At 36.7% G+C, this 72,089-nt stretch overlaps 4 protein-coding genes across 4 annotated transcripts; all 4 read left to right on the top strand.

Moving 5' to 3' along the window:
* Nucleotides 1-6,098: 6,098 nt before the first annotated feature.
* On the top strand, nt 6,099-7,117 carry LOC131166862 (uncharacterized). Its single transcript, XM_058125472.1, has one exon. The coding sequence runs from the start codon at nt 6,211-6,213 to the stop codon at nt 6,856-6,858; it is 648 nt and encodes a 215-aa protein (XP_057981455.1). The 5' UTR covers nt 6,099-6,210; the 3' UTR covers nt 6,859-7,117.
* Nucleotides 7,118-17,331: 10,214 nt separating this feature from the next.
* On the top strand, nt 17,332-23,804 carry LOC131166861 (ATG8-interacting protein 2). Its single transcript, XM_058125471.1, has 3 exons — nt 17,332-17,607; nt 18,620-19,524; nt 23,412-23,804. Exons 2-3 carry the CDS (start codon nt 18,640-18,642, stop codon nt 23,514-23,516), a joined length of 990 nt encoding a protein of 329 aa, XP_057981454.1. The 5' UTR covers nt 17,332-17,607; nt 18,620-18,639; the 3' UTR covers nt 23,517-23,804.
* An 8,418-nt stretch (nt 23,805-32,222) lies between these two features.
* On the top strand, nt 32,223-32,633 carry LOC131166655 (uncharacterized). The gene is made up of 2 exons (XM_058125233.1): nt 32,223-32,483; nt 32,541-32,633. Exons 1-2 carry the CDS (start codon nt 32,223-32,225, stop codon nt 32,631-32,633), a joined length of 354 nt encoding a protein of 117 aa, XP_057981216.1.
* Nucleotides 32,634-34,019: 1,386 nt separating this feature from the next.
* On the top strand, nt 34,020-40,083 carry LOC131166860 (origin of replication complex subunit 5). The gene is made up of 5 exons (XM_058125470.1): nt 34,020-34,393; nt 36,198-37,075; nt 37,174-37,596; nt 38,992-39,310; nt 39,432-40,083. The coding sequence occupies exons 2-5, from the start codon at nt 36,219-36,221 to the stop codon at nt 39,480-39,482; spliced, it is 1,650 nt and encodes a 549-aa protein (XP_057981453.1). The 5' UTR covers nt 34,020-34,393; nt 36,198-36,218; the 3' UTR covers nt 39,483-40,083.
* The last annotated feature ends 32,006 nt before the right edge of the window (nt 40,084-72,089 follow it).

Genomic DNA, 72,089 nt, shown 5'->3' with positions numbered 1-72,089 from the left:
GCATGAATGAGTGGTGTTGTGGAGATAAAGTGGGAACATACGATTCACTTTCATATTAACTTGAGCAATTAAGCCCAACTTTGCATCTTAAATTTGACATACTCCTTTTTTGATAGAAATCTCATATCCTTTTTCTTGCAACTGACCTACACTAAGCAAGTTTGTCTTTAAATCTGGCACCAAAAGAACATTAGAGATAAAGTGGACATGATTTCCTTTGGTTTGGACAGTTACCCTTCATTTTTCCTATAACAGAAATTGTGGAATTGTCACCAAACTTAACAGTGTTACGAAAAGATTCATCCAAGTCAAAGAACGCCCTCTTATCTCCACACATATGGTTGCTGTAGCCAATGTCTAAATACCACATGTTTTGTTGAGTTTCTTCATTCACGTGACATGCCATAAAAAAAGACACTTCTTCTTCTTTTTCTGCAAAGTTAGTTCTTTCTCCACTATGTCTATTCAAATTAGTTCGACGTTCTGACTAATAATGGTCATACCTATGAAATTTGTAGCATTCAACATTGGACTTGTTTGCTAATTTTGGTTTATAAGTTATTGAATGGTGGCCTCCATGTCCTCTTCCTCTCCCTTGAAATTGATTTTCTTGATTCTGATTGTGTTGTTGTTGTTGGCCTAACAAGGTTTAATCCTGTTTTTGTAATGACAAACCAAGGCATCTAATTGTGCTATTAAGTATGTTCACAGGAATTAAAGTTCTTAAGCACAATAAAAAGATGCAAATTGGAAGCCATGAACCGTACAAGCTAAATCTATTGGGCTATGTTCATGAAGACTATAAAGACTAAGCGTGAAGACTTGGAAAATCTTGTTTTGTATATTGCAATTAGGACCTATGTGAGTACACGATCATTGATTATGTGAAGAAGCTCTTAGGTGACCTTAATTGGACCCTATGCACTCTATATTTCATAGAAAATCATTTTATAAATGTGCAAAAATGATTTCAAAGTGTTAAATCATTTTTGGAATGAAAAACTAAGGGTCTTGAGGCTTTAGGAAGTTCAGACGACTAAAACAAAGCATTCAGTCGACCTAATTGCTACTAGAAGTGCACAAAATGAATTCTAGGTAGTTGGGCGACCGATTTGCTACTGACTTTTGGAAATTCCAGCTCCAGAAACTCGGGCAACCGAACGCAGAGTTCGGGCGACTGAACACATAGTTCGGTCGACTGAATTTTGACCGAATCCAAAATTCAGTCGATCGTAAATCGCTACTAACTTTTGTGATTTTCATCTCTAGGACATTCAAGTGACCAAATCCCAATTCGGGCAACCAAGTCGGCAGGATTCAAACAGCAATGGCTCAAAAACGGCTAGTTTTAAAAGTAATAAATTTTTTTTAAAGCCCAACAGTCATAAAACGGAAAGTTCATTATCTTGCCTATAAATACAAATTTCTAAACTTTTTTTTTAAAATATGAGAAAATATTGGATTTTATTTGTAGTATTATTGGTATCACTCATACTTGAATCCAAGCTTTTGAACTTTAGTAAAAATCTTTTTCAAGCACTTTACAAATTCTTTGTTCATCTTTCAAGTGCTCACATTCTAGTAAATCCTTGAGCTTCATTCATAATCATATTGAGAGTGTATTAATGTGATATTTTTATTGTACTTATCTGCTCAAGTTTGGAGGATTATTTATATATCAATTTCTATTGATTCCATATTGTATTGGCATCTCCGTCTATTGAAGGAGCAAGGCATCTCCGCCTATTGAAGGAGCAAGGCAACTCCGCCTAGTGAAGGAGAGAGGCGACTCTGCCTAGTGAAGGAGAGAGACATCTTCGCCTATTGAAGGAGAGAGGCAACTCTGCCTAAGTAAAGGAGAGAGGCATCTTTGCCTAATGAAGGAGAGAGGCAACTACGCCTATTGAATGAGAGATTGTAAAGACATCTCCGCCAACTGAAAGAGAGGGGTTTTTCCGCCTATTGAAGGAGTACATAGTGGAATCCTTAAGTGGGTTACTTAAGGTAAGAACGTAGGCAAGGATTGCTAAACCTTATAAAAATACAGGTTTTATTCTCTCTTCTCTAATCTCTTTAATTTTAGCACATTTATATTTGTTCATATGTGTTGTGAATATTAATTGTATATGTGTAGTTAGATCACTTGGTTGAAATCATAGCAAAAATCGTTTAAGTACTTGCATAAATTTTTAAATATCCAATTCACCCCCCTTTTGTGATTACACCTTAACTCACAGCTGTTGATTTCCATGATCATTATTTTCTCTGCCTCCTTTATCTCAACCTTCGCCTCTACCTCGTTCTCTATTAATTCTACTTGGTGTAGAGTGATTTTCTAACAAGGCCTTCAATGCTTGTTCATCTTTCTCCCGCTAGTTAATTTTTTGTTCATGAACCAACAAGGAAATTTGTAATTCATCAATTGATAGTTCATCAACATCATGAGATTCTTATATGGAATAAACAACAAAATTAAATTTTGGTGTCATGGATTGAATAATCTTTTCTACTATGGTCACATGCTCCGTCTTGTCGCTGTGGATTAGCATCTTGTTCATGATCACCATTGTCCAAGAGAAATAATCTGAAACTGATTCTCCCGACTTCATTCGACGTGTTTCGAACTACGTATGAAGTGCTTGAAGCTACTGCCTCTTTGCCGTTTCGGAACCTTGGTACTTCTTCTTCATAGAATCCCAAATTTGCTTGGAGGTATCTTTGCAAAGAATTTTCTCCAAGATAGAACGATCACATGATTGGAAAAGGTAGTTTTTCGCCTTCAAATCTTTCAGCTTCATCGCTTATAACTCTGTCCTTTGTGCATCCATTAACATTGTACCGGCTGCTGGTTCTGTTACCCCGGAAACAATCACCTGCCAATACTCTTTAAAGCGCATGAAATTCTCCATAAGCATGCTCCAATGGTCATAGTGGCCATCAAAGCGAGGAATGGCTGGTTGGATAAAATTTTCAATTGCCATAGTTTTGCTGCTGCAAAATAAAATAGAGTTACTGTCATATCACTCTTATCTCAGGAACTCTCTTGCTTTACTAATTCTCTCTCTTTCTTTGGAACCACTCAATGCAACCTGGAACCTGTGGTTCCGATACTACTAATAGAAATAATAGGAGAGAAGAGCTTTTGATTGGAGATACTCCACACATATTATTCATCACACAAACGACCTTTATATAGGCTAATACACAACAATTAAAAACACAAAAATAGGCACTAAAGCATAAAAAATAGGCACTAAACACAAGCATTACTAAACATGTAAACTAACTCCTATAGAGCACTACTTAATGTGTAAAGACAAAATGCTGAACATCCCAAAACCAAAAAAAAGAAGATTGCCTTGACTTTTTCAACAGAAACAAGTAAAGAAGAAATCATGAATTGTTCCAACATCTCTTATAAGTTCATTTACTTCAACTTCCACTTCACTGTTTTAACGATGTCTTCGACTAGGTCCGTGCAACCTATGTAGGTCAAGCGTCGATGGCATTGGTATAGTGGTCTTGTTGCAGCAAGCAAGGGTGAAAGGTGATATCTCATGAATAAGCTAGCAATCATCATCGAGATAGAAGCATATTTACACAGACCTTATAATTTGTGTGGCATAAAGCATCATTATAAATTAAAATCAACATAATCTTTGCCTAATACAAAATCAAGCGCCCTAAAAAAATCTAATAAATGCCCATATAAGAAATCAGGACCGAGATTAATATATATAATGATGAACAAACTTTAAAAAATATTGTTTATATATGTTTCGAGTTTGCAATTGAAGTAGAGAAATCAAGACACCGTGGTAAGTAGAGAAAAATATTGTTTATAATCTTTGCTTATGTATGTGGACGTTTGTGTGTGTATCAATAAAAAAATTCATGCATGTACATGTTTAAAAATATATATTTTAAAAGTATCATAAAAATTTCATTATTTTAATGCATAATAAATTTAACAAAGCATTATGCTATAAATATAAATTTTATATTATCATTAAATTACAATTTTATAGAATAACATAGATCATCAGCATGCTTAGGAAATGTTTTGATGATATTGGTTTTTTTTAATATTTCTAATATCATAAATAAATTTTTAAACATTTTCAATGTAAGCTTGGAGATGATTTAAATATTTTCGGATTCAATATAAAAGACAACTAATTTTCATTTCATTAAAAATTCCAACATTGAGGAAGAAGAATACCCCACCAATGGGTTTGAATCGATTCAAGATATTCAAGAATAAACAACTTGTATTGATGATTGATAAGTAGGGTTGCAAAGCAAACCCCCCAAGTAGTCCACCCAATGGATTTCTTTTCATGCCCACCTTTCACTACCAAAAAACTATACACCATATCTCCAAAATCTATTCCCCATCCATTACAATATATATATATATATATATATATATATATATATATATATATATATATAACAATACAATATAATTTTTCTGCACTAAAATTAGAGATATGATTTTGAACCCTTTAGGTTCATGCGTAGCTAACACGTGGTACAAACAAATTTTGTTTCTCCCACCCACTTTTATTGTTTGATGTAGGTGGACCCATCTTTTTCTCTCTCTTTTCTTTTGATTTTCTTTTCATCCTTTATTTATTTATTTATTTTATACATGATAGCTGGACTTCTAGCAGAAAAAGAGAGTCTTACTACTAGCCTTTCTTCACAAATCATTTTTGACAACTAATGGTGAAAATTTTTTTCCCTTTGATTAAACATATTTGATTACTTCTCTAAAAAATTATTTCCTATTGTTAAAGTTGTCAGTTGATCAAGTTAAATTGATTTATTTTTTAAATGAATTATTGACAATTAATCACACTAAAAACATATAAAAAAATTTATACTTAAATATTGTTTATACTTTATGTGTTTCAAAGTAATGTTTAGTTGCATGCTAAAATGATATATTGTTGCAATTTTGTATTTTCCAAGTTTTCCACTGATTAAGGAAGTTAAGTTAATCTATCTTTCTCATGATTTAATTAACAATTAATCTCACTAAAAACACACACAAAAATTATACTTAAATATTTTTTATCTAATTTATGCTTTAAAGGTACTATTTAATGAAATTGTCTATTCTAGATATATTTTTCCTATACACCTTTACTAATAGTACAATTGTATTTAAGTTCAAACTCCATTCTATAATTATATATTTTTGCAATTTTGTATTGTTAACATTGGTCTTAATATTTAGATTTATTTTTTAATTTATTTTATATGTATTTTTTTTTAGATTATCCCACCGCAAAGCACAAGTAGTCTTTCTAGTTTGATTGATTCCTGAATGGGAAAAGTCGGTGATGAGTTTTGTGGTAGAATGGCCTAATGGAAATATATATGTATATATATATATATATATATATATATAACTATTTTTATAATTTTTAAAAAATATAAACATATAAAATAATTTTTTTTCAAAACTAAATGGGCTCTAAGATTAAAATTAAAAATAATCATCTTCTCATATTCCTACAAATAAGTCTCATGTTTCAATGATTAAACTTAAAACTTCTATATTGGACATGTTGGATTTGAAGATGACAAATTTTTTAAATTTATATAAGATAATATTTAAAATTATAAATTTTTGAGTTTGAATTTAAATTTGTATAAATTTAAAAGAAAATTTATATATAATTCACTCAAATGAAAGTTTTAACATTTAAATTCCAAATTCCATACAAAAGAATTAAAAATCTGAAAAAAATATTTTCCAACTTTTTTATACAAATTTTGAAAAATTGAAAAATAAAGTGGCAGTTTTATAATTATATAAAAAATTTAAAATAAAATTATTTTCACAAAGAAAAAATATAGTATTGGATTTGGAGAGACCTTCAATCTGGAGAGGCATTGAATAGATTCAATAAAAAATTATATTGATACTTATCAAAATCCACTCAAATGAAGATTTAAGGTGAGTAATCCATGCTCCCAAACACCACCCAACACTAACTCAATAATATTCATTATTATTTATTTATTCCTACAAATATTGTATTTTTTAAAATAATTTTTTTTAAAAAAAATAAAATTAATAAGAGTCTAAAACCCCCGGATTCTGTCTAAACCCTAGGATGGCAGTCGCTTCCCCTCGCCTCCCTCTCAAGCTCAAAAACTACCGTGGAGTCGGACGAGGCTAACAACTGCGCCTCCATGGAGATCGAAAAGGTCTCGTCCGGGACAAAACCAGCATCTGAAAATCTTCCATCGAAGCCAAAATTTGAGCCATTGAAGGCTCACGAGATATCTGATGGTCGAGTTCAATTTCGGAAAGTCCCCGTCCCAGCGCATCGGTACGCGCCTCTCAAGAAAGCTTGGCAGGACATCTACAACCCCATATACGAGCAGATGAAGATTGATATCCGTATGAATCTCAAGGCTCGTAGGGTTGAATTGAAGACCAAACCCGACACTCCCGATATCAGCAATCTGCAAAAGTGTGCCGATTTCGTTCACGCTTTCATGTTGGGATTTGATGTCATAGATGCAATTGCCCTTCTGCGTATGGATGAGCTCTATGTGGATTCGTTTGAGATCAAGGATGTGAAGACCCTGAGGAACGAGCACCTTTCCCGTGCTATTGGAAGACTGTCAGGCAAAGGAGGTAAAACGAAGTTCGCCATTGAGAACGCCACAAGGACGCGGATCGTGATTGCGGACACAAGGATTCACATATTGGGATCTTTTGCCAATATTAAAATTGCGAGGGATTCTCTTTGCAGCCTCATTTTGGGTTCCCCTGCTGGCAAGGTGTATTCAAAACTTAGGGCAGTCAGCGCTAGATTGGCAGAAAGGTTTTGATATTTCTTATCTATTTAAATCCCCCCCGCCGGGGGGGGGGGGTGGTTGGTTGTTCTGAGATTTGGGTTTTAATTGTTGGCTATATCATTTAATGTCGCCGAGGGTGAGCATTAATGTTATTTGAAGTGAAATTTTTTTTCTTGAGGTCATCGCGTCATCTGTTATGATGTGATTGTACCATTGTGAGGATATAATTGATCCTTATATAGCTTTATAATTTCGCATGCATAATCTAAATTGTGCCTGCGCTATATTGTTATTTGCGGGTGCCTGCATCTGTTGTTGCTGGTGGGTGTTTACTTGTTCTAGCTTGCAATGTTGAAGTTTCCTGAACAGGGATAAGGATTTTTGATATCCATCGACTTGTTTTTTCTTCTTTTTGGGTACCTCTTTGCCTCGGGACTCATTTGCCAATATAGATGGTTTGTACTCTCTAAAAGCTAATTTTAGGCTGCTATCTGTGCATGAAAACATTTTTCTTAGTCTGCATTGATTAGTACTGTTTGCTTGGTGAACGTTCTCTAGGTATCATCCCTGTTCTAGGCATGTCTCATAATTACAAGTGAATATTGTTAAACCATATTGTCTTACTATATGCTTGGTATGTGCCATTCCCATTCCATTTCATTCTGCAAACCAAACTTGACATTTGTCGAAGTGGAAAATAAAATTTTGTAGAAGATGGCAATGATGTGAGATGAGGTACATCTTGTTAAATCCTTATGCAATCTTGAATTTTTTTTGTTATCAAGTGTCCTGATTCTTAGGGTGTTAGTTCACACACAATGTCATATTCCAAGCTTTCCCACCCTCAAACCACTTTGAATTTCAGGTTCAAAAACCTCCTGGGAGCACCACACCAAGGCGGCAACACCATCGTCACCTCCAATACCTTCCTCTACCCCATCAGACATCATACCTCCATCCCTGATTTCCTTTCCTTTCAATCTCTAACCCCTCCTTCACCAATCATCCTCCAACATGACCACATTGCCCGCCGTCTTCACCGACAGCATCTTAGTCCTCATGGTTGACAATAACTCTCACACCCTCTTCATCAACTTATGCTGCCATGTGGTTCTCCACTTTATCACATTCAAGAACCCTGTGAACACCTGCAAAGTCAGCCAACGGCACTCTCATCACCACCCCACTGGTACATTAGTCCAAATTTAGCAGCATATCTGGGGTTCAAAAAGGGAGTTTCCCATTTGAATTGATTAGGACTTTTGCTGATTTTGATGCAAAGCACAAAGCATTAGAGTGGAGTCCAATTATATGCTCGTTGGCTTGAAAGATTTGAACATGAAGATGTTTTGCATGAAGAAATTGAGTGGGGTTGACAATAATTTTTTCATGGTTTTTGGGTCATAGGAATATGTTGTGAGTTGCATTTTGGAGGCTGATAAAAAGATGAACAGTGCCAGTAGGGTTTATTCAACTGGGTGCTTTATATTTAATTGGGGATAGAGTTGAGATTGCATTGATGTTAAATCTGGTAAAAATTGGCCAAGGAAAATACAGAGCTTCTTTCACTAGTTATGCAAGATTACACTTACAGACACGCAAGGATGGTGACCAAATTTTGGTGATGAGTATTGGTGATAATGTGAATAAGAGGAAGAACATGAATGAGAAAGCAGGTATAATGAATGCAAGGATTACTTGCATCGGGGAAAGCAGAAATTTTGGAGGAAGGATAATTTTTGCGGCCCAACAAACTTGATTGCATGTGATTGTCATTAGTGACTTGATCTGCTGGTTGGCAATTTTCAAATGTTGTGGAATTTGGATTAATATCAGATGCCTGATCTTGTGTGCATTCTGTTTTTGTCATTATTGAGAGAGAAGATTAAAACTGCAGTTTTAATGAGCTTGACAATTGGGTAACATTTGGGTGTGCAAAGCGCAGCAACTACTTGTGTGGGAATGGCATTCACAGAGTTATATACTGAAACAGCTTTGTCATTACTTTGATGTGAACTATCTTGTGTATTTGCCTGATTCACAAATGTTGACTACTGGAGCAGATGATGACAAAATTAAAATTTGGACTGTTTCATCAGGCTTTTGCTTTGAGACATTTTCTAAGCACACTAATGTTTCCCTCCACTTCAGTTTATAGCCATTAACCAATTATCTGCTAAGTGCATCTATGGATGGAATCGTTTGTCCACGGGACTTGTTCCATATTGTAATTTTAGGACATTTCCTTTATAGGCCATTTGTTTCCTCAGCATCAGACCAGAGTGGAGAAGTGATTTGTGCAGTAACTCCTATATTCGTTTGAGATTTTTGTTTGGTCGGTGAAGGTGGGCTGTTTTTCAGACATTATTAATGGTCCAGAAGGAACAGTTCATGGGTTGATGGTTTCTTCCATAAATGCCTACTTAGCTTGATTGTCATGGCACACAACTGTTTGCGTATGGGAGGTGTTTGAAGGAAAAGTTTCTGTTGAAATGTTTGCCTAGTTCTTACAGTGCTACATTGTTGAGATGGAAAGCAATTAGCTTGCAGCACCTTCGGATTATATTTTTCTTTTGTGGTGTTATAATTATTGGATGCTTTTGAAAATTTTACGTCAGGTTTTGCTGTTTAGGTTTCAAGTGCCCTGCAATCTCTCCTTTGATGGAGCTCTTGGCTTCCTAAACTCAAAAATATGATTGCGGCTGCCCACTTAATTTAATAGATTTTCTGTAATAGTGACATGTAGGGAGGTGTGTTGATCAGCCAGAGATTTGGATATGATTTACCAGGATCCTTGTATAACAATGGAAGGCGTGTTATTGGATTAAAATGCTTTAGAATTGCACCAACAACTGGAGTAGGGCAGCAGCAGCAACCAAGGAAGTTTTAGTTTTATTCAGTAGAGGATTTACAAAAAAGCTAGGCTAATTGGCGACATTGTTCTGTCCCTCAAAATGCAGCAAATGGTTCCTGGTTTATCAAATAGAGCATGTTTAAGAATCTGTGTCACATCCAAGATTTGTGGAGTAGACTGTGGAACTGGCAATACATGAAACTTCTTTTGCGTCCCAGCTAAAGCAAAAGCTCGGCAAAATAGGATCTTAAGCTGCATTACAGCCTCCTGCCCTGCTTTCAAGACTTCCTCACCTTGATTTTTGGACAGTTAATCCACCTTCTGTGCCATTTTACCTAAACCTCTCTGATTTTTTCCTAAACTGAAAATAACTTTGCTTTATTTTTCGAGTTCAACTTCCATACCAAACAAGAAAACTGGCAAAAACAATGATGAGAGAAATGATATCTTGTTTCTACAGGGCAGCTGGGACGCCTTTTGGTGAATGGGTGGGGACTTGCTCCTGCATCACTGAAATAACACGAATTTACACAGCACAATTGCACAAAGCTTTCTTCATGTCTCCATTGGTACATCGCTGTGAGAGCATCAATTTGAAGATCTCTGTTGGAGGGGCAAGCAAACGCGGGAGGCTAACAGGAGTATTGCCCCTTCCCAAGGCTTTCTAGTTTCTAATATATACTAGTAGCGAGGGCATGTCCATTGTTAGGTATCTAATTATTTTTAAATAAAAATGTTATTACTTAAATATAGAATTAATACTTAATAAATTGTTATATCCCTGATAAATTTTAACAAGAAATTGTAATTCGCCTTTTAGAATTGCGCAATAAAATTGTTTTAGAATACATTTCCTGTGTATTATATATATATATATATATATATATATTTGTTTGAATGTCTTCTTGTAAAATTATTTGAATAACTCGTTAAATTACATTTGTTGATTTGAATGTTTTCTCACGCGTTTATTGAATTGTGAATGGGCTTAAATATTTTTCATAGTTTTTATTTTTTAACTCCTACGAGAAAAAAATTTAGTTGAAATTTATTTTCCTTAAATATTGTTGGCTTATGACACATAAATCACTCCTATTTGTCTCGTCCTCTTTTCTCTCTCCCTCTCTTTCTCGCCCCAGTGGGCCCAAAACAAATACTAGAGTGAAAAATTTTAAGAAGAAATACAAATAAATGTCTTATTATCACCTTACAGACCCTCCAACGTCATCTCGCAACTCTCTCATACTTCCTTTCAATCGTAATCTAGGCATTATATAACATTTGCAAACTTGACCCTTCATGCTACCATTAGTGTGTGTGGTAATTTCTATATATGTTGGGACATTATTTGTTGAATTCCGCAGGTGTGGAGCCGCAGACAGCCGCACCAAAACCAGCAACCATCTTTGACACTGGAGATGGACGGCCACCTGCTCTGCAGGCTTTGCTGAAATTGCAAGCCACCATATTTGAATATTGCTCCCCCCTCTTGTATATATATATGTGTGTGCAGCAGAGAGTTGTGAGAGTGTGTGTATTGCAGAGTGCAGAGAGCAGAGAGTTGTGGTGAGAGAGAGAGTTGAGCAGTGGCTCCTCCGTGTGTTATTTCTCCCAGATTATAGTGCAGTGGTGTGCTCCCGTGGACGTAGGTCAGTTTGGACCGAACCACGTAAATCCGGTGTTCCTTGTGGATGTGTATGATTTTTTTTTGTGCGTGATTATTACTCCAGGTCGGTTTATTCCCCAACAACTGGTATCAGAGCTTTGGTCGGAGTAAAAATAGCCAGATCAAGAAAAATTTCGGTTTTTTGAGCCCCTGTCCAGTAGCTCAAAATTTAATTTTGAGGCTACCATCGAACTCCTCTCGCCGAGACGAAGCCAACGGCAGTAACCGGAGCTCAAACAGAGCTCAGACGAAGCCGCACGCGCCCACACGCGCCGCCAACGTCCAAAGGACGTTCCCACGCGCTCTCACGCGCCCCCACGCGCCGGCGACAGGTCGGGAGTGATCCTCACGCGCCCCCACGCGCCGGCGAACGTCCGGCGACCAGAAGAAGCTTGAAGACGCTGACGTCAGCGTCCACGTCAGCGCTGCTGCGTCAGCGCCACGTCAGCTCCAGTCAGCGCCACGTCAGCGCCAGTCATCTGCCACGTCAGCCGCCACGTCAGCACCACGTCAGCGGTGGGTCCCAGTGCCACATCAGCAGTGGACCCCACAGTGCCACGTCAGCAGTGGGCCCCACAGTGCCACGTCAGCAGTGGGTCCCACGTGCCACGTCAGCAGGGTTGACCAGGTTTGACCAGGTTTGACCAAAAGTTTGACCGGGTTTTTTTGAAGCCATTTCGGGTCCGTTTTTCGAGCGGCTTAAGCCATTCCTAGGGTTTTCGACCGTTCCGGATCCAACCGTGCTGTCCGATTGAGCTAATTCCATCTCTAGATCAGTGAATCGAGATGTCGAACCAGAAAAGCTCTCACATCGAGATGTTTGACGGCACGAACTTCGGTTTCTGGAAAATGCAGATCGAGGATTTCTTGTTTGGTAAGGAGTTACACTTACCACTGATGGAGAAGCCAGAATCCATGAAGGAGAGCGAGTGGGAGTTGCTTGACCGAAAAGCCCTCGGAGTTGTGAGGATGACGTTGGCAAAGTCTGTTGCCTTCAACATCAAGCACTTGACAACCACCAAGTCCCTTATGGATGCGCTATCGAACATGTATGAGCAGCCATCAGCCGCAAATAAGGTACATCTAATGAAGAGACTTTTTACCATGAGCATGTCTGCAGGTGAAAGCTTCAACAGACACTTGAATAATTTCAACGAGTTGTCGGATCAACTCGCCTCGGTCGGGATTACCTTTGACAGTGAGATCCGTGCTCTATTAATTCTCAGCCAGCTGCCTGAGAGTTGGAAAGGTATTGTAACTGCGATCAGTAGCTCTGCAGGAAAAATCGAAGCTGAAATACGACGAGGTTATCAGCATGATTTTGACAGAGGAGATCAGAATGCAATCGAACAATGCCTCCACTTCAAGTTCAGCTTTGAATGTGGAAAGCCGAGGAAAGGGAAGCGGGCATGGAAGATCTAACAATCGTGGCAGATCCAGGACTAGGAGGTCCAAATCCAGAGATTCCAGAGGTACTCAGGACACAGGTTCTCAGAGCAGAAAAGTTATTGAGTGCTGGAACTGTGGAAAGACTGGTCATTACAAGAACCAGTGCAGAAGTCAGAAGAAAGATACGAGGGCAAAGATAGAAGCAAATATTGCTTCCGAGAACGATGATTTGTTGATCTGCTCTTTGGAGAGCAAAAGGGAGTCTTGGGTGTTAGACTTTGGAGCTTCATTCCATGCCACTTGCAGCAGAGATTGCCTGGAGGAGTATACATCAGGTAATTTCGGTAAAGTATATCTGGGCAATGATCATCCTTGCGACATTGCCGGGAAGGGGACAGTAAAGATCAAAATGAACGGGTCAGTATGGAAGCTGAAGGATGTCAGACATATTCCAGACCTGAGGAAGAATTTGATCTCAGTCGGTCAATTGGCAGATGAAGGTTATAACACATCTTTCATTGGTGATGAATGGAAGATTTCGAAGGGTGCATTGACAATTGCTCGAGGTAAGAAAAGTGGCACTCTTTATGTAACTCCTGATACATGTATGTCTATTACAGTTGCTACAGAAAATGATGATAGCAACCTATGGCATCAACGACTTGGACACCTGAGTGAGAAGGGACTTAGGGTGATGCACTCAAAGGGTAAGTTGAGTGATTTACAGTCGGTGAAGATTGACACATGTGAGGACTGCATATTTGGGAAACAGAAAAGAGTTAGTTTCCAGGCAAATATCAGTACCCGAAGAAGGAGAAACTTTAGCTAGTCCATTCAGATGTATGGGGACCAACAACCGTTTCGTCTACAGGAGGAAAGCATTACTTCGTCACGTTTATCGATGATCATTCACGGAAGGTATGGGTTTACTTCCTGAAGTATAAATCTGATGTTTTCAATGCTTTTAAAAATTGGAAAGCGATGGTAGAAAACGAAACTGGTTTGAAAGTCAAAAGGCTGAGAACTGATAACGGTGGAGAATATGTTGACACCGAGTTCAAGAATTTCTGCTATGAGCACGGCATCAGAATGGAAAGAACTGTGCCAGGTACGCCTCAACACAACGGCGTAGCCGAGCGGATGAACAGAACGTTGACAGAAAAAGCCAGAAGCATGCGTATGCAGTCAGGCTTGCCAAAGATGTTTTGGGCACATGCAGTCAACACAGCAGCTTATTTGATTAATAGAAGTCCTTCAGTACCATTGGACTATTGCCTACCAGAAGAAGTTTGGAGTAACAAAGAGGTAAGACTTTCACATTTGAAAGTTTTTGGTTGTGTTGCATATGTACATATCAATGATCATGTCAGGGATAAGCTGGATCCGAAATCCCGGAAATGCACTTTCATCGGTTATGGTGGAGATGAATTTGGATACCGCATTTGGGATGATGAAAACAAAAGGGTGATCAGAAGCAGAGATGTGATTTTTGATGAAAAGGTGATGTACAAAGATAGGCACACAGCTGAATCCACCGAACCAGTTCAGAGAGAACCAACCTGTGTAGATACGGATAATGTCCCAGAATGTATGGGAACACAACAGCAGAATGCCGAGAATCCTCAGGCAGAGGAACCAGTGGAGCAATTCGTCACACCACCGCCTCCTACTCCAGCTCCGGAGCTTAGGAGATCTACTCGGCCTCATATACCAAACAGAAGGTATATAGATTATTTACTTCTTACAGATGGAGGAGAGCCCGAATGCTATGATGAAGCATGTCAGGCAGGAGATGCGAGCAAGTGGGAGCTTGCAATGAAGGACGAGATGAAGTCCCTCACCTCCAACAGAACGTGGGAACTAGCTGAGTTGCCCAAAGGTAAGAAGGCCCTTCGCAACAAGTGGGTGTACAGAATCAAAGAGGAGCATGATGGCTCCAGAAGATACAAGGCTCGGTTAGTAGTTAAAGGCTTCGAGCAGAAGGAAGGAATTGACTACACCGACATTTTTGCACCAGTTGTGAAGTTGACAACCATCAGATCTGTTCTGAGTATTGTTGCCTCGGAGGGCTTACATCTTGAGCAGTTAGATGTGAAGATGGCATTTCTTCACGGTGATCTTGAAGAGGAAATCTACATGCATCAACCAGAAGGATTCTCAGAGAAAGGTAAAGAGAATTTGGTGTGCAGGTTAAAGAAGAGCTTGTACGGTCTCAAACAAGCTCCCAGACAATGGTACAGGAAATTTGACGGCTTTATGCACAGGAATGATTTTACAAAGTGTAACGCCGACCACTGCTGCTACTTCAAGAGGTATCAGTCTAGCTATATCATTCTGTTGTTATATGTGGATGACATGTTGATCGCAGGACCAGATATAGAAGAGATCAGGAAATTGAAGCAGCAATTGTCAATGGAATTTGACATGAAGGACTTAGGCTCAGCGAAGCAGATACTTGGATGCGAATCTCCAGAGATAAGCGACAGGGAACATTGCAGCTATCTCAGTCGGAATACATTGGCCGTGTTCTACAGAGGTTTAACATGAGCAACGCCAAAGCAGTAAATACACCTTTGGCAGGACACTTTCGCCTCTCCAAGGATCAGGTTCCCCAGACTGATGAAGAGAAGGACTTCATGGCTAAGGTACCTTATGCCTCAGCCATTGGAAGTCTCATGTACGCTATGGTTTGTACGAGACCGGACATTGGCCAAGCAGTGGGAGCAGTCAGTAGATTCATGTCTAATCCAGGGAAGACTCATTGGGAAGCAGTGAAATGGATCTTCAGGTACCTCAAAGGCACTATTGATAAATGCTTATGTTTCGGCAAAGGAGACTTGAAAGTCAAAGGATATGTAGATGCCGATTTTGCTGGTGAAATTGATCACCGCAGGAGCACCACCGGATACATATTCACTGTTGGCACAACAGCTGTTAGTTGGATGTCGCAGATACAAAAGATTGTTGCCCTATCCACTACAGAAGCTGAGTACGTAGCAGTGACAGAAGCTAGCAAAGAGATGATTTGGCTTCAGGGTTTGTTGACAGAGCTTGGGTTGAAGCAGGAGAGGAATGTTTTGTACAGCGACAGTCAGAGTGCGATACATCTGGCAAAGAACTCAGCATTTCATTCCAGAACCAAACATATCGGATTGCGTTATCACTTCATCAGATCTCTATTAGAGGATGGAGTACTGGCACTTGAAAAGATTCAAGGCAGCAGAAATCCAGCTGACATGTTGACAAAGGTGGTAACTACAGAGAAACTGAAGTTATGCTCAACTTCAGTTGGTCTTCATGATTGAAGACATACATGAGCACAACATTTGCATATACACTGGTTGAGATGCTGTCTCCACCTCCAAGTGGGAGATTGTTGAATTCCGCAGGTGTGGAGCCGCAGACAGCCGCACCAAAACCAGCAACCATCTTTGACACTGGAGATGGACGGCCACCTGCTCTGCAGGCTTTGCTGAAATTGCAAGCCACCATATTTGAATATTGCTCCCCCCTCTTGTATATATATATGTGTGTGCAGCAGAGAGTTGTGAGAGTGTGTGTATTGCAGAGTGCAGAGAGCAGAGAGTTGTGGTGAGAGAGAGAGTTGAGCAGTGGCTCCTCCGTGTGTTATTTCTCCCAGATTATAGTGCAGTGGTGTGCTCCCGTGGACGTAGGTCAGTTTGGACCGAACCACGTAAATCCGGTGTTCCTTGTGGATGTGTATGACTTTTTTTTGTGCGTGATTATTACTCCAGGTCGGTTTATTCCCCAACATTATTGAGGAATAATTTTTGCAGTAACTATTTGTAATTCGTTACATTAATGTTTTGTTTCACTCAAGTGTGGCAAGATCATCTATTGTTGAGTTATCTACTCATATAACCATTTAAAACTTTGGAAGACCCAACTTTAATAGACGTCCTATAGATTTTGGCCTCTATGATGACTCTATGGTCTCAATTCTATCATAGACTCATATTGGTACCTCATCTTATTTTAAAATTTTCACGTAAGTTTGTCACCTTATCGAACATGACTACTTATTAGTAATGTATGTATATTTTAATATAAAAAGGTGCTTTTATTGCTAGTTTACAAGAAATAAATTATACATATCCCTCTTGATTTGCTTTTGATTCACTTATACTCCTTAAAGGATAACGTGTGAGACTCCCATTAATCAATGTTTATTCCATGTTGTACGCGGTCATACTTTTGTCCGATCACTCTACCTACTTATAACTATTCTAATATAATAAGGCTTTTGAGAAATAAATAAAAGCATAGTTTTATAATAATTAAAAAAGAAATTCCTAAATATTTCTATCAATTATCATTTTTAAATTTTCAATATTTTTTTTTGGAATTTCTACCTAAGCATAACATGAAAAAATGCATTTATTTTTTAATTATAATTTAAAACTTCTGTATTTTCATCCTTATTATAATAACAAAGAAATAAATAATATAATCTATATTTCTTTATTTTGTATTTTTTAATTTTTTAAAATTTTAATTTTTTGTCCGAGTGGATGCTCACCCCTTTACACACGCAGCGGCAAGAACTAAGAAGCAAAGAACATTCTCCTGAACACTCCTCCCACTCCTTTCCTTAGGAAAAATAAAATTAATAAATATAGTAAAAAAAATCGTTGCAGTTTCCACTCTGTACTGTACCACAAAAATCTCCCCACTCGTCTACGACACCGCGCTTCACCGACAACTGCCGGTGAAAAAGACAGGTCACCGGTCCCATCGGTTTCTCCCCATCTATTACCCCGAGAACACGGTATAAAATCCTCTACCTGCCGTCCCGGAAACATTTTCGGTCTAGTCGGAGCACCGCGATCACCGCCGTTCGACGTCTGTACAGGTAACAATCGCTGAATAATATATTGGTTTACTTTATTCTCTCGGGATTATCTGAGCAGTCTGTTTTGCTGATTCGGTTTTCTTTTTCGTGTCGATCGGTTTTTGTATTTTGTTGAGTGCGTCCGATGGTGGTTTTGTTTAGATGGTTCTTTTATGGTGTATGGATCTGTTTCTGTTTGCTTTGGATGATAGATTCTCGACATGAGTGGTATCGTTACTTGTAAAGATTAGTTAGGGTTTTCTATGGTTTATGGTTGAATTGTTTTGATTTAATTTGTTACGTTAACGCTTTTCGGATGAGAGTAGGTTCTTTTTTCTTTCTTTAATATAATTATGAGAAAATAGCTGTAAGTGATCGAAAATTGGGAAAAAAAATGTTCTACTGTCTGGTTGTCGAGGGAATAAAAGTTCTGATTATTTGCTTTATGTTTGATTCATACAGATGTTCAAACTCAAATGAACTCAGCTGATTATTCGAATTAAGTACAGTTGGCTGGATGTTTTTGTTTTCTGAAAGCTCTCTACAAATGAATTATACTGTACGGAGCCAATTTAAGCCTTTTAAAAAATTACCCGGATCTAACTGTGTTCATTTATCTGGAATCCTGGATAGCAATGTGTTTGTGTTTTGAAGTTTTAACTGATGATTTTTTTTTTAAATTGTTTGTAAGATCAGTTTTATTGTTACTTATGCTCATAATTCAGCCTCTGTTTTATTTATTTATTTATTTTACTTTTTTTTGGGGGGGCCGGGGGAGGGGAGGTATTCTGAGAATTATTAAGAGTAGAGTTAGTTTTAACTTGTCTATAGATGCAAGTTGTTTTTTGACCCCCTTAATTATCTTTCTGAATATTATGAGATAATGAGAGGCAGTCTGAGAATTTTTAACAGTAGAGTTAGTATTAACTTGTCTGTAGATGCAAGTTGTTTTTTGTCCCCCTTTATTATCTTTCTGAATATTATGAGATAATAGAAATTTTCCCCTGTTCTTTTGTGGCGATACAAATATTAGGGAACTTCAAATTTTGGTAGATGGCAGATAGAGAGAATAGAGAAAAGGGAGAGGAGGGAGAGGAAACTAATACCTGTGGAAACGAATGGGAAGTTGTGTCACTTACAGCATCAGCATATGCTGCTGCACCTGGTCCAGAGGGAGTTGAACAGAATAATGATAATGATGGCAATGAGAGGAATAATGCTACTGGAAAGGAGGAAGCAGAAACGGGTCATGCAATGTTTATGTCTAGTCACTTTGTCTTTCCACCAAGTCAGCATGAGAATTTACCATTGGAACCTGATACTAGTGGTGTCCACAAAGAACTGGGAGATGAAAATGTTGTTCCTGAATTGAATGTGGAGGCAAAGGGTAGAGTCGATAGCAAGGCTGAAGAAGATTGGGATGTGAAAGCATTGACTGTACCAGATGAATTTCCTGAAATACAGTTGTTTGACGGAAAAGGTAACAAGTTGTCTGTTCATGGTACAGAATTTGAAGAAGGCACAGCTCTGCAAGAGTTAAATTCAGTTGATAAAGAGCATATTATTTATAGTGCTGCTAAATTTAGTTCTTTTCCCAGCGAAACAACTATTGGTGGACCAACAGCATATGATGAGAAAACGATAATTCCTGATCTAACTGATCCATCTGAACAAGGCTTAGATTTGACAGGGATTCCTCAATCTCCAGAGCCTATGGAAGATGATAAATATGGTGGGTCCAACGACTCCAACCTTCCTTGTGAAGCTTGGTGGAAGAGGCGAGCCGTATCCTTGTATGCTCATGCAAAAGAGGCAAACACATTTTGGTCTATCTTCATTGCCACAGCTGTAATGGGACTTGTAATTCTTGGGCAGCGGTGGCAGAAAGAAAGATGGCAAGTTCTGCAACTTAAATGGCAGTGCAGCCTTGGTGATGCGGTATGTCAACTACTATTAATTTGAAAATAACTGTAATTTTCTGCTAATATGGTTACATAAATTGGTAATTGTTTATTATGCTGCTAGTCTGCTATAAATGTGAATTTCTAGTTTCGTGTTACACTATACTGCTGTAAGGATGGATTTTTCTGGCATTGATGTTATTCTTTATCGCTATTCATTATTTCAACTTGAAGTTATAGTTAAAATAACCTCTCTCTCGCTCTATATAAAATGTATGTATGTATGTATGTATGTATGTATATTACAAATAGGGCCATTTATCAATCAAATATCGCAAGTGTTGTTTGCCATGAGCTTGTGATTAGAGGTGCTTGTACTACTAATTAATTTGAGCCATTTCACTCATTTGCACATCTGTGTACGATTGTGAGCCTATGTCTGCTCAAAAGTAGGAGACTAGGAGCATATTTTTGTTCACAGTGAACCCTTCTGTGTTTGTACTTAATAATTATGTATGATCATGGGATAACGAAATGCAGTAGGAATATATGACTAAGTTGTTTTGGGTAACTGACTTTTACGAAATAGAAAGATGATTTCGCAAAAGAACATGGTATCTATTGTTTGTCACTCGTGCTGTGATTAGAGATGCTAGTAATAGAAGGATGGTTTCGTAAAAGAACATCTTATCTGTTGTTTGTCACTAGTGCTGTGATTAGAGGTACTAGTACTACCAATTGATTTTACTCAACTCATTTGCACATCTATGTGGGAGTGTGAGCCTAGGTTGTCTTTGAATGTGATATTGAAGAAAACTAAGATAAAATATGGAATAAGGTGAAAGTAAAGGTGTGGACAGGCAGTTTTATATGGGTAATCGGACAAGTCTAAGTATTAAGTGTGTATTAAACCTGGAGATATGGAGCTTTAGGATTTCCATAGTGCCATGTCTCCTGTAAGATTTTTTTTTTGAGGAAGATACGTGTTGAACTCCTGAAGCATTTACGTATGGTGGGGGATAATTCCTTTTGGGTTGAGACTATCTGGTCTAGATTCCTGATATTTTGATCAGTGTTTGAAAAGTGTTCTTGAAGTATCTCTTTATTCTAAGTAAATTTAGTTTAATTTTGCATATTTTTTAAGTTTTGAATCCTTTAAATTTAATATTTCTTGTTTATAGGGAAATGAACATTGAATAGGAGACAGGAATGATGATTTTTGTGTTTGATATTTCTTGTTTCTTGATGATTGTGCCTATTGTGGTCAATTGTTTAAAAAAAAAAAGTTGAATATTGAGATTATTAGGTTATTTATGCATGTGAGGAGGCTTATTTTCTGTCATCTTAGTCCATTCCTGTGCCAAGCATTATTGTTTATCTTCTAACTTTGGTAATTCCAGCCAGTCTACAGCCACTTCTATGGCTTCTTAAGTGAAAGACAATAACCAAGGATTAGTAATATTTGGGATTAAAACTCCTTCGTCAAGTAGGCATAAGCTCCTTGTGTTGATGTTCTCAATGTTGCCATATATAGAGGGGGGACTTGCTTCATTGATTCAGTCATTTGATTGGTCTAGTTATAAAAATTAAAGATGCCATTAAATCTCTTGCTAGTAGCTGCAGTGAAAATATTATTTTTATTTAGAACTTAATCTAAACATGAATTGAACCACTTGAGCAATCTAGGAGGCTTTTGCTAGTAGCTGCAGTGAAAACATTGTTCCAAGGCAATGTGCATTAGCATTATAAATAGTCCTGTAACGAGTGGAATGAGATTTGCATTGTTGTCCTATTATTGGAACTTGGAAGCACTATTCTAATAAAGTAGAACTGGGAGATGCTTTCATTTCATCTTGTAGAGCTCTCTATTGTTTGTAAGAAATGGTGGTAAGCTTGTGGTGTACACGCTGTTGTGCTGGTTCCAGTTCCCCCCAGTACAAGTGCAGCAGTAAAAAATTCATGGTATAGAAGAAGTGGGGTGAAGGAGTAGCCCATTGTTGGTCCTGACACTGATCGTGGCAATTTTCCAGCAATGTCCTTGGATGTGTTTGCAGATCAGAGGGTGGTGACTCCAATGGTTGTGGTGGTGCGACGGGAAAACGCCAGGAAAGAAGAGATTGGGAAGGGATGACAGTATGAACATCTTTGGCTGTTGCATGAGAGCAATTTCAGTTGGGCAACGATGAAAATGAGGGGAATGTCATTCAGATGTTTTTGATGTTGATGGTGGGGTTGATGTCGCAAAATATCTCATGACAAGTGGTCTGCAAAGACCAGTTCTTTTAAAAGGTAAAGGCATAAGGCGTGGCATAAGCCTCATGGTTTTGAAGTGTAAGCCTTTTGAGTTTAATTTGCTATTTTAAATATATAAAAAATTAATTATATGTAGAAAAAAAATAATATGGAATTTATTAAAGTAACTTATAAATTTTGTTGTCTGAATTTTAAACTAAAAAAATAGTTCAGGAAAAAAAAAATTCGAAAACACATCAGTTAGTCTGTCTTCATTGCCTATACACTGCAATGCCACAGCCACATGGCCTTCTTCAGCCATGTGCCCTTCTTCAAGCTTGCCTTCCCACCCAGTAAAACCAGAAGTCTTTTAGTTTGGGTTGCTTCTTTCTCTCTCTCCACAGTTGATTACCTTCATCAGAAAGAGACTTGGCCAAGGAGGAGACACTCGAGGAGAGAGAGAAAAACTTGAGATGAGAGCAAGAAAGACTTGAAGACAACTGTATTGTCCTGTTGGCCTGTTGAGGAGAGAGAAGAAGAAAGAGAAAGATGAACAGCCCAAGAGAGGTGGCAGTGTAGTTGTCCTGTTGGAGGAGCACGCTGAAGAAAATTGATAGTGGCTCTTTGTTGAAGTGATAAGAGTACTTGCTGAAGGTGGGAATCTTCATTGAAGGGAGGAGTCTTGTATCATTCGACTCTTATTTGATAGAAGTACGATTGGAAGGGCATTTTTGCCCTATTTTGCAGCTTCCTTCATTATTATTATTGAAACAAGTTAATGGCTGGTCCCAAAATGCTTGGCCTTCCTCTTGGAGGTGTAAAAGACGTGTTTTTTCCAGTTGAGGCGTACACGGTCACCCAGAAGGCGTATGCATTTCAGGACTTCCGTCCTTTATGCCTTGGTGCTTTTTAGATGCAAAACACCTTTAAAAACATTGTTGAAGACGAGCTATTCTGTTTTAAATTTTGGCTTGCTCCCAGCTTCCTGCTGGTAAGCGGTGCAAGGGAGTTTATATGAATGTGATACTGAAATCTGTTCTGGTACCAAATTTATGCTGGACGACGGGGAAAGGGAAGGGAGAGAGTAGACAGTGAAGAAATAGAAAATGAGGAAGAGGGAAGGAGGAAGAGGAAAAAGGGAGGAAAGTCTATGGAGAGAGAGGAGATAATAAAAGAAAATCTGATTCAAAGTTCAAATGCCAACCTCTATCTCACAGAGACTAACATTTTGACGGCCAATAGTTGGGTAATAGGCAGAAATACATTATTACCCCTAAATAACTGAAAATGTAGAGCAAACATAATTTTCTGAATTTAACACGTGAATCCTAGACTCATAAGCTAATGCCTAAAATAAATGTGTTGAATCAGTGGTGAGTGGTGTCCCTATTTCTCTTCGATTTTATGAATTGGATTATCTCCCCTATCCTACCTCCACCATTTATGGTCCCCAGCCACCCCTTGGGGGCAATTAGTTCCACTTTTGGAGTGAACATAAACTTGTGATTCTAAGCTGAAATTTAACTGTTTTTAGATTCTCGATGATGTCCACAACCAGGCAATGATGATGACAATGATTCTAGATTCTGGGCATTTTGTTCTGCGTCTTCGAGATCCATTTTGCTTCATTCGCATTGACCTGACTGCTGGTGAAATTAACATTCTTTTCTTTTCTGGTTTACATATTAACAGAAGACAAGCAGGTTGCTGGGACCAATTTCCCGATTTAAAGATGTGATTGTGGGTGGCAATCGGCGGGGATCTTCCATTGCAACCAGTGGATCGACTGAACGTTAATACAATGAAAAACAGTCAAGATGATGACGAAAAACTGGAGATGGAGATGGGGATGGTTAAAGGTTTTTCCTTCTGGGGTGGGAGCTGGTTTGCTGGGGAGCGATTCACAATACATATGCCAAAGCTGCAAGGACACATTCCAATATTTGCATATTATTATTCAACTGGTTATGAATTTTTTTTTTTTAATGTTTTTATGACAACTATTCGCATAAATTTCTTCAATATTTACTATTTAACTGTTGGATACCTTTATTTTTAATGGTATGTTGCACATATGGAAGCACAGGCCCTTGATGTCTGATATGGAATTTGCTCCAGCTATGTGAGGAAGCTGGTTGCCCTTTGGTTGAGCAAAGGAAAATAGCAAGAAATAGGATTATGCAAGTGGTTCTGTATGCACATTTTTATGTACTAGTATTTTGTATGATAAAAATACTTTGTTTGAATTCAATTAATCAATAAATATTTTTTAAAATATTTGAATAGCTTCGATACAATAATGTACTTGGTGTTTTTAAATGATTAAAGAAATACTTGTGCTTTTTATATTGATATGTATTAAATGTCAAGCTCTCTGTAGAAGACGTCCTAAAAAAAGTTCAAATTATGAAGGCTATACCTGCATTATATTTTGGGTTGTAACTAAATGAATACTTAATTGTAAGAAGTATGGTCTTTCGGAATTATACTTTTTAGGAGAAAAATCAGTAGTGCTTAAGCCCTTGTTTGAAGTTTGTTGAAAAAAGGGCAATTTCTTTAATAGTATTTTTTGTAAGTATTTATGTGAACTAGTAGTATTTGATTTATACTTAAATAAATATATATTTAAAAAAAAATATTGTTACTAAAGAAGTATCGAACATCACTTAAGCCTATTAATAGGTAGGTATTGAAGATGGGCAGGTAATTATTTAATATTAAATAACTTGTAAGCATATGATGGCAATTTTGTCATTTCTCTCTCTCTCTCTCTCTCTCTCATTGTTGCTCCCAGGCAAGCTCTACTGTTTGTGTTTTTGACGCCTTTCTTCACATCTCTTGCCTCCTTCCTCCTCACCTAATTTGGTTTTTTAGAAGAAACAAATTGTTCATTAACATAATATTTTCAATTAACAGATAACATTTTCATCCACAAATGTTAACACCTAGGTTTAGTTATGGCTAAATTGCTTTTTATTGCTGCTTGTATTTTTTTAAACCATACTAATCGGGCAATGTTTAAAAAATGTTAATTAATTTATTAATTAGAAAAATATTTAAAATACTAATTACATTGCACATTACTAAATAATTAAAATGTTAACTCAAGATATTAGTTTGTTTAAAAATATTATTACTAACACAATTTCATAATCATATTTTCTTTTGTCATTTATTTACTATAATATATGTATCTATATTGTAATAAAAATATTGTTATAATAAATCCTTTCAACATTTGCAATAAAAGTGACGCTCACACACTTTGTTTTATAAGTACTTATCATCAATATATATATATATATATATATATATATATATATATATTCATATATAATCAAATAGTAATTATGGCTTTCAATACTTGAGCAGTTTAACACTTATTATTAGTATTTTTATGTTTAAATTTTATTTAGGTAAAAGGTAGTAATTTTTATTACTAATGAATAAAAGGCAACTAGCCTTAGGCAGAGGATATGCTATGCAAATCAACTAAAAATTATAAATTAGATTTAGTTTAGACTATGTTTAGCATCCATAGGGATTTGTTGTATGATATTGCAATGATTTGGAGCCACACACGCATAAATGAGCTCATTTCTCATCTTCAATTTATGAAAAAAAACTATTGTACACCATGTCAACACCACCTCCTTTTCTTTCTTTAAATTCATTAGAGATTTCAATCTTACTAGATTTGAGTTCTTGTAACAATCATTTACTAGATTTGAGTTCTAGTAACAACCATTATGATGAACTTGTTAGGGATTTATACTGAAAGACGTGCTTTATATAATCGGTTTTAGTATTTATTAATAATTTCAGTTATTCCATTTTAATGAGAATCTTTGTGAGTAATGTTTGTCTGACATTATTTATTTAATGATTATGCATATATGTCTTTTATTCTATATAATAGGTGATCTAATGTGTAGAGTACGACTTATACACAAAAGATTAGATCATCAGTTCTTATAGAATATAAGTTTATTGTTCACAGTCTTAAATGAGATTGGACACACCATTAGTAGGACTGTAGCACAAGATTTTAATAGGTTTGTCTTGACTATTAGGAATGATACAGTTCCAACTCCATGTGCTAGTATACTTTGTGTGTATTGAATAAGACCGTCTTGAGGAAATTGTTTTTATATTGACTATATAAAACAATTAATACCTCATGATTATTATGAGTGCTTATGCTCTTAATCCTAATATGATTATTGGACACATGCATATAATGTTTATTACTTTGATTCATAGAGAAGTGAGATTCTTTATGAGTCAAAATACTCAGTGAGTTGTGTGATGACATTATGTGTATGGTAAACATTAATTATTAATGGAATCCACGTCCCGGTATTGGGATTGATGATACCCCCTTGAGGAAGCTTATAAGTTTTGATTGTGTCAAACCCTGTAGGTGGATTTTGAATCCGGCACATCAAATAAGTTAAGTGGAAGGTCTCAGGGTGTAGAGACCCGAACTCGGGAATTAAATAAGAAAGGAAGAAAGGAAAATTTCAACATGGAACAGCAGGCTTCGTTGACAAAGCCAATGTTCTTGTCGATGAAGGCCCTTCTATGCTTCGTCACCGAAATTCAGTGCCTCATCGACGAAGAGATCCAGAACGTCTGAAAATATAAAGTTTAGGGTTCGTTGACATCCCTTCTTTCATCGACGAATTTGACCGGGTCAAGGGGTTATAAATAGGATTTTTGTTTGCTTCTTCATTAAGAAATCTAAAAATCTCTCTCTCTCTCTCTCTCTCTCTCTCTCTCTTCGATCGTTTGCCGTTCGTCGCCCGTTTCGATGATCGGAAGATACAATGAGGATTAGGGGACAAATCTCTACGAGTCTCGCAGAGTAGATTCTAGAACTTGGGGAAAAGTTTGGGTTCGATTTTCGAGCGTCTTAGGTCATTTATAGGAACCAAGTAAAGGGATTATATTATGTCAGCTATATTTAAGAGTTTTAACCGAGTGGCATGTTAAAATGATTTTTATATATTTAGTTACGACTTTTCTAAGGTTCCCGAGCCTAGGGTTTGGTTAACCGACTTTATTTTTGAAACTAACCATTTAACTTTGGGATCTCAAATAGGGATCCACGGTTTACTTCCTAATTTTGGAAGAGTCTTTAGGAAGCATTGGGATCTCAACTTACGTTCAGTACAATGTTTCACCCGCAGACAGATGGTCAGTCTGAGAGGACCATCAAGATTTTAGAGGATATGTTAAGGGAATGTGTACTGGATTTCGGTGGCAGTTGGATTAGACATCTGCCATTAGTTGAGTTTGCCTACAACAACAGTTGCTAGTTCAGTATCGGGGTAGCACCGTATGAGGCACTGTATGGTCGGAGATGTCGATCTCTATTGTTTTGGGATGAGGTTGGTGAGCAACATATTTTGAGGCCAGAGTTGGTTCAGTAGGCTTCAAAGAAGGTAAAGCTCATTAAGGAATGGATTAAAGTAACTCACAGTCGGCAGAAGAGCTATGCAGATACACGCCGATGAAAGCTAGAATTCGAGGTAGGTGATGCTACATTTCTGAGGATTGCTCCGATGAAAGGAGTGACGAGATTTGGTAAAAAGAGCAAACTAAGCCCTAGGTACGTCGGACTGTTCAAGATTTTGGAGAAAGTTAATTCGGTGGCGTACAGGATAGCATTACCTCCCGCCTTGTCTAGGATTCACGACATGTTCCATGTGTCCATGCTTAGGAGGTATGTTTCAGATCCTTTGCATGTGATTAGTTATAAGTTGTTGGAGCTCTGGGACACGTTAGCATATGAGGAGATACTAGTTCAGATCCTAGATCATAGAGAGCAGAAGCTACGTATGAAGAGGATTTCTTTAGTAAAGGTATTGTGGCGTAATCACGTAGTAGAAGAAATTTCATGGGAGTTAGAGTCAGAGATACGTAAGAAGTATCCTCATCTTTTTAGAGACACTTAGAGTCAGTCAGGTAAGCATATAAGTATGCAAACGGTTCTCATGTATGTATCGTAGCAAAGTAAGTTTGTTTATATATTGGAATAAGTATGGTCTCCCGTAGAGTTTTGTATGGATATTGTAATCTCCTGAGATATTATGTGTAACCATGGTATTCCTCTGCCATAAGTGAGGGTAGGTAATAAATTTGGGACATGGCTGCTATATGGGTGGCCGCCGGCTCTTCCTAGAGTTAGAGCAGTGATAGTTCAGATGATGTGTTAGAAACCAGTAGCAAATTTCAAGGATGAAATTTTATGAGGGGAGATTGTAGAGACCCGAACCTGGGAATTAAATAAGAAAGAAATAAATTAAAATTTAAACATGGAACCGCAGGCTTTGTCAATGAAGCCAATGTTCTCGTCGACGAAGGCCCTTCTGTGCTTCGTTGCCAAAATTCAGTGCCTTGTCAACGAAGAGATCCATAACGTTTGAAAATATCAAGTTTAGGGTTCGTCGACGAACAACCTTCTGTGGTTTGTCGATGAAGGCGCCATTTTGTCGACGAATTTGACCGGATCAAGGGGTTATAAATAAGATTTTTGTTTGCTTCTTTATTAAGAAATCTAAAAATCTCTCTCTCTCTTCGATCATTCGCCGTTTGTCGCCCGTTTTGACAATCGGAAGATACCACGAGGATCATGGGACAAATCTCTACGAGTCTAGTAGAGTAGATTCTAGAACTCGGGGAAAAGTTCAGGTTCAGGTTTCGAGCGTCTCAGGTCATTTCTAGGAACTAGGTAAGGGAATTATATTATGTCAGCTATATTTAAGAGTTTTAATTGAATGAAATGTTAAAATGATTTTTATATATTTAGTTACGAATTTTATAAGGTTTCCGAGCCTAGGGTTCGGTTAACCAACTTTATTTTCGAAACTAACCGTTTAACTTTGGGATCTCAGATAGGGAGTCATAGTTTACTTCCCGGTTCTGGAAGAGTCTTCAGGAAGCATTGAGATCTCAACTTATGTTCAGTACAACATTTCACCCGTAGATAGATGGTCAGTCTAAGAGGACCATCCAAATTTTAGAGGATATGTTAAGGGTGTGTGTACTGGATTTCAGTGACAGTTGGATTAGACATCTACCATTGGTTGAGTTTGCCTACAATAACATTTGCTAGTCTAATATTGGGGTAGCACCGTATGAGGCATTGTATGGCCGGAGATGTCGATCTCCGTTGTTCTGGGATGAGGTTGGTGAGCGACAGATTTTGGGACAAAGCTGATTTAGCAGGTTTCAGAGAAGGTAAAGCTCATCAGGGAGTGGATTAAAGTAGCTTAGAGTCGGCAGAAGAGTTATGCAGATATATGCCGACAAGAGCTAGAATTCGAGGTAGGTGATGCTACATTTTTTAGGATTGCTCCGATGAAAGGAGTGATGAGGTTTGGTAAAAAGGGAAAGCTGAGCCCTAGGTACGTCGGACCGTTCGAGATTTTGAAGAAAGTTGGTTCGGTGGCGTACAGAATAACATTACCCCCCACTTTGTCTAGGATTTACGACGTGTTCCACGTGTCCATGTTTAGGCGGTATGTTCTAGATATTTCACATGTGATCAGTTACGAGTCGTTGGAGCTCGCGGACACGTTAGTATATGAGGAGGTACCGGTTTAGATCCTAGATCATAGAGACCAGAAGCTACGTACGAAGAGGATTCCTCTAGTAAAGGTGCTGTGGCGTTATCACGCAGTAGAGGAAGTTTCATGGGAGTTAGAGTCAGAGATACATAAGAAGTATCCTTATCCTTTTAGAGATGCTCAGAGTCAACCAGGTAAGTAGATTAGTATGTAAACAGTTCTTATGTATGTATCGTAGCAAAGTAAGTTTGTTTATAGATTAGAATAGGTATGGTCTCCGGGAGAGTTTTGTATGGATATTGTAATCTCCCGAGATATAATGTGTAACCACAGTATTCCTCCACCATAAGTAAGGGTAGGTAATAAATTTGGGATGGAGCTGCTATGTGGGTGGTCGTTGACTCTTCCTAGAGTTAAAGTAGTGATAGTTTAGATGATGTGTTAGAAACTAGTAGCAAATTTCAAGGATGAAATTTTATAAGGAGGGGAGATTGTAGAGACCCGAACCCGGGAATTAAATAAGAAAGAAAGAAGGTAAAATTTCAATATGGAACCGCAGGCTTCATCTACAAAGCTAATGTTCTCGTTGACGAAGACCCTTCTGTGCTTCGTCACAGAAATTTAGTGCCTTGTCAATGAAGAAATCCAGAATGTCTGAAAATATCAAGTTTAGGGTTCGTCGACGAAGCCCTTCTTTTGTCGATGAACAACCTTCTGTGGTTCGTCAACAAAGGCGCCATTTCGTCGATGAACTTGACCGAGTCGATGAGCTATAAATAGAAATTTTGTTTTCTTCTTCATTAAGAAATCTAAAAACATATATCTCTCTCTCTCTAGAACCCACGTCTACTCTCTCTCTCTCTCTCTTCGATCATTCGCCGTTCGTCACCCATTTCGACGATCGGAAGATACCACAAGGATTAGGGGACAAATCTCTACGAGTCTAGCGAAGTAGAGTCTAAAACTTGGGGAAAAGTTTGGGTTCGATTTTTGAGCATCTCGGGTTGTTTCTTAGAACCAGGTAAGGGGATTATATTATGTTAGCTATATTTAAGAGTTTTAACCGAATGGAATGTTAAAATGATTTTTATATATTTAGTTACAACTTTTCTAAGGTTTCCGGGCCTAGGGTTCGGTTAACCTACTTTATTTTCGAAACCAACCTTTTAACTTTAACTATGGTATTTTTAAAGTGTAGTATTGGTCTTTATGAATGTTTTCACCGGTTGGGAAATCGTTATTTCAAACCATAAGCTTATTTTAAAATTATCCAAAGACGGTAGGGTTGATTTTCTTAATTTTTCCTGTATTTAGCTATATATTTATATTTGATAAAGTAACAACCTGGAGATATTCATACCCCAGTTTTAGTAGCATAAATTACTTTATCAAGAAGATAATTTATTATGAATTAACTGATGAAAAATATTGTGTGGCATGAGTATAGTTTTTAATTGACATTAAATAAGCAAGTTTTGTGAAATACTAAAAGGTAACGACTATATGCCGAGATACGAGATATGAGATATGAGATATGATATGCTATGATATGCCGGTTTTTACCGAGTCATTATCCAGTAGATATGTAGTAGAGATATGTACAGTTTTATGAAATGAATTATAATTATAGTTTTATATGATGTAAACTACCATATATAATAGTAGAGCCCTGTTATTATGTTCTCATGTTGAAGCTTGGTACCGCAGCTAAATGTATGTAGAGGTGCAATCCACATGCCAAGAGTATGGATGGGAAAGGCGATTGGTGACCTGGGTAAAGTACTCTCCAAAGGTTTTCTAGGGCTCCATTCGATGTAGTAATCTCGAATGATTCAGCCTTTGGGCGGCGTTCGGGTACAGATTGAGTAGGCACCATCGTACTACTTTATGTTTGACTTAGCATTAGTCGACTAGTTATTTGCTAGGTCCAACCTTCGGGCCACACAACCCGTCATGGGGGGAAGCATGTCGCACGTGTATGTGATGGCGTGACGATGCTAGTCCTACAGACCAGGCTGTATCTTCTAGGCGTATATGGGCACATTTACTATAGAAAAGGATTATGTTGAGCCAGTAGTATGTTATTATGAAAGCATGTATTTTCAGATATACATTTTAGTACAGTTTTAAATGTCAGTTAAATGATTAATGTTAGCATTATTATGTAAACACAAAATCTCATGTTAACCACACACTGATGATAATGTAATCCGTCTTACTGAGAAGTGTCTCGCCCTAGTATACAAATGTGTTTCAAGTCGTCTGAGGGATTGAGCCTAGCGTTCTTCTAGGCCGAGTGAGATAGCAGACAATCCTTGTCAGAACTGGTGCGATGTTAGTTAGTGTCTGTCTTTTGGGGATTGTAGTAACATAGTATGTTTTAATTATGTATGGATGTATATGAGAAACAGTTAGAAACTCTGGTAAGTATTAGATGATGTTGTATTTATGCTATGTATGTTTATACAGATTAGTATGAAACACCCGTTTTTCCCTTGTTTGGGCAGATTGTATATGTAAGGTATTGGAAGGTATGTATGTTATGTGGGTTTAGTAACACTCCGGGGCCACCTAGAGGGTCAGGGCGTTACACAGGAAATTAATATGTCAATTAATTAAATTGTTAGTAATTTAATTTAATAGACAAGTATCTGTAATCTTTACGTGGGGAGATAAATAAACATTTAATAATAGAAGCTCGAAATTTAATTTCGAATATGACAGGGAGTGCAATTATAATTTTTTAGTGGTATGAATTATAATTAACGTAATTAAGGATAAATCCGGGTTGAATTAGGAATTCTTAATTATGTGGGAAGCCCTAGTCATATTTTTCTAGAGCTCCCTACTGTAACCTATATACACGCGCTCCATTCAGCAGTTAGGAGAGACAAAAAAACTCTCACAAAGGCAAACGTTTTCGTGAGAGATGGCGCAGTGTTACATTTTGGCATCTATGTTGAATGTTTTGCAACATCAGCATCAGTCTATGCCTTCTGCCTATGATATAATGCAGAACCTCAAAGAAATATTTGGGGATCAAAATCGTGCTGCTAGGCAGACGACTAGGAAGGAACTTATGAATACTACTATGGCAGAAGGGACCTTATTAAGGGATCATGTTCTAAAGATAATTGGTCTTATCAACGAGCTAGAGATCCTTGGAGCTGAAATCGATGGGGAAACCCAGGTCGATATCGTTCTCCATTTGCTGCCTAACTCTTTTAAGCAGTTTTTCCTGAACTAGAACATGAATAAGCTCTCTTACTCATTGGTAGAACTACTTAAAGAGCTTCAAGCAGCCGAGGGCCTCATCAGGAAGCCAACTATTGCTCTGTGATTGAGAAATGTTCTTCTTCTAGGCCGAAAGGCCGATAGAAGTAAAAAAAGGTTCAGAAACCACAGGGAGCTCCTCCAATCGTGCATGGGCCATAGGATGGAGTGAAAAAGTCTAAAAGCAAGTATTTTCACTACAAGCAGTCAGGGCACTGGAAATTACAATGTCCAATTTATCTCACCAAATAGAACAACAAAGGTATATCTCATTCATTAGTAGTTGAAACGTGTTTAGCGGTGATATCTATGAGTAGCTGGTGTATAGATACGGGAGCCATTAATCATATTTGCAATTCTTTGCAGGAATTTTAGCAAACCCGCCAGCTAAGTGATGAGAAGATTTATGTATTTCTGAGAGATGGTACGAGAGTGTCAGTAGTTGCAGTAGGAGATATTCATATTTCTTTTGGTAGAGATAGGATTTTAATATTGAAAAACTCTCTTTATGTACATTTCATTAGAAGGAATTTGATCTCAGTTGCCGAGAACCAGATTTTCTATTGCAGGGTAATACATTCCTACAATTTTTTTTTTCATTTTTATTTGCTTTTATTCTTTCTAGTGAATGACTGAGTTTTGTGTTTTTTGGAATGTCTTGTATTCTTGATGTCTTCTTAGATGTCTCTTTTAACAAGTTTTCATTAAAGATATTCTCTTTCCTTGTATAAGGTTATGTTTGGTATGCAAGGGCATATTTTCATGACTAAATTAATTATAATCAGTTGTATAAAAAATTATAATGTTATTATAAATGAAATAGGAATATAAAATATTTTATGAGTACATAATAATAAATAAATGCGAGATAACTATTCTCAAAATTTTATAATTTGGATGTCCTTTCTTATTATATATTGAATAAAATAATTATATATATATATATATATATATATATATATATATAAAGAATAACTATTCTCTTCATTTTTAAAATTTAAACTATATTTCATCTTCTTTTAAAAAATAACTATTTCGTATTATTATTAATCAATGACAAGAAGGTAACGATTGAAAAGGCCCTAACCATCTCAAGTTTTTGATCATTAGAAAAGAATGATATTTGTACTTTTTTGAGTGTGTATCACAAAATTTTTGTGATAATATTAGTTGATATAATTAACTTATGATAATTTTATAATATGTTGTCGTCATAATTAGGGTGTGTAGAAATCGGTTTGGATTGCGAAAACCGACTAAACCAAATTGGTTCAATTCAAATAGTTCAATTTCAAAGTTGGTTCGGTTCCGTCCGATTCTATTTTTTGTAAAAAGTGAGCCTGGGCCCAACCCAAGTCTCAGTATCATAACACTGCGTCCCTGCCCACTGCCCATGCCTAGAGCCCGGCCAAGCCCAGCCCAAGGCGGCCATTCGGCCCAATCCATTCCCACAGAGGCACAGACCAAATTCCCACACTCCCGCTCCATTTGCCTTGGGTGTTTTTTTCCATCGGAGCAAGCTGCCGACAAGCACCGCTGCACCGCACCACCAAGCTCCAAGCAGAAGCAAATCGCAAAATCTCTGCAACTTCATCTGAAGATTGCAACCCCACGCACCCAGTGAAGTGGCGAACTGAGCGTGAGAGAAGAGGTGAGACCGCGAATCGCCTGTTTTCGTTGAATCGAAGCGACGAAGGCTACCTCGCTTCGCCGCCGCTGCCACTGCATAGCTTTTCCATTTTCGTCAGTTGTTACTGTGAGATCGAAGAGGTGAGACCGCGAGAGAGAGAGAGCCCAGAAGTCTGCAATTTCCTGCGAGACTGCGAGGTAGGAAATTCGCTCTCACTTCCTCACATTTCATCATAGTTGAATGCAGATTTGAAAATTGTCGATTTAGAAATATAAATTTGATGCTGATTTGAATGCCCTGGTCTGCCAAAAAAAAGGCCTGAACTGTCATTGTGTTTGGGCAGAAAATGGGGTTTGTAAATTCGGTTTTTCATTGGCCTTTTCATTTCTGTTCTGGTTTATTTTATTTTTTATATTTTTGATAGTTATGCTTTGGTTTACCTACTGGTGCACAAAATCTCAAAATATGATTTGGGAAGGCCCATTTTACTTGAATTTTCTCCGATTAGAGCGGCTTTCAATTTTAGTACATACTTAAATATTCTTTTGCATATTAAAAGGAACTCCGGTGAATCCAATCCCACAGTAGAAAGAAGCCATGAATGCAGTAGTTATTTTAACTCTCTCGCTTCCTTGTGGGGATTTATGAAGATTTTTCTTTGTATATATATAAAGGATCAAAATTTTAGATCCATTGACATAAATTATAAAACTAAGATTTTTGCAGAAGAAAGGTGAAAAAAATGGAGAAAAAGCAAGTATTTAATTAAGTGTTAATTGGAAAAATAATTTCTTAATATTTTATGTTTTAAAGTATTTACTTTGGAAAATATTTTCAACTAATGTTTTCATGTTTTATATTTGAGACACATTATTTTTGATATATATATATATATATTTATAAATTGATCTAAAAAATGTTTATTAATTTTAATAAACAGGTTTTCCCTTGATAGTTTAAAGGATTAAAATTGAAAAAATACATATATTCAAAGTTAATTACCAAACAACTAAAATAATTCAGCATTCAGATTCTGAAACTGATTCCAATTATATTCAGAATTCTGTTCACAGATTCAGAATTGCATTCAGCATTAGTGCCAATTGCTAAATTTTATCAAACACCCCCAATCTCCCTAATGATGGATTTCATACTGACCAAAACACTTATCCAATCCCCCTAATGATGGATTTCAAGGAACTTAATTTTGTACATATGTGTGTGTGTGTGTGTGTGTGTGTAAGCATGCATGGATGTATGTATGTATTATATTATTATTATTATTATTATTTTTGCATGCGTGGGGTGGGGTGGGGGTGGTGGCGGGTGTCACAAAGAAAGAAAAGTTGTGTTTACCTGTTTATTTTCTTTATTTTTTTTTTCTGTTTTAAAATTAATATAAATCCCGCTCTGTCATGATAGAAGGCTTTGTTGCAGTTGTTGTCATTGGCTCATTTCTATTCTCATTGTTGTTGTATTTATAATGAGTCATTCAAGGGCAGGGCTGATAAATTTTGAGGATCAATGGCTATCCCGTGAAATATAGAATTACTTTTCTTGGGAATATCAATTGACAGCAATTCGACATTGGTAGGGTGCCCAGTCAGGAGTCCAGTACAATAGGTATTAGGTTGAGATATGCTTGGGATGTCAACTGCATCTCTTTTACTGATGGAAATAATTTCTGAATTCCATTTTTTTGTAAGAATTAAAGGAATCCCATTAAGGATATTGGCTCAATTAAGCACTAGACAGTGCCCATGCATCAAGAATGTGTGTGCTAAAAAGTAAAATTTGTATTGGAAGCACTAACAAGCAATATAGTCTTTTCCTTTGTATTTGTGATTTCCTTATAACTTTTTATTTAATAAGGTGAATAGGAAACATTTGTAAGGGTATTTCTTACTTCTGAAAATTTTCCTATGTCAGCTTCATTTCTGGTTTTTTTTACTGTTGTTATTTTTGTTTATTTTGATTTTTCTTTGCCATTTTTCTGAGCAGGTTTTTTCTATTGGCCCAAAAATGTGTAATTTGCACACTTCTGAAAACATGGGTAAAGAGGAGAGACCCCCTACCAGAAGAACAACTAGATCCTCCTCTTCTTCTGCAAATCCAAACAGTGCTGTTGAAACAACAAAGGCAATTGATCTTTGTCCTCTGACGCTCAAGGACCTTTTGTATGGAGAAGAACCTTTTAGCCTGGATGATCTGTTATCTAGTTTTCCTGCTAGGCATCTTCAGATTCTTGAGCTCTTGCGGCTTCTTGGTCCCCTGAATTCCCCAATGCTCCCCCTTTTTGTCTATGGAGGTGCTTCTACTGGAAAAACTAGCATAATTCTTAATACATTCAGGCATCTCAACCGACCATTTGTTTATTCAAGCTGTCTTACCTGTTACAATCCTCGCATTTTGTTTGAATCTATATTGAACCGGTTGTTGCTTCATAGGAAGAATGCTGACAATGGTTATTTGAGTGCAAAACGATGTGAAAAGCCATCTGATTTTGTTGGCCATCTTCGAGATGGCTTGATTAATGTTGTTGATAATCTCAAAAAGAACTCTGGGAAACCAAATGCAAATAAGTTGACTGGACAAGCTACTGGAAAGATGATTTACTTGATATTTGACAATTTGGAGCTTGTTAGAGATTGGGATAAAAGTTCTAACGTATTACCTTTTCTGTTCAAGCTCTATGATATTCTAAAAATGCCTGAAGTGGGTCTAATTTTTATCAGCAATACCTCACCTGATACCTACTACTCAAATACAGGCTACACAGAGCCCATTCCTGTTCTTTTTCATGATTACACAGAAGATGATCTTCTTCAAATCTTCATGAGAAACCAAGCAAATCCAAAACTTTATCGCTGTTTTCTCGAGTAAGAATGATTTCCTTCTTTTCACTGTTGCTATTTAAGTTACTCTTATGTCTAGTATGATTCAGTACTGAATATGTTTTTTGTTTCTTGTAAAGCAGTGTTGTATTGGGGCCTTTTTGTAGAATTACTAGACAGATTGATGAATTAGCTACTGCCTTTGCATCATTATTTAAAATATATTGTGAACCTTTGGATGATATTGGATACATTCTCAATGAAGACATGAAGAGAAGGTTGTTTAGTCATATTCAACCACATATTCCTCCTTTTCTGAATGAAATATTTAGGGTTCCATGTCAGTCTTCCCTTGAAGTTGAAGCCAACAAAGAAAAAACCAAGCGGAGAGGCATTACAAGGAAACAAGGTGGTTGTGAGGCTTTTGATGACATGGATTTCCATATGTCTATTTCTGCTAAGTATCTTCTTATATCAGCATTCCTTGCTTCAAGAAATCCAGCCACTCTTGATGCATCGATGTTTGATTCAACTGGGGGTTCTGATAATAGAAAAAGAAAGAGGAAGTAAGTGCATTGATAATTCAATTTTTCATCTTTGTTATCAAAATGTTTGTTCAACAGTGATTCTAAGTTTCTAACTGGTGAACTTTCAAGTTTTGTAACAACTTTAATTGCAGTGTGATATAGGGGTAAAACTGCATATTTTAATTAAGTTATTAATTCATAATCCTGCTGTTTTTGTTTAGGCATTCCTCTAAAAGCTCAAGCTGTTAGGTTTTGGATTATAAATGATGTTAAAACCTGGATCAGTAACCAACCCTCTGATGCCACTAGGTCGATCAGACTGGTGGGTCAAACCTGTGATGTTGTTATGAAATTATATTTATGTATGTACATGTATATGTATTACAAAATTATGATAATATTACAAAGACGTAGGTCAGAATTACCTATTAGCTAATTATAATAAAAATTATTGCTGGTAACGATTTAGATAAAATTTGTACTTTTTAAAAAAAAAATATTTGCTAAAATATTATTGAAACTTATTATTATTTTTGTGGTAATTATTATTAGGAGGGAAACAAATAGTGGAAGTAAAAGAGTACGATTCAGTTAATTTTTGTTTAAAACCATGCTTAATCCATTTACATTGCCTAGAGTGAGTGAGTGAATGAATGAGTTATTATTATCATCAACACCATCATCATCATCATTATTAATAAGAGTTGATCAATATTGAAAGATGGAGAGAAAAGAGTATAGTTCTCCAATTTAAAACTTACCAAATAGGTATCTGGGTGCTTTAATTATTTAGTTTGTGTGTATGTATGTGTGTGTATAGATTAGATTACACAGTAACAGACGGTAAAGTGGTATTTTTAATTGTTAAGGCCAAGCCTTGAAAGGTTCTAGGTTTGAGCTCTCCCCTGTACACGCTTGTAATATGGTTTTTTTTTTTTTTTAAGTGTGTGGGAGACAGGTTGACCCATCCTGGTCCAGGCTGGTTTAGACCTTTTCTTACCTGGTTGGCCAGGTCATTACTGATTCATGCCAAATCTGGTTTCTAGGTGTTGACAAGATAAGTTCTGGTTGAGCCAGGTCGGACTGTTTTGGGTTGAAAACCATGGTTCACAAAATTAAGTTTTCAATTTGTGTTTGAATCCAATTTGGCAACTGGGGAAGCATACTTGTGTTAATAGGATGTTTATATGATGCTTAATTGTGGCTAAACCATGCTCAACACAGCTTTGAAATGCATAACCCTTAGGTAAATTTTGTGTACTTATGGCTAGTTCAGGCCATTCTGCATTTCAATATGTATACAATAGTTCTGATACTGTGTTAGGTTTTTGGTTTTTGATATATATATATATATATATGCGTGTGTATTTACATCTGTGTCATGCACCAGTTTTAAGCATAATTTAATTCCTGAATTAACTTGTTCTTGCTTAGGAATTCTAAAAAATCAATGGAACAGAAGGAAACTGCAGAGCAAGAATTGCTCATGAAAGGACCTGGAACTTTCCCATTGGAAAGGTTACTGGCCATATTTCAGTGTATCACATCTGTGATGGATGGTTCTTCATTTGATGAAGAAGAGCAGGGACATGATGGAATTTGTGCTGAAGGTGGGGATAGTGGACTTATGTCTGATGTTCTCTTGCAACTATCCAGTCTATGCAATGCTAATTTTGTCAGCAAGGGAGGAAGCTGCCCATTGGATGGGTCAACTCGTTATCGATGTACAGTGAGTGAAGATATGGCATTGAAGGTATCTTTTGAATCTCTCTTATTGAATTGCTAACGAGATGTCTTTCTATACACATCAAAATCTATCAATGTTTTTTTTTTGGATCTACTTTTAATTGTTTTATGGTGAAAACAATTTACAGGTAGCAAGGAGCCTAAAATTCCCTCTATCCAAGTACTTATACAGAAGATAATCTTATTCATTGATGTACCAAAATGAATGTTGAAAAATGTTGTATCAGCTATGGGTCTGAAGTGGCGTACTGTTGTTGCAGCAAGCCGAGGTTTTCTTACTTCTGGGCAAATGTAATTGTCACTGGCATTCATGTGGATCCACTCATCACACCAACTCCTGCTTGGGCAGTGTGACAGATCTTTATACTGAATTGCTGGTTGATATGGAGCTGAAGATATAGCTGGATGTTGTCTGGAAGAACAGGCATACCTGGTCTAGGTTTATTTTTTCATAGGATATGCAGCGACGGAAAGCTAGCAGCAGCAGTTCCCGTCAATCCTTCTCCCAAGTCCCTTGCAGTATGAAGTAAGCATGCATATCAAGAGCATTTATGTGAGGAGGGAATTATAAACTGCTGGAGATTTTTGTTGGATCGGTCTGATTCCTCTGCAGGCATGCATGTTCACTTGGAGAATAGATTTCTTGTAATTGATATTTTAGACTAGACTAGCAATTTTATATTTGTTAGATATGACTTCTGGTACTTGTGTTGTTGTTTGTTTTTTTTAATACCCCTATATAATTAGAAGGCTCCCCAGCCTCAAATTCCTTTTTCTAAAGAAGATATATTTTTGTCGCACAAAGACAAAAGGGATGCCCTGAAGGTTCTTAATTTTAAGGTTGCAGCCTCTTGATTTCTACGACAATGAGCAAAACTACTATTGCATGCGTAATCTATTGAAATAAGTCTTCAATCAATTCTTTACCAAAGAAGATTAATGGGGACCGTACAATCTTTCTGATGTGCAGGATCTTCTTTAGAGGCAAGTATAGAGCATATTCGAAGCCATGATATGATCATCAGAGGTACCCATTACAGTTTCGTTATACTTGAGTTTAAGCCTCAAAGGTTAGGTTACGGGTATCCATTGTAAAATTATCTCTCATGAAACCATAACAACATTATAAGTTCATAGAAGTGAAGCTTAGAAGCTCTTTGGATAAATAGTGTCGGGGAAAGAGAGGTTTTTAGAGAGTCATAAGAGGAGAAAATATAAAGTTTTTATTTCTTCTTAACTTAGTTTGCCTTACAAAACGGCAAGGCAGTCCCTTAAATAGAGGCCTGAGACCCTAAAACTTACACGCAAAGCCAGCAACTTATAAACAACTGAAAAAGACATAAAACAACTTACTTTTGACTATCAAACTAAAAAGAGACAGCTGGAAAAGGTGACAGCACATGGGTGACTGCATTTGTACGGGAGTGATCCACCACCTTTTAATCAAATTGAAACTTTTGACTTGACAAACACAAACTTCCAAACAGCTTACCATCATAGACTTTGGTGGTAAACAACTTTACAAATAAAACAAACATAAAGTGAAAGACACGTGGGGCTACATGTGATGTGATGGAGAGAGGTTAAGGTTGATGTAATCTTCATTCTTGATATCTCCATGAATCAGATGGTGATACGTAAAGGAGCAAAAGGATAATCATCAGTGTCCATTGGATCATGATCATGATGATTCTGTAGATAATCTTTGTCGGATGAGGGCCTCGGGGCTGGAATCACATCTGGAATAACATGAATGAGTTCAGAGCATAATTATAGGTCATTCATTTCACAGAGGTATTTCAACAGTGAGGGCTTGTAATTGGGTCAGGTACTGGGGAAGTTGTTCAGAGTGTCCCATTCATAGGCTTGATTCTGAGACCATAGTAGTTTTCTGGTAGGATTGTAGAAATATGGTATGTGTAGAATGATGATACAGTGAACAGAGGATGCCACAGTTGGTTCTAGTTTCCAGAGATTATGATTACCCATGAGAGTGGTTAATCTTTGTCTCCAAGTATGCAAAGGGTTGAACTATTGAAAAAGAGTCCAATACATGGAACTTTGATTAACTGGATCATTTAGATGAACATACATCTCTTGTACTGGTAGGAATATAGCATGTACCTGCAAAACAGAGATATATCAGATATACCATAATACATTAGTATCAGGAGTAGTTGGTCTGATGATAAGATTTCCGGTGGATGGAATAGTCAAAGGCGGTGGATTATTTGCTGCTTTCTTGAGATATATGACAGCCTTTGTTTGATCAAGGCCCCATGGGGGTGGCTTCTTTTTTAAAAGGGCACTGGTGAAGTGACTCGTATGCAGGATGAAGTCTCTGACATAATTAATAATGCCAAGAAATTACTGAATTTGCTTGACAGAGAGATTATCATCAGAAAATTGGGATAATTGTTCAGGAAGGTGGGGACCTGGACAGATGGTCTCATGAGATATTTTCATTCCCAAGAAATCAATCTTGTGCTGTCCAATTATGTATATTTTTTTTCCTGAAAGCATTATCCCGTACTGTGATGCCAACTGATGGAATTGGTGGAGAATGTGATAATGATCTGCATGAGTTTTAGAAAATAGTAAAATATCATCAATGTATATCTGAGTGCTGTGAAGGATAGGGTTGAAAATCATGGTCATTGCTTTTTGGAAAAGGTATGGTGCAATCTTCAGCCTGAAGGGTAAAATAGTTCATTGGAACTGTTCATTTGGAATACAGAAGACTGTTTTGAATCTGTCATCCGAATGGATTCCAAGTTGCTAAAATGCTCCTTTTAGATCAAACTTGGAAAATATTGTTGCTTTAGCAAGATGGATGAATTGTGTACTGGCCTTTGACATAGGGAATTTATCATCCCCAATGAACACATTTAACGGTTTATAATCAATAACCAATCTTTTCTTTCCTCTGATTTTTTTTTTATCTCTTTTCAACATAAAAAGCTTGGCATGCCTAAGAAGAGCTGGTTGGTTCAATTAAACCCTACTTTAACAAAGAATGACATTCTTCCCTAGCAAGCTTTAGGTTTGAGGAGACAGGGAGACAATCCGGATGGAGGCTTTTGTGTTGGGATTGACATCTTATTTAGTTTAAAAGGGATGTGAATGAAAAAGTCAGGTTTTTTCTAAGAGAGGTTGATGAGTGGATGAACTGGTCATGGCTTTCAGCAATAATTTTTCAACAATTGTTCCTAAAGGGTCTACGAAGAAAATTAGAAGAGGAAATGGGAAAGAGAAGAGAATCGATTTGGTTCTGAGAAAAGTAGAGAAAGGCTTTGGAATTCCCTCTTTGCCCGACTCCCTGTGAGAAGAATTCTCAGGGATTTGAACAGACAATAAACATTCCCATCCCACTAAGACATCTTTATGAGGAGGAAGGAAGTGAAGTGAACCACTCCCAATGACGTGAGTCCACATGATGCAATTAGGAAGGAGTTTAATCGCAATCTTCTTTTTTGAAATCAGAGTGTGGTGAAATTTGTCATTTGCCGCTCTGGAAAGTGGTATGGGAAGACAAGTATTCGGAGGGAAGGACCTTTGGATCAACCATGGTTTTATGGGAACCAATACCAATGTAAGCTACAACAGGTATAGGTTTACCATACTTTTTAGGAAGAAGCTGAATTGAACATGAGGACTTATTTGAGATTGTTTAGGACCAGGCAAAGTTTGAACATCAAAAATCTCTTCTGAATAAGATTATTCAGAACTAGATGCTTCTGAATCAGTGAGGACAATGATAGTTTCCTCAGTCATGTCTTCTTGTTCTGATAGGATTGATTCAACATCAGCTTCAAGATCTTCATATTGCAATTATTGGGTCAATTTTGTAGATTTTGTTCTATTTTCAGAACATTGTTTTGCATAATGACCTTTCTTTTTGCAAATAAAACATCGAGAAGATTTGTTATGATCTTGCTTTGAATTTTTCTTGAAGAACCTGAATTGCTTTGATTTCCTCAAACCCCTTTTGGATTTATCAAAGCTGATTCCTTTGAAGTGCTTTTTCTTCTTGAGACTGTAGATGCAATCTTTTTCATTGCATTTGATCTACAAATAAAGCTTTTTGCATTACTTTGTAAACTTATGATTCTGCTTCAACATTTTTGAGAACAACTGGTGAGTATCATATAATTTTTCAAGAGTAGAAAGGGATAACTGATGAATTTCTCCAATAGAGATTTCTTTGAGTGATTGTGAGAAAGATGCAATCTTTCTCTACAGTTCTGGCTAAATATCTTCTGGTAAAAAATTAATATAAACTTGTATGATATTTTCGTCATTAAAACCACCAAGAAGATAATATCGCCTGGACATTCTTTGATAGTGGAAATCAATATTTTTTCTCTTCAAGGAGCAGCATCTCATTTCAAAATATTATTGTCTAACCTCGTTAGTATGAGCATTAGGGTCTCCAATAAACTCTCGATAAAGAGCTCCCAAAGCATAGGAGGGAGTGTGGGATTTAATGAATTGTATCTGTCTATATTGACCAAGACTTTGGAACCAGTCTCTTAATATTCCAGTAAATCTGGATGTGAATTCAATAAGAACTGCTTCTAAAGTATTCCCAAGTTTAGAGAGTCGAAGATCAATCCATGCACCAAATTCACCAATCCGATCTCTCCATTTAATTGGAGGCAATTCGTCAAAAGAAAACCAAGAACCATTGGTAGAATTTTGAGGGACAGAATGTTGAGTAGCCGAAGTAGCCTCAGTAGGTTCTTCCACAATAGGAACTGTGGTGTCGGATTCTTCATGAAATTCTTGTGTCCTAGATGATTCAGGATCAGTAGGAGAAGTCATCAACATATGGGTGAGATCAGTAATCTCCTGCTCTGAGGAAGATAATGTTTTAGTGGAAACATTACTGTTTCTTTCATCATCAATAGGTATTTTAGGAATGCAATCTCCAAGGAGAGATGGAGTCTGATCAGGAGGTAAGAAGGGCTTTTTAAGCTTTTGAACAATGGGCTTGGAAGGTAAGGGTTTTGGCTGGATAAGAGAGTGTTTCTTAAAGATTTCAGTCTTGGATTTGAAGTGTTTGGAATCATCTAGTAGGTAAGATGGAGTTGGAGGTGATTGAGGGATCAAAGAGTAAGTAGGAGTATAGGGAAAAGCCTTAGGAATATAGGTAGTTGGTGGGGATGGATGATGGTCTCACTCTATCTGAGATAATTGATCTTTAAGCCTTTTGATTTCTGCTTCTTTTTCATCAAACATTGTTCCATAATATCCTGTAGAAATATATTACCTGAGCTCAGCATCAAGACTATCAATTCTTCTTTTAAGATCAGAATACATGACTTCAATTCTAGAATCAAGGTGGCCAAGACGTTGGTCCATCTGAGTGCCATGATGTATAAGCTTATCAAAATTGTGATCAATGGAAGATAAAGTTGTATTCTGGGACCTGGCATTTTGAGTTTGCCAATTCAAAACTTGTTTGACCTATGAGGGGAGTTTTTTAGAACCATCTGGTTGGATTTCAGAGGGTTGGACAAAAGGTCTGAAATGAAGGTTGGAATCTGTGTATGACCTTGGTTCCAAGGGAGGAAAATGTCTGTCATATGGGGAGGCCATGAAACAGGGAATTGGATGTGAATGGGTCTGGTTGAAACTAGGTTTTTGGGTTGGATTTTCTGGAGGATTTGAAGGAATTAAGCCTTCTTATTTGAGGATTTCAAGAGCTCTTTCATATATTCAGAGAGGCTTAGGTTTAGTAGGTGGTTTCCGAATTCCTATCCATGGATTGTTTGGATCATCAGGTCTTTTGTGAACAGTGGGAAGTCTGCATGTTGCCCTGGTTTCATTTTTTTGTGAAGAATGACAATCACAATCAGAATTACACATGGAAGGATCAACATCCTAGATAAAATATCCTTCAATTTTGTTTATGTAGATGGGAGATCTGTCTACTGCAACACTGCTTAAAGGAATATCTCTCTCAAAAGTAACTGGTTGTATCATCAGAGATTGGAAAACTGGAGGAGTGCTGGATGAAACAATATCTTTTGGATTGAACACAGTTTTCACAGTTCCATCTAGAAATCATTGAAATTTTGGATCTACAAGATGGATGGGTGTTGATTGTTGATGAAGTTGGTCATAACTGGTAATCCATTCCAAAGGAATAAGTTGCTTTAATTCTTCTTTGGGAATCCGTTGTGGAATTTGAAGAATAGTGGGAACGTCATCTTCTCTTTCAACAGTAATCAAAATCGTGTCTTTGGATTGTCTTGGGAGAGGGAGATCAATTGCATGATCTTGGAGTCTATAGATCAGCTGATGGTGAAGAGTTGCCATGTAGGTTGAAGAAATCTGCGGATCACTAGTAATCTGAAGCTGCACCTTTATACAATTCCTCATATTTTTTTCTTTTAGAGGAATGGGGAAGAAAGTGAGACAAATGCTACCAGCTTGAAAGGTGATAAGTGAAGTTCCAATGGTTGCATGCTCATACTGGGTATAGATAGTGTTAAGAAGGGTAATCCTGGCTGTAACAGGAAGTCCTTTACGACCATGAAGAGTAAGAAGAAGTGGAGCAAATCCAAAGTGAAGGTGAGTATAACCTTCTCTGATATTGATTGATCAGATCCTGGTCAAGCTCAAGATCAACGTACCGTTCTTTAGAGGAAGCTGAGATAAGACATTTATCAAGGGTTGTAGTTTGAACATATTCTTTTACATGAGGTTTATTGTGAGAAGCAAGGAGAGTACAAACTTGATTGGGTAGAGATTTCTTTCTTTTGAAAAGTATGGTAAACCTATACCTGTTGTAGCTTACATTGATACCGGTTCCCATAAAACCACGGTTGATCCAAAGGTCCTTCCCTCAGAATACTAGTCTTCTTATACTCAGTTTTTCAGAGTCGCGAATGATTAGATTTTCACCACAACTCTGATTTCAAAAAATAAGATTGGGATTAAACTCCTTCCTAATTGCATCATTTGGACCCACATCATCGGGAGTTCACTTCCTCATAAAGATGTCTTATTGGGATGGGATGTTTGCTGTCTTTCAAAATCCCTGAGAATTCTTCCCACAGGGATTCGATGCAAAAGGGAATTCAAAGCCTTTCATCCAATAAACAAAATCTATTCTCTTTCCCATTCCTCTTCTGGTTTTCTACCCATTCAGGAACAATTAGTGAAATTATGTGTTGAAAGCCATGACTAGTTCATCCACCATCAACCTTTCTGGAAAAACCCAGACGAACTTGGGTCTTCAATCAATGCTTTACCAAAGAAGATCGATGGGGACTGTACAATCTTTTTGATGTGCAAGATCCTCCTTAGAGGCAAGCATAGAGCATACTCGAAGCCATGATATGATCATCAGAGGTACCCATTACAGTTTCGTTAAACCTGAGTTTATGCCTCAAAGGCTAGGTTATGGGTATCCACTGTAAAGTTATCTCTCATGAAACCATAACAACATTACAAGCTCATAGAAGTAAAGCTTAGAAGCTCTTTGGACAAATAATGTCAGGGAAAGAGATGTTTTTAGAGAGCCATAAGAGGAGAAAGCACAAAATTTTTATTTCTTTTCAACATAGTCTGCCTTACAAAACGGCAAGACAGTCCCTTAAATAGAGGTCTGAGACCCCAAAACTTACATGTAAAGCCAACAACTTACAAACGACTAAAAGAGACATAAAACAACTTACTTTTGACTATCAAACTAAAAAGAGATAGCTGGAAAAGGTGATGGCACATGGGCGGCTGCATTTGTGCAGAAGTGACCCACCATCTTTTAATCAAGTTGAAACTTTTGACTTAACACACACAAAAATACAAACATCTTACCATCATAGACTTTGGTGGCAAACAACTTTACAAATAAAACAAACGTAAAGTAGAAGACACGTGGGGCTACATGTGATAGAGGTTGAGGTTGATGTAATCTTCATCTGTGATATCTCCATGAATCGGATGGTGATACATTGGAGGAGCAAAAAGATAATCATCAGTGTCCATTGGATTATGATCATGAGGAATCTTTGTTGGATGAGGGCCTCGGGGCTGGAATCACATCTGGAATAGCATGAATGAGTTCAGAGCAGAACTGTAGGTCATTCATTTCACAGAGGTATTTCAATAGTGAGGGCTTGTAATTGGGCCAGGTACTGGGGAAGTTGTACAGAGTGTCCTATTCATAGGCTTGATTTTGAGACCATAGTAGTTTTCTAGCAGGATTGTAGAAATATGGTATGTGTAGAATGATGATACAGTGAACAGAGGATGCCATATTTGGTTTCAGTTTCCTGAGATTATGATTACCCATGAAAGTAATTAATCTTTGTCCCCAAGTATGCAGAGGGTTGAACGATTGAAGAAAAGTCTAATACAGGGAACTTTGATTAGCTGGATCATTCAGATGAGCATACGTCTCTTGTAATGGTAGAAATATAGCATGTACCTGCAAAACAGAGATATACTAGATATACCATAATACATTGGTATCAAGAGTCGTTGGTCTGATGATATAAGGGCTAAGGAATGGATATGCTGAAAAAGTCAAATGATGGTTTATTCGATCAACATAATATCCATAGAAGGTCCCAACATAAGATTTGATTTGAGATGTATCAAATGTCTGTGGAGGTATTTCTGGAGGAAACGACATTTGGGTAGAGGCACCAAGATATAAAATATCCAAAGAGGAAGAGGAAGAAGCCATAAGGATCAGAGGGATGGTTTGATATCTTGAGATTAGCAAAGAAGATTTCCTGGGGCGAGAGAGCATGTCTAACAGAACATTATGATCGCCTTTTATATGCTTCACAGAGAAATCGTATCGAGAGAACCAGTCCTTTAATATGAGGATTTGTGGATCATGAAGAATCTTGTTCCTGGACTTAAGCATTCTAGGGAAAGATGAGTTGTCCATTTCAACTGTAAAATACTTTATTCTAACATAAAAGTCAAATTTTTGAATTCCATTTTTCACCGCAAGGATTTCTTTGTAAACAGTATGGTAATGCTTTTGTGAGTTTTTGAATTCCCCACTAGCATGGCCACAAATATTCTTGCTTTTGTCTTTTTCCTCAAGTAATAATGCACCCCAATAATGGTCACTGGCATCTGTCTGAATGAGAAGATTCCCGATGGATGGAATAGTTAAAGGCGGTAGATTATTTGCTGCTTTTTTGAGATATCTGACAGCCTTTGTGTAATGACCCGAAAAATTAAAATAATTAGGAGATATAATAAATGAAATGGATTAATCGATAATAAGGGAAAAAGGAAAGAAATTGAAGAAGGAATAGCAGGTCTCGTCGATGAATGTTTTGTCTTCGTCAACGAGTGTCCTTCTAGGGATCGTCGACGAATTCTGTTTCTCATCGACGAAGGAATCCCGAGAGAGTAATTTTGAAACTCTTAATTTGTCGACGAAGGTATCTTTTGGTCGCCGAAGTCTTTTTAGTGCCTCGTCGACGAACTCACGTGTCTCGTCGACGAAGCTTTGCCTATAAATAGAATTTTCTTCATTTCTGTGAGAGAATTCGAGATCCTTCTTCTTCTCTCTCTCTAAAACGGTTTTCCTAGTCTTCTCTTTTCGATTTCGGGCCGGATTTGACCCGATTTGATGATTTAGAACCACCACGAGGTTCGTAGGATCATTCTTTGTAAGGCTGTAGGAGCTGATCATTGGTTTGAGAGGTTTGGGAAACATCCCAAAATCAGGGTAAGTGAGTTATTTTGGGAATTTCTTAACGAATATTGTTATTTGGAGCCTAGGAAGTATTGAATAAGTATTTTTCTTAAGATTTGAGTCAGTTGAAGTTTATTTTAATTAAACTAGGATTTTTGGATTTAGGGTCCAAGTGAACGCTGTGGGCATTAGTTCGAGGATCCTACCAACGTAGTTTAAAAGTCAGGTAAGGAGAAATTATATATTAAATCAGGTTTTATGAAATTAAAGGTAATAAATTATGTTATATTTATGTATATGTTTTGGTGTGAATTATTAAAAATTCCAATCATGTAAATTATATTTTCTGAGCCTAGGAATGCTTATATAGCTATGTATATGTGAAAATAAACTAATGAAAGTGAAAGGTATTTTCTGGGAAATTATGTAAGAAATGAAAAGTATGTTCAGCATATAAAGGTTAAATGTGGGTTGACATATTTTACGAGAAATATGTATAAATTTTACTGTTAAATTGTGTGGCATGAGTAAATGTAAGTTCTGTGCAAATATATGTTAAATGTATGAGATGCAGACTACGTAAGTAAATATTAAGAATAAAATCTGATATGAACTATGCTGCTTGTGTATGTTAATGCAACAATGTAAATGTAAGAATGCTGAAAAGGCAGATCTAGCACATTTTTTTGTAGACTAACTGATGACAGTTAAAAGGAGCTGTAGACTAACTGATGATGGCTAAAGACCAGCTGTAGTACAAAAAAAAGAAAGGAAAATGTAATGTAATGACAATGAAATGATAAAGGAATGAAATGTGAAATGTGAATGATATGAATGGAAAAGGGTCACTCAAAGTGAAATGTATCGTATGTTTAAGTTATGAACAGGAATGGATGTGTATGATTGAATAATGGTAGAAAGAATAATGTAATATGTTATTAGAAGTATTTATACTATTAGAACATGTTACACTCGGCAAGACGAACTCTTCACTTGAGGGCTTGTTGAGAAAGACAAGTGTGCTCGTAACTTCAGTTGTGGTAGTAGCTGCATAACGTACTAGGGTAGAGGGAACCTACTTGTATGAACGGGTAGATTTCTTTATCCTTGGAGCCTCCGCTAGTAAACCTTTGTTTGAACTGTGTGAGTATGAAGTTAATATAATACTTGAGGGCTTACTGAGTAAGGTGAGTACCCTAGTATGCTTCAGTAGTGACCTTCTGGTTGCCAAAAGTATCAGAGCAGAGGGGTGCTACTTGTATGGGCGGGTAATCACCCCTATCCTTAGGTAATGTTGTGGGTTAAACCTTTACATGTGTTTGATTAGGTTCAGAGAATGATTTCAGTATTTATGATGATGTTTTGTAAATTTTATTAAATGATATTTATATCCTCGTGATTAGTCACACGCTGTTTTTAATATATTATTTCTTCCCTTACTGAGATGTGTCTTACTCAAATATGATTATTTCTTTTTCAGGACATCCTCGAGGTCGGGCTTAGGGAGCTCAAGGGTTTATAGTATTTTGAGAATTGTAAAGAGAAAGGGTATATTTTTGATATACTATGGGGTTGTATAAAGTTTAAGTTTATGTTTTATGTTGTTATGTTTTAAGTTTGTTGAGGAAGGAATGATTGTGAATACTGAAATGTTTTGGAGACATATATATATATGGAAATGCAGGTGATGGATGATTAATATGGATTATAGATAGAAAATAGTAGACTTTGGTATTACGTTTATGGAGATTATGTTTATGTTTTCCGCTGCGTATATATTGATTTATGAATTATCAGGGTTTTATCAGGTATAACGCACTAGACCCGGGTTTAAGGGTTCGAGGTGCTACATTTGGTATCGGAGCAATGATTTTGGGATTTTGAGAACTTAGGGAATGATTTATACGAGAGTATATTAATGAGTTAGGATGAAAAATAGGAGATGGATAGGTTAGGTGTTGAGAAATAGGTTTGGTGTACGGAAGTATAGGATTTTGTTTTGTAATTTAGAGGCAAAAATACGTCGATGATTTCCTATGATTTTTCTAAAGCAGTTGACGGCCTCAGAAAAGCCACGGTAAACCTTAGATGTTTTTGTTTCTGAATCGTGAGACTGGTCCTTATATGGAGGTTTTGGATTTTTATTGGATTTAATGATTATGCTGTTTGGGGTTATGATATGGAATTCTTATCTCTTCTCTATCCTATTTTCAGGATGGATTCTAGAGATGAGAATGTAGAGGCTGAAGGAAGAGAGGATTCAGTGACCTTTAGTGAAGAAGAAATAGATACCTCTAAGGTGCTACAGGGTATCGCCCGTCATGTTAAGGAAGAGATGAATAAGGATCCAAAAGAACAAAATTGTCCACCTGCAGGACAGGGTTGCAGCATTAAGGAATTTATGAGGATGAACCCTCTAGCCTTTACAGGAGGATCTGACCCAATGATTGTAGAAAATTGGGTACAGTAGATAGAAGAGATCATGACTGTACTCGACTACACGGATGAACAAAAGGTCTAGTATGCTGCATTCAAAATGACTGGAGTGGCGAAGCGCTGGTGGCTTTCTGCGAAGCTGCTAGAGGATCATAGGGTAGTAAAGATAGCTCTTACCTGAGAGAGATTCAAGGAGCTATTCTTCGACAGGTATTTTACTTCATCTATTAGAGAGGAAAAGATTGAGGAGTTTACTAATCTGACCTAGGGGGATATGACGGTTGCGGAGTATGCGGCTAAAATTGTGGAATTGTCGCGTTTCGCTCCATTTCTGATTACAAATGAAATAAGGAAGGCCAGGAAATTTTAGAAAGGCCCGAGGCACAAAATCTACGAGCTAGTGGTCAGGTTTTAGGTCCAGAGTTTTTTAGAATTAGTTGATAAGACCTCGGTGTTGGAGAAGAGTATTTAGAGTAGCATTGAGTTTTCAGAGCAGAAGAAGAGACCTGCACCATCTAGTTTTCAGTCTGAGGCCAGTCAGGGGTCAGCGAAGAAAGGAAAAGAAGTAGTAGGCTCTGTATGCCCGAAGTGTAATAAGAGGCATAGGGGCGAATGCTAGTTTGGCACTTTGAATTGCTACAGGTGCGGTAAGCCAGGGCATATCAAGAAAGATTGTTGGGAACCATTGTCTATGGTATCTGTTCAGAATCAGGACCGGGGAAAATAACAGGTACCGCTTGGAAAGGGTACTCCACCCCAACTGTATACACTTCGAGTTGAGGAGCATGCCATCAGGGATGCAGGTATGAGATTATATTTAAGATAATGTCGATTTAATTTGATGAAGAATGATTGAATGATTTATATGATGATATGTATGCTGAGCTCTTATAGTTGTAGTTAGCAAATGAATTCAAGTAGAGTGAAAGCATGATTAGTTAGTAAAATTTCGAGGACAAAATTTCTCAAGGAGGGGAGAATGTAATGACCCAAAAAATTAAAATAATTAGGAGATATAATAAATGAAATGGATTAATAGATAATAAGGGAAAAAGGAAAGAAATTGAAGAAGGAATAGTAGGCCTCGTCGACGAATTTTGTTTCTCATCAACGAAGGAATCCCGAGAGAGTAATTTTGAAACTCTGAATTTCGTCGACTAAGGTATCTTCTAGTCAACGAAGTCTCTTTAGTGTCTCATCGACGAACCCACGTGTCTCGTCGATGAAGCCCTGCTTATAAATAGAGCTTTCTTCATTTCAGCGAGAGAATTCGAGATCCTTCTTCTTCTTCTTCTCTCTCTCTCTCTCTAAAACGGTTTCCCCAGCCTTCTCTCTTCGATATCGGGCCAAATTTGACCCAGTTTGACAATCCGGAACCACCACGAGATTCATAGGATCGTTCTTTGTAAGTCTATAGGAGCTGATCGTTGGTTTGAGAGGTTTGAGAAACATCCCAAAATCAGGGTAAGTGAGTTATTTTGGGAATTTCTTAACTAATATTGTTATTTGGAGCTTAGGAAGTATTAAATAAGTATTTTTCTTAAGATTTGAGTCAGTTGGAGTTTATTTTAATTAAACTAGGATTTTTGGATTTAGGGTTCAAGTGAATGCCGTGGGCATCAGTTCGGGGATCCTACGAACGTAATTTAAAAGTCAGGTAAGAGGAAATTATATATTAAATCAGGTTTTATGAAATTAAAGATAATAAATTATGTTATATTTATGTATATTTTTTGGTGTGAATTATTAAAAATGTCAACCATGTAAATTATGTTTTCTAAGCCTAGGAATGCTTATATAGCTATGTATATGTGAAAATAAACTGATGAAAGTAAAAGGTATGTTCTGGAAAATTATGTCAGAAATGAAAAGTATGTTCAACATATAAATGTTAAATGTGGGTTGATTTATTTTACTAGAAATATGTATGAATTTTATTTACTAAATTGTGTAGCATGAGTAAATGTAAGTTCTGTGCAAATATATGTTAAATGTATGAGATGCAGGCTAAGTAAGTAAAACATTAAGAATAAAATATGATATGAACTATGCTGCTTGTTTATGTTAATGCAATCATGTAAATGTAAAACAACTAAAAGGCAAATCTAGCATATTTCTATGTAGACTAACTGATGATAGCTAAAAGGAGCTGTAAACTAACTGATGATGGCTAAAGAGCAGTTGTAGTATGAAGAAAAGAAAGGAAAATGCAATGTAATGGCAATGAAATGATAAAGGAATGAAATGTGAAATGTGAACGATATGAATGGAAATGGTCACTTAAAGTGAAATATAATGTTATGTTTAAGTTATGAACATGAATGAATGTGAATGATTGAATAATGGTAGAAAGAAATGTAATATGTTATTAGAAGTATTTATGCTATTAGAACATGTTACGCTTGGGCGAGGCGAACTCTTCACCTAAGGGCTTGCTGAGAAAGGCAAGTGCGCTAGTAACTTCAATTGTGGCAGTAGTTGCATAACATACTAGGGCAGAGAGAACCTACTTGTATGGGTGGGTAGATTTCGCTATCCTTGGGGCCTCTGCTAGTAAACTTTTGTTTGAACTATGTGAATACGAGGTTAATCTAATACTTGAGGGCTTACTGAGTAAGGTAAGTGTCCTAGTATGCTTCAGTAGTGACCTTTTGGTTGCCAAAAGTATCAGAGCAGATGGGTGCTACTTGTATGGGCAAATAATCACTCCTATCCTTAGGTAATCTTGTGGGTTAAACCTTTGCATGTGTTTGATTTGGTTCAAAGAATGATTTCAGTATTTATGATGATGTTTTGCAAATGTTATTAAATGATATTTATATCCTCATGATTAGCCACACGCTGTTTTTAATATATTATTTCTTCTCTTACTGAGATGTGTCTCACCTGAATATGATTATTTCTTTTTCAGGACATCCTCGAGGTCGGGCTTAGAGATCTCGAGGGTTTATAGTCTTTTGAGAATTGTAAAGAGAAAGGGTATATTTTTGATATACTATGGGTTTGTATAAAGTTTAAGTTTAAGTTTATATTTTATGTTGTTAGGTTTTAAGTCTGTTGAGGATGGAATGATTGTGAATACTGAAATGTTTTGGAGACATATATATATATATATATATATATATGGAAATGCAGGTGATGGATGATTAATATGAATTATGGATAGAAAATAGTAGACTCTGGTATTACGTTTATGGAGATTATGTTTATGTTTTCTGCTGCATATATATTGATTTATGAATTATCAGGGTTTTATTAGGTATAACACATCGGACCCGAGATTAAGGGTTCGGGGTGCTACACTTTGTCTGATCAGCGCCCCATGGGGGTGCCTTCTTTTTAAAAAGTTTTAACAAGGTTCTGGTGAAGTGACTCGCATACAGGATAAAGTCTCTAACATAATTAATAATGCCAAGAAACTGCTGAATTTGCTTGACAGAGATATTATCATCAGGAAATTGGGATAATTGTTCAGCAAGATGGATGAATTGTGTCCCTTAAATAGAGGTCCAAGACTCAAAAACTTACACGCAAAGCCAGCAACTTACAAACAGCTGAAAAAGACATAAAACAACTTACTTTTGACTATCAAACTAAAAAGAGACAGCTGGGAAAGGTGACAGCACATGGGCGACTGCATTTGTGCGGGAGTGACCCACCACCTTTTAATCAAGCTGAAACTTTTGACTTAACAAACACAAACTTCCAAACAGCTTACCATCATAGACTTTGGTGTTAAACAACTTTACAAATAAAACAAACATAAAGTGGAAGACACATGGGGCTACATATGATGTGATGAAGAGAGGTTGCGGTTGATGTAATCTTCATCCGTGATATCTCCATGAATTGGATGGTGATATGTTGGAGGAGCAAAAGGATAATCATTAGTGTCCATTGGATCATGATCATGAAGATTTTGTAGATAATCTTTTTTGGATGAGGGCCTCGGGACTAGAATCACATATGGAATAGCATGAATGAGTTTAGAGCAGAACTGTAGGTCATTCATTTTACAGAGGTATTTCAACAGTGAGGGCTTGTAACTGGGTCAGGTACTGGGGAAGTTGTACAAAGTGTCCCATTCATAGGCTTGATTCTGACACCATAGTAGTTTTCTGGTAGGATTGTAGAAATATGGTATGTGTGGAATGATGATACAGTGAACAGAGGATGCCACAATTGGTTCTAGTTTCTTGAGATTATGATTACCCACGAGAGTGGTTAATCTTTGTCTCCAAGTATGTAGAGGGTTGAACCATTGAAGAGGAGTCCAATACAGGAAACTTTGATTAGTTGGATCATTCATATGAGCATACGTCTCTTGTAATGGTAGGAATACAACATGTACCTGCAAAACAGAGATATATCAGATATACCATAATACATTAGTATCAAGAGTTGTTGGTCTGATGATATAAGGGCTAAGGAATGCATACGCTGGAAAGGTCAAATGATAGTTTATTTGATCAGCATAATATCCATAGAAGGTCCTGGAATAAGATTTGATCTGAGATGTATCAAATGTCTGTGGAGGTATTTCTGGAGGAAACAACATTTGGGTAGAGGCACCAAGATATAGAATATCCAAAAAGGAAGAGGAAGAAGCCATAAGGATCAGAGGGATGGTTTGATATCTTGAGATTAGCAAAGAAGCTTTCCTGGGGCGAGAGAGCATGTCTGACAGAACATTATGATCTCCTTTTATATGATTCACAGAGAAATCATATCGAGAGAACCAGTCCCTTAATCTGAGGATTTGTGGATCAGGAAGAATGTTGTTCCTGGACTCAAGCATTCTGGGGAAAGATGAGTTGTCCATTTCAACTGTAAAATGCTTCATTCTGACATAAACGTCAAATTTTTGAATTCCATTTTTCATCGCAAGGATTTCTTTGTAAACAGTATGGTAATGCTTTTGTGAGTCTTTGAATTCCTCACTAGCATGACCACAATAATTCCTGTTTTTGTCTTTTTCCTCAAGTAATAATGCACCCCAATAATGGTCATTGGCATCTGTTTGAATGATAAGATTCCCGGTGGATGGAATAGTCAAAGGCGATGGATTATTTGCTGCTTTCTTGAGATATCTGATAGCCTTTGTCTGATCAGGGTGCCATGGGGGTGGCTTCTTTTTTAAAAGTTTTGATAGGGCACTGGTGAAGTGACTCATATGCGGGATAAAGTCTCTTACATAATTAAACCTTGCTTTAACAAAAAATGAAATTCTTCCCTAGCAAGCTTTAGGTTTGAGGGAGACATTCCCGGATGGGAGGCTTTGGTTGGACTGACATCTTCATTTAACTTAAAAGGGATGTGAATGAAAAAGTTTGAGTTTTTTCAGAGAGGTTGATGATGGATGAACTGGTCATAGCTTTCAGCACATAATTTCAACAATTGTTCCTGAATGGGTAGAAAATCAGAAGAGGAATGGGAAAGAGAATAGATTTTGTTAATCGGAGTAAAGGCTTTGAATTCCCTTTTGCATTGAATCCTTGTGGGAAGAATTCTCAGGGATTTTTAAAGACAGTAAACATTCCATCCCAATAAGACATCTTTATGAAGAAGTGAACTCCTAATGACGCGAGTTCAAATGATGCAATTAGGAAGGAGTTTAATCCCAATCTTCTTTTTTGAAATCAGAGTTGTGGTGAAAATCTGATTACTTGCAGCTCTGAAAAACTGTGTATGGGAAGACCAGTATTCTGAGGGAAGGAACTTTGGATCAACCATGGTTTTATGGGAACCGATATCAATGTAAGCTACAACAGGTATAGGTTTACCATACTTTTCAGGAAGAAGCTGAATTTGAACATGAGGAGTTATCTGAGATTGTTCAGGAGCAGGTATAGGTTTACCATACTTTTCCCTTAACTACTGGTTGCTTTCTTCCGAAAGATCTAGGGGCTCCCGACTTTGTGTGGTATCAGAGCCATGTTTCTTGCCTGGAGTCCATGAGAGTTAAGATCATAGAAGTAATTTTAGAAGAACGAGGTACAAATAGTTAAGGGAAAACTTTATCTATGGATTCTCACCCTCAAAGTTCAGAGATCACCCCTGCCTGACTCTTTTCTTCGATTTCTCTTCCTCCTTCCATAAAAAGAACCACTTCTACCAAGATTACTAACTTAGTTGAATATTCCTATATTCCTGACTTTGCTCAGATTCAGGAAACCTCTCTTCCTCTTGTAAATCCTTATAACATTTCCAAAAGAAAGAAATCTCTAGCCAGTCAAGTTCGTACTCTCCTTGCTTCTCACAATAAACCCCACATAAAAGAATATGTCCAAACTACAACCCTTGATAAATGTCTTATCCCAACTTCCTCCAAAGAAAAGTACTTTGATCTTGAACTTGACCAGGATCTGATCAATCAATGGATCAGAGAAGGTTATACTCACCTTCACTTTGGAGCTGTTCAACTTCTTCTTACTCTTCATGGCCGTAAAGAAATTCCTGTTACAGCCAGGATTACCCTTCTTAATACTACCTATACCCAGTATAAGCATAGAGCCATTGGAACTTCACTTACCACCCTTCAAATTGGTAGCGTTTGTCTTACCTTCTTCCCCAATTTCAATATTCCTCTAAGAGACAAAAATATGAGGAATTGTATAAAGGTGCAGCTTCAGATTACCGGTGGTCCGTAGGTTTCTTCAGCCTACATGGTGACTCTTCACCATCAGCTGATCTATAGACTCCAAGATCATGCAGTTGATCTCCCTCTCCCAGGACAATCCGAAGACATGATTTTGATTACTGTTGAAAGAGAAGATGATGTTCCCATTATTCTTCAAATTCCACGATAGATTCCCAGAGAAGAATTAAAGCAACTTATTCCTCTCGAATGTATTACCAGTTATGAGCAACTTCATCAACAATCAACACCCATCCATCTTGCTGATCCAAAATTTCAAAGATTTCTAGATGGAATTGTGAAAACTGTGTTCAATTAAAAAGATATGGTTTCATCTAGCACTCTAGTTTTCCAATCTCTAATGATACAACCAGTTACTTTTGAGAGAGATATTCCTTTAAAAAGTGTTGCAGCTGATGGATCTCCTATCTACACTAACAAAATTGAAGGGCATTTTATCTGGGATGTTGATTCTTCCATGTGTGATCTTGATTGTGATTGCCATTCTTCACAAGGAAATGAAACCAGGGCAACATGCAGACCTCCCACTGTTCACAAAAGACCTGATAATCCAAATAGTCCATGGATAGGAATTCCAAAACCATCTACTAAACCTAAGCCTCTCTGGATATATGAAAGTGCTCTTTAAATCCTCAAACAAGAAGGCTTAATTCCTTCAGATCCTCTAGAAAATCTAACCCTAAAACCCAGTTTCAACTAGACCCATTCACGGCCAATTCCCTATTTCATGGCCTCCCTATATGACAAACATTTTCCTCCCTTGGAACCAAGGTCATACAAAGATTCCAACCTTCATTCCAGACCTTTTGTCCAACCCTCTGAAATCCAACCAGATGGTTCCAGAAAACTCCCCTCACAGGCTGAACAAGTTTTGAATTGGCAAACTCAGAATGCCAAGTCCCTGAATACAACTTTATCTGCCATTGATCACAATGTTGATAAGCTTATACATTATGGCACTCAGATGGACCAATGTCTTGGCCACCTTGATTCTAGAACTGAAGCCATGTATTCTGATCTTAAAAGAAGAATTGATAGTCTTGACGCTGAGCTTAGGCAATATATTTCTGCAGGATATTATGGAACAATGTTTGATGAAAAAGAAGTAGAAATCAAAAGGCTTAAAGATCAATTATCTCAGATAGAGCGAGACCATCATCATTCCCCACCAACTACCTATATTCCTAAGGCTTTTCCCTATACTCCTCCTTACTCTTTGATCCCTCAGTCACCTCCAACTCCATCTTACCTACCAGATTATTACAAACATTTCAAATCCGCGGCTAAAATCTTTAAGAAACAGTCTGTTATCCAGCCGAAACCCTTGCCTTCCAAGCCCATTGAACAAAAACTTAAAAAGTTGTTCTTACCTCCTGATCAGATTTCATCTCTCCTTGCAGATTTCATTCCTAAAATACCTATTGATGATGACAGAAACAGTAATGTTTCCACTGAAACATTATCTTCCTTAGAGCAAGAGATTACTAATCTCACCCATATGCTGATGGCTTATCCTACTGATCCTGAATCATCTAGGACACAAGAATTTCATGAAGAGTCCAACACCATAGCTCCTATTGTGGATGAACCTACTGAGGCTACTTCGGCTACTCAACATTCTATTCCTCAAAATTTTACCAATGGTTCTTGGTTTTCTTTTGACGGATTGCCTCCAATTAAATGGAGAAACTGGATTGGTGAATTTGTTGCATGGATTTTTCTCCAACTCTCTAAACCTAGGAATACTTTAGAAGCAGTTCTTATTGAATTCACATCCAGATTTACTGGAACATTAAGAGACTGGTTCCAAAGTCTTGGTGAATATAGATAGATACAATTCATTAAATCCTAGTCTCCCTCCTATGCTTTGGGAGCTCTTTATCGAGAGTTTATTGGAGACCCTGATGCTTATGCTAATAAGGTTGGACAAGAATATTTTGAAATGAGATGCTGCTCCTTGAAGAGAAAAGATCTTGATTCTCACTATCAAAGAATGTCCAGGTGATATTATCTTCTTGGTGGTTTTAATGATGAAAATTTCAGACAAGTTTATATTAATTCTTTTCCAGAAGATATTCAGCCAGATTTGCAGAGAAAGATTGCATCTCTCTCACGATCACTCAAAGAAATCTCTATTGGAGAAATTCATCAGTTAGCCCTTTCTGCTCTTGAAAAATTATGTGATACTCACTAGTTGTTCTCAAAGATGTTGAAGCAGAATCATAAGTTTACAAAGCAATGCAAAAAGCTTTATTTGCAAATCAAATGCAAAGAAAAAGATTGCATCTGTAGTCTTAAGAAGAAAAAGCACTTCAGAGGAATCAACTTTGATAAATCCAAAAGCAGTTTGAGGAAATTAAAGAAATTTAGGTTCTTCAAGAAAAAGTCAAAGCAAGGCCATAACAAATTTTCTTGATCTTTTATTTGCAAAAATAAAGGTCATTATGCAAAACAATGTCCTGACAATAGAACAAAATCTGCAAAATTGGCCCAACAATTGCAATCTGAAGATCTTGAAGTTGATGTTGAATCAATCCTATCATAACAAGAAGACATGACTGAGGAGACTATCCTTGTCCTCACTGATTCAGAAGCATCTAATTCTGAAGAATCATATTCAGAAGAGAATTTTAATGTTCAAACTTTGCCTGCTCTTGAACAATCTCAGATAAGTCCTCATGTTCAAATTTAGCTTCCTTCTGGAAAGTATGATAAACCTATACCTGTTGTAGCTTACATTGATACTGGTTCCCATAAAACCATGGTTGATCCAAAGGTCCTTCCCTCAGAATACTGGTCTTCCCATACTCAGTTTTTCAGAGCTGCAAATGATCAGATTTTCACCACAACTCTGATTTCAAAAAAGAAGATCGGGATTAAACTCCTTCCTAATTGCATCATTTGGACTCACGTCATTGGGAGTTCACTTCCTCATAAAGATGTCTTATTGGGATGGGATGTTTATTGTCTTTCAAAATCCCTTAGAATTCTTCTCACAGGGATTCGGTGCAAAAGGGAATTCAAAGCCTTTACTTCGAGAAACAAAATCGATTCTCTTTCCCATTCCTCTTCTAATTTTCTACCCATTTAGGAACAATTGTTGAAATTATGTGCTGAAAGCCATGACCAGTTCATCCATCATCAACCTCTCTAGAAAAACCTAGACTTTTTCATTCACATCCCTTTTAAACTAAATGAAGATGTCAGTCCAACCAAAGCCTCCCATCCGGGAATGTCTCCCTCAGACCTAAAGCTCGCTAGGAAAGAATGTCATTATTTGTTAATGCAGGGTTTAATTGAACCAACCAACTCTTCTTGGGCATGCAAAGCATTTTATGTTGAAAAGAGATCAGAAAATATTAGAGGAAAGAAAATATTGGTTATTGATTATAAACCGAAAATGTGTTCATTAGGGATGATGAATTCCCTATTCCAAAGGTCAGAACACAATTCATCCATCTTGCTGAAGCAACAATATTTTCCAAGTTTGATCTAAAAGGAGCTTTTTGGCAACTTAGAATCCTTTCGGATGACAGATTCAAAACAACCTTCTGTATTCCAAATGAACAGTTCCAATGGACTGTTTTACTCGTCGGGTTGAAGATTGCACCATCCCTGTTCCAAAAAGCAATAACCAGGATTTTCAACCCTATCCTTCACAGTACTCTGATATACATTGATGATATTTTACTGTTTTCCAAAACTCATGCCGATCATCATCACCTTCTCCACCAATTCCACTAGTTGGCATAACAGTACGAGATAATACTTTCAAAAAAAAAAAAAAGCATGATTGGATAGCATGGGATTGATTTCTTGGGAATGAAAATATCTTATGGGACAATCTATCTAGGTCCTCATCTTGCTGAACAATTATCCCAATTTCCTGATGATAATCTCTCTGTCAAGCAAATTTAACAGTTTCTTAGCATTATTAATTATGTCAGAGACTTTATCCCGTATGCGAGTCACTTCACCAGTGCCGCTTCAAAACTTTTAAAAAAGAAGCCACCCCTATGGGGCCCTGATCAAACAAAGGCTGTCAGATATCTCAAGAAAGCAGCAAATAATCCACCGCCTTTGACTATTCCATCCACCGAGAATCTTATCATCAGACCAATGACTCTTGATACTAATGTATTATGGTATATGTAACGCACCGAACCCTTAAACTCGGTCCGGTGCGTTATACTTGATAAAATCCTGATAATCCATAAATCAATACATATGCAGCGAAAAACATAAGCATAATCTTCATAAATATATTACTAGAGTTTACTATTCCTATCTATAATCCATATTAACCATCCATCACCTGCATTTCCATACACACAGATATATATACACATATCTCCAAAACATTTTAGTATTCATAATCATTTCTTTTTCAGCAAACTTAAAACATAAAAACATAAACTTAAACTTTATTCAACCCAACAGTATTATAAAAAATATACCCTTTCTCTTTATAATCCTAAAAATTGCTATAAACCCTCGAGCTCCCTAAGCCCAACCTCGAGGATGTTATGAAAAAGACATATTCATATTCGGGCAAGACACGTCTTAGTAAGGGAAGAAACAATATATTAAAATAACGTGTGGCTAACATGAGATTTATAAATATCATTTCAATAACATTTACAAAACGTTATCATAAACACTGAAATCATTTTCGGAACCTAATCAATCACATGTAAAAGATTTAACCCATGAGATTACCTAAAGATAGAGGTGATTACCCACCCATACAAGTAGCACCCCTATACTCTGATACTTAGGCAATCCTAGGGTCGCTGCTGAAGCATATCAAGGCACTCACCTTACTCAGTAAGCCCTCAAGTATTAGATTGATCGTGTACTCACACAGTTCAAACAAAGGTTTACCAATGATGGCCCCAAGGATAGGGAAATCTACCCGCCCATACAAGTAAGTTCCCTTTGCCCTAGTACGTTATGCAGCTACTGTCACACCTGAAGTTACTAGTGCACTCGCCTTTCTCAGCAAGCCCTCAGGCAAAAAGTACGCCTCGCCTAATCATAATATGGTTCCATGAGCATAAATACTTCTAATATCATAATACATTATTCTTTCTGTCATTACTCAACCATTCACATCTGGTCATGTTCTTAGCTTAAACATTGCATTTCAATTCACTTTAAGTGACTTTTTCCCATTTTACATCGTTCACATTTAACATTTTATTCCATTGTCATTTCATTCCATTTTTATTTCATTCATTCGTACTACAACCACCCTTTGGCCGTCATCAGTTAGTCCACATATAAATGAGCTAGAATCTGCTAATATAGTTCCTTTTAGCTATCATCAATTAATCCACATAGAAATATGCTAGAATCTGTTAACATGACTTTCAGCTGTCATACATTTACATGGTTGCATTTAACATACACAAACAGCATGGTTCATATCATAGTTCATCCTTAATGCTTTACTTACTTAACCTGCATCTCATACATTTAACATATATTCGCACAGAACTTACATTTACTCATGCCACACAATTTAGCAATAAAATTCATACATATTTATTGTAAAATAAGTCAACCCACATTTAACGTTTACATGTTGAAAATACTTTTCATTTCTTACATAATTTCTCGGAAAATATCTTTCACTTTCATCAGTTCATTTTCACATATACATAGCTAAATAAATGGTCCTAGGTTCAGAAAACATAGTTTACATGGTTGGCATTTTAATAATCCACACCAAAACATATACATAAATATAACATAATTTATTACCTTTAATTTCATAAAATCGGATTTAATATACAATTTCCCCTTACCTGACTTCTAAACTACGTCGGTAGGATCCCCGAACCGATACCCCTGGCGTTCACTTGAATCCTAAATAAAAAATATTAGTTTAATTAAATAAACCCCAGCTGACTCAAATCTTAAAAAGATACTTATTTAATACTTCCTAGACTCCACATAAGAATATTCGTTAAGAAAATTTTCAAAATAACTCACTTACCTTGATTTTGGGATGTTTCCCAAACCTCTCAAACCAACGATCAGCTCCTACAGCCTTGTAGAGAATGATCCTATGAACCTCGTGGTTGTTTAGGATCATCAAACCGGGTAAAATCCAACCTGAAATCAAAGAGAGAAGGATGGAGATCCATTTTTTAGAGAGAGAGAGAAAAAGAAATCTCGAAGTTTCTCGTTGAAAAAGAAAGAAGCTCTATTTATAGGTAGAGCTTCGTCGACGAGACACGTGGGTTCGTCGATGAACTTCTGAAGAAACTTTGTCGACGAGAAGATACATTCGTCGACAAAATTCAAAGTTTTGAAATTACTCTCTCGGGATTCCTTCCTCGGCGAGGAACAAGAGTTCGTTCGCGATCTCTAGAAGGACACTCTCGACGAAGACGGAACATTCGTCGATGAGGCCTGCTATTCCTTCCTCTAAAATCTTTCCTTTTTCCTTATTATCTGTTAATCCATTTTATTTATTATATTTCATAATTATTTAAATAGTTTTAATTTTAACATTCTCCTTTCCTTAAGAAATTTTGTCCTCAAAATTTTACTAACTAATCATCCTTTCACATTACTTGAATTCATTTGCTAACTATAATGATAAGAACTCAACATAAATATCATAATATAAATCATTCAATCATTCTTCATTAAATTAAATCATCACTATCTTAAATATAATCTCATACTTGCTTCTCTGATGGTATCCTCCTCAGCTTGAAGTGTGTACAGTCGGAGTGGAGCACCCCTTCCTAACGGTACTTGTTGTTTTCCCCGATCCTGATCCTGCACAGATACCATAGACAATGGCTCCCGGTAATCTTTCCTGACATGCCTTGGCTTACCTCACCTGTAACAATTTGGAGTGCTAAACCAGCATTCGCCCCTATGCCTCTTACTACACTTCGGGCATACAGAGGCCACTGCTTCTTTTCCTTTATTTGCTGATCCCTGAATGGCCTCTGACTGAAAACTAGATGGTGCAGGTCTCTTCTTCTGCTCTAAAGACTCAGTGCTGCTCTGGATACTCTTCTCCAACACCGAGGCCTTATCAACTAGTTCTAAAAAACTTTAGACCTGAAACCCGACCACCAGCTCATAGATTCTGCGCCTGAGGCCTTTTTCAAATTTCCTAATTTTCCTTACCTCATTTGGAATAAGAAATGGAGCGAAACACTATAATTTCATAAATTTAGCCGCATACTCCGCAACTGTCATATCCCCTTGGGTCAGATTAGTAAACTTCTCAATCTTTTCCTCTATGAAAGATGAAGGAAAATACCTGTCAAAGAACAATTCCTTGAATCTCTCCCAGGTAAGAGCTATCTTTACCACCCTCTGATCTTCTAGCAGCTTTGCAGAAAGCCACCAGCACTCTGCCTCTCCATTCATTTTGAATGCAGCATAACGGACCCTCTATTCGTCCGTGAAATCGAGTACGACCATAATCTCTTCTATCTCCTACATCCAATTTTCTGCAGCCACTGGATCAGGTCCTCCTATCAAGGCTGAAGGGTTCATCCTCATAAATTCCTTAATGCTGAAGCCCTGTCCTGCAGGTGGACAGTTCTGTTCTTTTGGATCCTTCTTCATCTCTGCTTTAACCTGATGGACGATACCCTGCAGCACCCAGCCTCTACATTCTCATCTCCATAATCCATCCTGAAAATAGGACAAAGAAGAGATAAAAATTCCATATCATAACCCCAAACAACAAAATCATTAAATTAAATCCAATAAAAATCCAAAATTTTCATATAAGGACCAATCTCACAGCTAAGAAACATCACCGTCAATGGATTTGCCATGGTTTTCTGAAACTATCGACTAAATCAAAAAATCACAGAAGTCCGCCAAAGGATTTCTGCCCCCAAGCTATAAGACAAAATCCTATACTTCCCTACACCATACCTACTTCTCAACACCAAACCTACCCATCTCCTATTTTTCATCCTAACTCATTCCTAAATTCTGGTATAAATCATTTCCAAAGTTCTCAAAATATAATCCCAAAATCATTTGCTTTGATACCAAAATGTAACACCCCGAACCCTTAAACCCGGTTCGGTGCGTTATACCTGATAAAATCTTGATAATCCATAAATCAATATATACGCAGCGGAAAATATAAACATAATCTCCATAAATATAATACCAGAGTTTACTATTCCTATCTATAATCCATATTAACCATCCATCACCTGCATTTCCATATATATACACATATCTCCAAAACATTTCAGTATTCACAATCATTCCTTCTTCAGTAAACTTAAAACATAAAAACATAAACTTAAACTTTGTACAACCCAACAGTATTATAAAAAATATACCCTTTCTCTTTATAATCCTAAAAAATGCTATAAACCCTCGAGCTCCCTAATCCCGACCTCGAGGATGTCCTAAAAAAGAGATATTCATATTCGAGTGAGTCACATCTCAGTAAGGGAAGAAAAAATGTATTAAAATAGCGTGTGACTAACATGAGATTTATAAATATCATTTCAATAACATTTACAAAACGTTATCATAAACACTAAAATCATTTTCTGAACCTAATCAATCATATGCAAAAGATTTAATCCACGAAATTACCTAAGGATAGGGGTGATTACCCGCTCATACAAGTAGCACTCCTCTGCTCTGATACTTAGGTAACCCTACGGTCACTACTGAAGCATACCAGGGCACTCACCTTACTCAATAAGCCCTCAAGTATTAGATTGATCTTGAACTCACACAATTCAAACAAAGGTTTACCAGCGATGGCCCCAAGGATAGAGAAATCTACCCACACATATAAGTAGGTTCCCTTTGCCTTAGTACGTTATGCGACTACTGCCACACCTGAAGTTACTAGTGCACTTGCCTTTCTCAGCAAGCCCTTAGGCAAAGAGTATGCCTCGCCCAATCGTAATATGGTTTTACGAGCATAAATACTTCTAATATCATAATACATTATTCTTTCTGTCATTACTCAACCATTCACATTTGTTCATGTTCTTAACTTAAACATTGCATTGCATTTCACTTTAAGTGACTCTTTCCTATTTTACATCATCCACATTTCACATTTCATTCCATTGTCATTTCATTACCATTTCATTTCATTCATTCGTACTACAACCGCTCTTTAGCCTTCATCAGTTAGTCCATCTAGAAATGAGCTAGAATCAGCTAACACTGCTTCTTTTAGCTGTCATTAGTTAGTCCACATATAAATGCGCTGGAATCTGCTAACACGACTTTCAGTTGTCATACATTTACATGGTTGCATTTAACATACACAAGTAGCATGGTTCATATCATATTTCATGCTTAATGCTTTGCTTACTTAACCTGCATCTCATTCATTTAACATATATTCGCACAAAACTTCAATTTACTCATGCCACACAATTTAACAATAAAATTCATACATATTTCTTGTAAAATAAGGCAACCCACATTTAACGTTTATATGCTGAAAATACTTTTCATTTCTTACATAATTTCTTAGAGAATACCTTTCACTTTCATCAGTTTATTTTCACATATACATAACTAAATAAATGGTCCTAAGCTCATAAAATATAGTTTACATGGTTGGCATTTTAATAATCCACACCAAAACATATACATAAATATAACATAATTTATTACCTTTAATTTCATAAAATATGATTTAATATACAATTTCCCCTTACCTAACTTCTAAACTATGCTGGTAGGATCCCCGAACTGATACCCGTGGCGTTCACTTGGACCCTAAATAAAAAATCCTAGTTTAATTAAATAAACCCCAAATGACTCAAATCTTAAGAAAGATACTTATTTAATACTTCCTAGGCTCCAAATAACAATATTCGTTAAGAAAATTCCCAAAATAACTCACTTACCTTGATTTTGGGATGTTTCCCAAACCTCTCAAACCAACGATCAGCTCTTGCAACCTTGCAGATAATGATCCTACGAACCTCAGTGGTTCCAGATTGTCAAACCGGGTCAAATCTAGCCCTAAATCGAAGAGAGAAGGTTGGAGATCCGTTTTTTAGAGAGAGAGAAAGAGAAATCCCGAAGTTTCTCGCTGAAAATGAAAGAAACTTTATTTATAGGCAGGGCTTCGTCGACGAGACACATGGGTTCGTTGACGAACTTCTGAAGAGACTTCGTCGATGAGAAGTTACATTCGTCAATGAAATTCAGAGTTTTGAGACTACTATCTCGGGATTCCTTCGTCGACGAGGAACGAGAGTTTGTCCACGTTCTCTAGAGGGACACTCGTCAACGATGACAGAACATTCATCAACGAGGACTGCTATTCCTTCCTCTAAAATCTTTCTTTTTTCCTTATTATCCGTTAATCCATTTCATTTGTTATATTTCCTAATTATTTAATTAGTTTTAATTTTCGGGTCATTATAGTATATCTGGTATATCTCTGATTTGTAGGTACATGCTGTATTCCTACCATTACGAGAGACGTATGCTCATCTAAATGATCCAACTAATCAAAGTTCCATGTATTGGACTCTTCTTCAATGGTTTGACCCTCTGCATACTTGGAGACAAAGATTAACCACTCTCATAGGTAATCATAATCTCTAGAAACTGGAACCAACTGTGGCATCCTCTGTTCACTGTATCATCATTCTGCACATACCATATTTCTACAATCCTGCCAGAAAACTACTATGGTCTTAGAATCAAACCTATGAATGAAACACTCTATACAACTTCCCCAATACCTGGCCTAGTTACAAGCCCTCACTATTGAAATACCTATGTGATTTGCCAGCGTACGGGCTGTGCTATGATATGTTTCCAGCATACGGGCCGTGTTATGATGTGACTTGCCAGTGTACGAGCTGTGCTATGATATGTTTGCCGGTGTACGGGCCGTGCTATGATGTGATTTGCCAGCGTACGAGCTGTGCTATGATTTGCTGGCGTACGGACCGAGCTATGATAAAATGTGTAATACCGACGTACGGGCCGATGATTTTCATGATATACATATATATGCAAAATGATATGATTGATGTGAAAATTAATGATATGAAACATCCATGTATCACAGTTTCAATATATGTTATATGGTATCAGAACCTGGTTAGCTTGTTCTAAGCTAGCACTTGCACGGTACCGTTACTATGTGTCCATGGTCTTTGTGATCATGATATTTGTGTTAACGCCGCTGTACGGAGTGGTGTGAGATTGGATGGTCGATGTGCTTTTTAATAAGTGTGTGATCGCCCCTGGTGTATGGACTAGGTCAGGCAGACCCATCAGACTTACAGACTGTATTTTTGACTTGGCAGTGGTCGGCCAACTATTGTCAGGTCCCACCTTCGGGCCACAAAACCCAGTCATGTGGGGGTAATACATGACAACAGTCAGCTAACCTATCAGGAATGTTTTTATGTTATTATTATTATTATTATATGAGATGAGATATGTTTATGAAAATGCAGTATGTTCTGCCATGATTTGATATATATATGTTTTCCTAGATTTGACAAAACAGTTACAACATATGTTATGTATGGTATACGTAGAACACGGAATACTCATGTTGTCACACACTGATATTAGTTTATTTCCCTTATTAAGAGGTGTCTCACCCCTAAATTTATAAACTTTTCAGGAACCCTTGATAGGAGAGCGGGAAAAGCCCCGCTGATCTAGTGTTATTGTCTACCCTTTTTGAAGTGTAAGTTTTAGTATGGACAGTTGGATTTTTTTGGGAAGTGTCCCTAGATTTTGCTTGTTTTGGGATGTATATACTGAAATACAGTGGATATAGTGACTCTAATATTTGTGGTAATGAGATGGATGTCCTTGTATTTATAATATTGTGATTATATGTTTCCTGTTGCTTAAGCTTCCGTTTTGTGTTTTGATTTATCTTTGGTACCCACGAGTTCAGGTGTATTATGATCTGCTGACGTAATATTAATTTCAAAAAAAAAAAAAAAAAAAAAGTAAAAATTAAGCAGGTCGTCACAGGTAATGTCGTACCCAAAATTATATTGCGAATGTTTAAGCTATGAAGATCAATTTAATTGTATTATGTTTCATTTTTACGTGTCAAAATCAAACTTTTTTTCTTAAATTATTTAGAAAAAAAATATTATTATTTTTGCTAATATTTTTTAAAGTAGTATTTGAAAGCATGAGTTTTGAGATTTGGGTTTAAATTTGAATAGTTTTTTTAATAAAAAAACTAATGATTTCCTATGCATTATTAAAGTTTATATATATATATGGAAAACCAACTTTGGAAGTTCATGCTCCTAAAAGAATGGTTGAGAATATTGAAGATGAGCCAGTTTTAGGATGCGAGATCTAATTCATGTGATAATTTTCCTGTCCGTTTATTTTTGAATTTGAATGCTAAAACACGTAGAGTTGGCGGATCTATGAGGACCGCCATGATGGTGGGCATGCGTAGGTTCCTTTTATTTTTATTTACTTATTTGTTTTTTATTTTTTATTTTTTTATTTTTTTCTCTCTTTTCCCTTTCATCATCCTTTAAGTCCCATAAGTTTAATCAGGTAAAATTTGACCCATTTTCTCATTGAGGGATACGAAATAAATCATATTAATTTTTCGTTCAAAAGTATTATGTGAAATCTTTGGGTTTTCCTCTTCCTCTGTTCCTATTCCATAGGTAGAATCTGCTATGTACTTATTTAGGCCCCTTTTGAATTTTGACTTATGTTTTTTTTTTTAAAAAAAAAAATTTTAAACCACTTTGATTTGACATGTTTCATTATGCAAATATGATGCATTAATCCATATCCAACATTTTTTATCTTCAAAAATATTTAAGATAAAAATATTTTTTACTAAGTAAATTCTTTTAGTTAGGAAGAAAAAGAATAATTATGGGAGTATTTTATAAATTTGAAAATTAAATTATAAACTAATGTAGTCATTATGTCTTAATTTGATTAAGCAATCACCCGTTTTTACAAGTATGACTAGTATAATAAATATATAGAAAACTATAAAGAATCTTGTCGTTCATGTTGTGATGGGAAGAAAAGAAAAATAAAATAAATTATTTAGTAAATTAAATAAACAAAAGTTTATTTTAAAAATGCTTAACTTTTAGTTTTTTCTTAATTTTATTTGTATTTGAACAACGCTTTATTCTTAATAATCTTTGATATATCTGGAAAACAAAATTGAAAGTTAATTTTGTAAAAATAAAATTCTTGATTCAAATGAATCTTTAGTTAAAGATCTTGACAAACCTTAGTGAAAAAATTCTCCTCCATTAGAGGATTCATTTTGGCAGGTCAAAGAATTTCGCCCTACAGAAATTGTACTCATGGAATAGTTCATAACTTTCCAACAATGAACTAAATCAATATTTGAAGAAATCCTCCCGTAGAAAAAAAAAATTTTGTAGATCAATAATGGGCAATATGCTACTTACTCTTCATGCTAACATCAATAAAGAACAAATATGTCATTTCTTTATGTGGGAGAACTCCCTTATTATTATTATTTTTTGGTAGTTGCTTACTAAGACCTCATGGGTAGCTATAAGATTCTAATTAGGAACATCTTCACAAGTCATATTGACTAGGTGTATCTCTCACATATATGAACCGGCCTTCACACATATGAACATGTTTTCATGTATTCTCGTATTTATATGAAAAAACCTATTCAATGAATAATCTTTCTACTATCATTTAAATATAAAATTTATTTTTAATACTTCATAAAGTTTATTTTTGAAAATATTTGATCTTCTATTAGAAAATCAAATTTTAAATTGGGAAAAACCTTGACAATGACTCTTGTGTTTAATTCTACTTTATACATCTTGTAGTTTTGCTTTCATCTTCATTCTCACTCATTACCAAACATCTCCTCTTTTCTCATTACAAAAACAAGCTCCTAGTTAATTGTAAATAACCTGAATTTTCCAAATAAGTATCTTCAGCACCATTCAAAAGGCATTGCCACTTCAAATTCACTCTCCATCACACCAATGCGAAAAAGCATAC

This window comes from Malania oleifera, chromosome 10 (assembly GCF_029873635.1).
Source record: "Malania oleifera isolate guangnan ecotype guangnan chromosome 10, ASM2987363v1, whole genome shotgun sequence".
Taxonomy (NCBI): Eukaryota; Viridiplantae; Streptophyta; class Magnoliopsida; order Santalales; family Ximeniaceae; genus Malania; species Malania oleifera.
The sequence above is the reverse complement of the archived record's forward strand: the minus strand, read 5'-3'. Positions and strand labels throughout refer to the sequence as shown.

Coding starts and splice junctions, on each gene's coding strand:
- LOC131166861 (XM_058125471.1), top strand. CDS start 18,640: ATGGCAGATAGAGAGAATAGAGAAAAGGGAGAGGAGGGAGAGGAAACT. Junction 19,525..23,411: donor AGTGCAGCCTTGGTGATGCG/GTATGTCAACTA, acceptor ACATATTAACAG/AAGACAAGCAGGTTGCTGGG.
- LOC131166860 (XM_058125470.1), top strand. CDS start 36,219: ATGTGTAATTTGCACACTTCTGAAAACATGGGTAAAGAGGAGAGACCC. Junction 37,076..37,173: donor CTTTATCGCTGTTTTCTCGA/GTAAGAATGATT, acceptor CTTGTAAAGCAG/TGTTGTATTGGGGCCTTTTT. Junction 37,597..38,991: donor AATAGAAAAAGAAAGAGGAA/GTAAGTGCATTG, acceptor GTTCTTGCTTAG/GAATTCTAAAAAATCAATGG.
- LOC131166862 (XM_058125472.1), top strand. CDS start 6,211: ATGGAGATCGAAAAGGTCTCGTCCGGGACAAAACCAGCATCTGAAAAT.
- LOC131166655 (XM_058125233.1), top strand. CDS start 32,223: ATGGCGCAGTGTTACATTTTGGCATCTATGTTGAATGTTTTGCAACAT. Junction 32,484..32,540: donor AAATCGATGGGGAAACCCAG/GTCGATATCGTT, acceptor TTCCTGAACTAG/AACATGAATAAGCTCTCTTA.